We start from the raw sequence: 72,089 nt of genomic DNA on the forward strand, positions 1-72,089 counted from the left end.
GAAGAAACTACCAAGGAAAATGGAAAACCTTCCCAGTTAGCACGGTCAGGTTCAGTACTTCTTGCCTTCCCTGGTCCAACTCTGCCTTTTAAACAGACCTGTGGTTAAGATATTTGAGGGGAACTTCCTCCAGCAGATTAATTCTTCTGGGCAGGCGTAATAAGGGGTTCTGAGCAAAGCAGTCTCAAAATAATGCATAGACTCGGCACATTCTTTGTCAAAATCTCCACATTTTCTCATGACCCAGGTTAATACAATTTAAACATGAAGTCAAATTTGGTAAGTCAGATTTTGTAAGAAACAATTCCAGTGACCCTCACGGATATGTACATATTTATATATGAAAAAAAGCTGTATGTAAAGAAGTAAGTTTATACCAAGAAAGCATCCCAGCCCTGTCCAACATAAGCCCCTGGGTCTGCTGTTCTATGGAGCTCTCTTCAGACTCACAATACTTCAGGCAACTAACAGAGGAAGATGAAGATGTGCAGGAAGATCACAGGCAGAAGTAAGAGGAGCTGAGCTTGGTGTAGGACCTTGTGGATCCAAGGAAGCATGGCAGGGCAGTAGCAGCTTTCAGCCCTGGATGTAGCCCACCTGGCCCCTCCTCCAGAGAGAGACACAACGTCCCAGCAAGAAGGAAGTCAATGGGGCACAGAAAGAACAGTTCCCAGTTTCTCCCTTATAGAAAGGCCACAGCCACAAGGAGGGATCAAGGATGTGACCTGATTGGCAGGCTGGACTCTACCATTGCACTTTGACACAAACTCAAGTTGGCATAAAATCCAAACCCTGCATCCATCCTAAACATATACAAGAAGTTACTTATCATTAGAGACTGATTAATGATGCCCTTGTGTATGTCAGAGGAAACCATGGCCAAGGGCTTTGAATAGGGGAATTCTTAAAAAAAGGTTGCAAGTGTTTTTCATTCAGAGTGGATTCCACCAATCACGAGGCAAGCAAGCACGTGTTCTAACGATTCACAACAAACAGATACTCCTTGTTACTGATAGTAACACTGAATTGAGGACATAGAAATTTGAATGAACTTCAAAGGTTTAGAAATTTTGAATGTATATTAAGTCCACTGGATTAAAGAAGCGTCCGTTATATATATATATTTTTTTTACTGTCTGGACACAAAAGATGAATTCATCAGTTCAAAAGGTGATATGCACAGTAATAATCTCTTACAAATGTAAACTTCAAATTAAGACTAAATTCCTTTACAAACCCCAAAGAAAACAAACAAACAAAAAACCCTCAGGACCATTGAATGTAATTAAGAGTGACTGTATAGATCAGCGTAGAACTTCCTTTATAGGTTTCTGATATTTTAAGTTTTTACATTACTCATCGCCTTACCTTTCATCTATAGAGGGGCTGGTGGTTTTGAACTGATGACTTTGTGGTTAGCAGCCCAACATATAACCCACTACGGAGCTTGGGTTCTTCTAGCCTAAACTAGAGTACTTTGCTTTTCTAAAATATGTTTGAATGTCATTTTAAGTTCTGTTTATGTTATCTCATAAACTGGCTTATCTAGAAGAAAAAATAATTTAATTTACTCTACATCTTACATCATGTGGAAGTAAAAGAAACATTTAATATATTGTGGCAAAGTGAACATACTTGGAATGAATCTGGCATGCTTATCTTTGTACTTCCTATTAAATGCTTGGTCAGCCATGAAAATCAGGTGTGACACATTAGGGCAGTTAGATTTTATGTCAACTTGCACTTGTGTAGGGGTAGAGTACAGCCTGTTAATCAGGCCTATGGCCTTTTTATACAAGAATAAATGGGGACTTCCTTTGACCCCCTCTGGCACTTTGCCTTCCCCTTGGCTGAAATTTTACTAGGACTCCGAGTCTGTGTCCCAGGGCTCCCTCAAATGCACCATGGACTCGGAGAGCTGTCGGGATTCTGCCACGTTTCCACTGACAGTGGAGCCACACGATTCAGCACTCGCCCCTCTGTCATCTCGCTGCTTCCCACTTCTCCGCTCAGGGTCATCGCCCTGTAGCTAAACTGTACTGCAGCTGCCCTGCAGTCTGAACTGGGCCCTGGCTGCCATTGCGCCAATTGACTTGGGTTGAGCTAGGCTGGGATGGCTAGATAGAGATTTATGATTTTTGTTTGTGTGAGATGACCTTGTTTGTTAGTAAAGACTGCACATCCTTTTCAATTTTACTTTTCCCCCTGCTTTGGTTGTTTGTTTGTTTCTTTGTGTTTTTTAGTCACCAGACCATTATTTAGGTTTGAGGGTTGAGAAGTATGGAATGAATATTTTCTGTTATTTCATTTTTAAAGAAACTTGTATTTGCATGTGTTTAACAAAGAGCCATAATGATTCTCATAAAGGCCGTGTAGTTCTACAGCGACTCTGGCAGGTAAAAGCATTCTTATCTCTCCACATCCTCTCCAGCATTTGTTGTTTTCTGTTTCACTGAATTTTGCCCAAAATGTCAGTGTGAAGTTATAGCATGCTGTTCAAATTTGTACTCCTCTTAATGTTAATGATGAAGGACATTACTTCTTATGGTAGTCGGTTGCCTGTTTGTCATCTTTGAGATCTTGTCTATTTGTGGCTTGCACCATTTTAATTGAATTATTTGTATTTTCTTCTTAAGATGTTGTAGTTGTCCATAAATTTTGAAAATTGGTCTTTCTCTGATGAATTATTACTGAATATTTTCTCCCAATCTGTAGGGTCTCCATAGACTCCTTTCCTTACGTTTTTGTTGTGAATAAATATCATCTCAATTATTTATTTTATCTCCTAGTTTTTATGTTCAACAATATGTTGTTGCTTTGTATTAGTGTCTTTATGTTTGTTTCTGTTTTTCATTGATGGTCTTAATTGTGTGATTGATATTTAGATGTGTAATCCATCTTGAGTTTGTTTTTGTACATGATATGAACTCTGGGTCTTGTTGCATTCTTTTGCAGGTGAAGAGCCAGTTTTTCCAGCACCATTTGTTGAAAAGGCTAAACCTTGCTCATTTAATGTGCTTTAGTTATGTAGTTTAGTTTTAGTTCACCTGTCAAAACTTAGGTGTCTATAAGTAATTGGTTTTGTTCTGGGTTTTCAATTCTAATCCATTGCTCTTCCGATTTAACATTGTACCAATGCCAAGCCATTTGATTACTAGAGTTACCTGGAAGTATTTAAGTCTGAGAGTGAAAGACCTGCTTTGTTTTTATATTTTTTCCCAAGAGTTTTATTGGCACATAATTTACCTATCCTCCAATTCAATAGTTCAATCAGTCAATCATCACAAGGTTACTGTCACCACCACATCAGTCTTAGAACACCTCTCACATGCACAAGTCGGTTTTACCATGCATTGTGAAATCACAGATGTTCCAGCTCTCCCTCCCCTGTTCCACCTTCATTATTTACTCCCCCGTCCTCTTTCCCTCCTATCGCCAACCCCACCCATGCATTCCCTGTAACCCCTTGGGTCAGTTATTTTCATTCTATACGCACTCCTCCCGTGCTTCACAGCTGGGAAATAGAACAGAAAACAATAAAAACAAAACCGTACTAAGGTGGTAAGGCTAAACTCATAATAGTATAAAGACAAAAATGCAACTACTGAGTATGAAGGAAAAGCCTCCCATCAACATTCAAAAGGGAAAGGAATATTTAGCTTTTCCTAGATTTTGAAACAATTACTGACCTAAAAAGGGATACAACTTATTTTTTTAATTATGAGTTTCCAAAATTATATCCTTATATTTCTTATGCTATTATTCCTTATATGCAATATCCAACTCACAGTAAATAGTTTTACTAAAGCCATTATTTGCCCCAAAGCGAATTTTTGCAAACTTCAGCTTCTGAATTGCATGGGGCCCGTGTGTTGCCATTATATCCATGTAGTTACACCATCCAAACAATGTCAAGAGCGCGGTGATTCTCCTTTATATTTGTGTGTATCATCTAGCTGGCTGTGAGGTCTCACAGCACATAATGCAGTGGCCCCACCCCCTGCCTAAATAGCAGTAGATATGAGTGGGTAGTGGCATTCTAGTTGACATCTTCTGGAACTTTCAACTGTTATAGATATTTTTTACTATTTGTATTTTATCACTCTAAGGAAAATCTAAGCCTCCTCTGACAATGTGACTTAACCGTTTGTTCCAGAAACTTCTTGCACAGAAAGATAAGGCTACTAACCAATAAATAACTACTGTTTGCTTCAGGAAATTACTAGATTCGCCTACTTCTCTTGGAACACCACGTGCCTTATTGGCAATAGTTTGTTCAGTAAATCTGTTAGAGCATTCAGGTTTCACTGTCTACCAATTAAAGATTATGTCCTTATCTTTACCCAGCCCCATTCAATTACCATTTTGATTACCTCCAGGAACTTAAATTCTGACTCCAAAATCATGTAATTGCTTTGCCAAAACTCCCCTCTTCAGAGAATATATCAAAAGAAAATGGTCTTATGGCAGTGCCTTGAAGCTATCTCTTGCTGTGGAGAGCGTACTATTAGCCTTTGGGGGGTGAACAGTCAGCACTACCTAATTGCTGATCAGTTCAATCAATTTTCTTAAAGGTCATTTTATCAGGGACTCTCACAGCTCTTATAACAATCTATACATCAATTGTGTCAAGCACATTTGTACATATGTTGATGTAATTATTTTCTAAACATTGACCTTATATTTGAGCCCATGGTACCAGTTCCTTTTTTAACCTCCCTCCCTCACCCTCATGACCCCTTGATAAACAATAACCGATTATTATTTTCATATCTTACACTAAAATATAAAATGACTATTATTTTCATATCTTATACTGACTGGAGTCTAATGACCCAACAGGGCAGAAAAACATTGTTTTCCACAGGATTTCCAAGGCTCTCATCGTTGAAGAAGCAGACTGTCTTCTGAGGGATGTCTGGTGATACTAAACCAGCAGTGTCGGTTGGTGATTGAGTGCTTAACTGCTGTGTCACCAAGTTTCCTTCAAAACTGATTTTTTAGATTCCTAAGGGGGAAGAATAATTGCCTTAAAGTTTGTTTGATTCCATATTGTGACTTCTACAGTTTGGCTATTCTACATATGATGATGGACAATTTTTGCCTGCTAGAAGTATATAATTAGTAGTAACTCCAAGTAAATAATGCACCAATTATTACAAAATTGATTACTACATCTTCAAGGAGTTAATTAAAATTGTGTTCATATTCAGAGCTTGGTTTGCAGAAACCCAACAATGCCTTCTTGAACATAGTTGAGTTTCTGAATTTTTCTTGAGGTTTCTTTATTTCCTTACTTTGACTACTCAAGTCCAACACTAGCAGGAGAAAGATGAGATTTTCTACCCATGGAAAGATTTAGTTTTGGAAACCCGCAGCCGTAGCCCTACACGGTCTTATTGGTGAGTCAGCATGGCCTCCATGACAGTGAGTTTGAGTTTGGAAGTCCCCGGCTGAGTGTTTGGGTTTAATTATGTCCCTTAAATAATATGATGAATTCCTAAACTCTGCACCTCTTAATGTGATCTTGTTTATTAACAGGCTCTTTCTTTTGAAGATATTATCATTTAAGCAAACAAAGTCAGATCTGAATAGGGCAGATCCTAGTCCCTTCTGCATGGTGTCTTCTTAAGGAGAAAAGAATGAAGACAGAGAAACACACAGAAAACAACCTGCCAAGACATATTTAAAAGCCAAGGGATGTCAAGAGATGCTTAGGGCTACCAAAATCCTGTAAGAAAGAATAAAAGATTTCCGATACAATAGGGAGTGGGCCCTCCCATTACGCTGAATTCAGACATCTAGTTTTCAGCACTGCGAGACGCTAACTGTCTGCTCCTTACAGGCTTCCCCTTTGCAGGAGTTTGTTATGGCAATCCTGGAAAAGTAACCCACTGAGGAGACGAGCATGTCTTTAGATTTGGCATAGTGAATAAGATTGTCACTTTTGCTTTTCATTTTCCTCTAGTAAAACATACTGATTTCAAATATAATTAGGAAATAACCCTACTTAACCTTTATTAAAAATAAAAATAGAAACAAAATGTTGATAGCCATTTAATTGTTTTTTCAAATTGCTCCATACTTAAGTAAAATTATAGTAAATAAGATTAATAAAAGAAATGAACACATTTCTCTTTTCTTTTTAAAAGAATTGAAAAGAAAAAGGTTCCATTTTGATTAAATTTTAAAATCTACTTTATATGCAAAAATGCTGTTATGTGGATAAATATCAATAACAAGAAAAATAGAATAAATCAAACCTAATGTAATTACATTTTGTGTCAGAATCGCATATGCATGTGATTTACCAAGGAAGTTATATTAAAAACTAAGAATGGTCTCATTTCAGAAGTTTGACTTTACTTTTTGTGAAACTGAGCAGTCCACCAAGGACAAATGCCTGGCACTGTGTCTACACATCAAAGGTTAGCTTAAAGGAGAGCATTTTACTTACATACTGGATTTTTTGGGGGGGAAATTATACACTAATTGTTGGAAATTATCTAGGTGTAGCTTGTTTTGAGAAGGGAAACAGAGACTCTAGTCAGATGAAAGGTGGTTGGCAGCTCAACATGTGTTGCCCTATGCCAGCAGGGCTCCACTATTCATGTCAGTGAAGCAGAACAATCAACACACACACATGCACACACACACACATGCACACACACATGCACGCACACACACATGCCAGCTATGAACCATTATTCTGACAAAGAGCCACCCTAGAAGGCAGAGTAGAACCGATCCCCAGGGTTCTGATAACAAAACCTTTATTGTAGCACAGGGCCTCATCTTTTTCCTGTGAAGCAGAGGATGGATTTGAACTGCTTACCTTGTAGTTACCAGTCCCAAAGGTAACCTACTGTACCACCAGGACCATCAACAAGATAAATGGTGTCTATCATTCCAGACTTTCATCTAATCCTCAGTTATGAGTCCAAATTTCAAATGTCTTTATGTATACACTTTATTACTTTTCATGGGACTCTACAATATAACTTAATTTTGACTATCAGTAGTAAGTAGTATGTTTTATAACCCTAGAGAATTATCCAGCTATAGAACAATAGCACTGATGTCATATGCCAGCAAAATTTCTCTGAAGCTCATCAAACAATGGCTGCAGCACTACATTGATCAGGAGCTACCAGAGTTTCAGGTCAGATTCAGAAGACAACATAAAACAAGGAACATCACTGTTGATGTCACATAGATCTGAGATCAAAGCAGAGAATGCCAGACAGATATTTGCTTATGTTTTATAAATCTTGCCAAGGTATCCAGTGTATAGATCATATATATATGGATAACCTTGAGAGAAAATAGAATTCCAGAATACACTATTGTGCTTAATAGGAATTAGTACATGGATCAAGAGGCAACTTTGTGAAAAGAACAAGGGAATCATGCATGGTGCATGACAGGGTTGTGTCCTCTCACCATGCTTATACAGTCTGAATGAAAATAATCAGAAATGCTGGATTATATGCAGAAGAATGTGGCATTAGGTATGAGGAGGGCTTATTAACAACCTACAATACATAGATGACACAACATTGCTTGCTGAAATTAATAATGATTTAGTGATGAAGATCAAGGATTACAGTCTTTAGTACAGATTAAGATTCAGTGTACAGAGGGCCAAAATCCTAACAATTGGACTGCAGGTACATCATGAAAAATACAGAAAATGCTTGGAAGTTGTCAAAGATTTTGTCATGCTTAGAGCCACACCAATGCTTATGGAAGCAGATGCTAAGAGATCAAAGGCTGGATTGCATTAGGTAAATCTGCTGCACAAGATCTTTTTGGATTATTGCACAGCAAAAGAACTACTTTGAGGACTAAGGTGTGCTTAACCAAAATCATAGCATCATAAGCATGTGAAAGTGGGACATTGATTAAGGCAGACTGAAAAAGAATCTATGCATTTGAACTGTGAGATTGGAGAAGAATATTGTACAATTCCCATGGACGGCTAAATGTACAAACCTATCTCTTGAAGAAATATGGCGAAAGTACTTCTTAGAAGCGAGGATGGTTAGATTTTGCCTAGCATATTTTGAACATCATGTCAGGAGAAACTAGTCCCTTGAGAAAGCATCCTGTTTGGGGTAGTAGATGTGGACGAAAGAATGGAAGGCCTTCAATGAGATGGATCACACAGTGGCTGCAGCCATGGGCTCATGCACAGGACGTATTGTGAGAATCCTGAGGGTGGCCAAATGTAGACAGGTTTTGGTTATTGTTGTTTGTTGTATATAGGGTTGTTATGTGTTGGAATCGAATCTGTCACACAGCAACAACAACAATATCACTAGGAGCTATTATTTTTCATGACTCTGAGGGGGTTAGGTGGATAAATTGTTCCACGTTTACCTGCTAATGGCAAGGTCAGCAGTTCAAGACCCTGTAGTAGAAAGAGAGGGTTTTGTTACTCCTGTGAAGACTTACTGTCTTGGAAACCTACAGAGGCGGTTCTCCTAGGGCCTATAGGGTCACTATGAGCGGCAGCCAACTGGACTGTAGTGAGTTTGTTGATTTGGATTTCCATGGCTTAGAACCATAGTCCATATACTGCCTGAATTTTAAATTGGCTAATATTTTGTATTTCACTAATGGATATTTTATAATTCTTCATTATGAAATAAAAATTACATAAACTATTTGAGGGCACAGATGCTACCATATCCTGGAACTCCATATTGATACCTTAAAATAACCAGATAAAAAGATTGCACTCCTTGAAAGTGATATTTAATTTCATATGGACATTGAACCACAAGAATACTTTTGTTACCAAGTTGTAATAAACAGTAGATTCCTCAATACCAATTAGGTGTTCTAAAACCTTACATAAATGGATGAACTACTACCTAAATCAGACATTAATAATTAGGAAATTCAAGAATTTCTACATCGAATGCTGTTATCCTTTCTTGTTTAAATTCAGACAAATAAAGCATGAAGTTACAAGTTTTTCTGTAGGAGGCCATTGCCTTGAATACATGTTATCACATGTACAATGTTCTCATAGTAAACTCAGTCCAGTCCAGTGGTTTCCAACTTGAGATGTCCTGACATCTATCTGAATAGGTTATGCTCTACTGGCATCCCAATAAATGTAATGTTATAGAAGGAAATCAAGAGGATTTCTCCCCCTTGACACCCTAAATTGTTCCACCCTCTGAGAGCTGTCAAGCACTAACTTTTTACACCATTCAGTGAAACCCCCGGGAAGTTAAATGGTCTACAAAACCCTTAACTAGGCAATAGGTAAGAAAAATGCAATGCAAGGAGAGCTAATGATCAGGATCTATAATACAGGTAGTGTTGACTCTAGAACTCCCTAATTTGTTGTAAAAGAGGTGTCTGCTGGAACAGAATTAGCCTTAAAATACACACATCCTTACTCTCCAGTTAAAAATGCATTAAAAATGCTGGTTCAAGTCCTGGAGTAAAGGAGCAGATGCTAAGGATATTTTTAACTAAACATTTGCAAAATTGTGTTTGTTAGACTTTATTCTGAATCAAAATTTGCTCATTTATCAAGAGCCTGGAAGTAATATAAAAAAGTCAAATTATGGAGTGTAAGATTTTTTTTAATACAATAAAATTGGATAACTAAATTTCTGATATGGAGTTAAATAATCATTTGGATTTTATAAAGTAATTTTATAAAGCTCTTGATAAGAATTTTTATTGCTATTATCTATTTATACAGAATCTTTCCCCTTAAGGTAGCAAGGCAGAAGAGAATAAAAGCAATATTGAATTTTTCTACTATAGAATATAACTTTCATTATTCACTCAGCTATTTAAGTTCATTTGAAAATATATATGTACAATATACTAATGCTTTCATATTTTAAAATATTTTATGTAAAGGTATGTAAATATGAACATGATTTTACTTAAATTCATGTTTGTAATTATTCTTATCTTGTATACTTATTTACTTTTACTTAGCCCACTGTGGTAGAGTCAATGTTGAGTCCTAACAACCCTACAGGATTCAGTAAAACTGCTTTCTGGAGATTCCACAACTCTTAATTTTTACAGGAATACACAGCTCCATTTTTCCCCTAAAGAGCAGCTGGTGACTTTGAACTGCTGACCTTGAAGCTAACAACTGCTTGTTCCACTACATAGAAGGTTTCCTTTACTTTGACTTAAGACTAAGTAAATGAAATGTAGGATTCTGTTAATATTTAATAAATCTCATTTATTAGGAAAAGTAAGTCACTGAATATTAAAAGAGACAGCAAAATTCAGAGTAGGGTCTAGTAATGTAGAAGGGAGGACAAAGGATGTGAAAAATTTAGATTTAGATATTTCAGGAAGCAGAATGTACTATTTGACTTTCAATAAACTTTTGAATTTAGATTAGTTTGTTGTCATCTTTGATTTATGGAAAATTTGTAAGAATATTAATTCAAAATCAACTCGACTGCAATGGGACTCATTTGTTCTTTTTTTGCTATGTAGCCCAGTTCTGATTTTTCCTATTGTTAACATGTAGTATTGTTATAGTACAATTACTAATGAAAGTTAATGCTTATTAGGAATCCTTTGGTTAAAAGCTAAAGAATAAAAAATATCATCTTACTGTCCCACAGACTGTCCAGATTGCTACATTACATTCCAATGTCATTTCAAACTATATCTTTGTGACTTTACAATGTAAACTATAGCAGGATACATTGAGCAGTAGGACAACGAGCAGTTTTCAACAGAAACAATCATGTTATCCAGGTGGAAAAATAGAGGATCAAAGTGTTAACATATCAGATGTCATAAATAATGCATGTTTTATAAAATCAAGGCTATTTTGGAAAGCATGTCAGAGTAAAAAGGAATATGGAATACCTTTAAAAATCCAAAAGGAATATACTGTATATACTCGAGTATAAGATGACCCGAATATCAGTCAAGGCATCTAATTTTATCACATAAACTACATAAAAATTTGCTGAAAAACTCAGTTTATACATGAGTATATATGGTGTATCTAAATTTGAGCAAGGTTTCTGTTTCATACACAGTAATATTTTCCAATTTTATCAGAGAAAAAATCAATTTATGCTGTAGATTGTGATAGCTGCTAAGAATGTCTCTCATTTAAAAGACAAATGATCCTAAATAAATTTGAAAATGCTGTGGGGCTACTTGCCTAAAAGACAATAGAATATACATATAATTCACAACCATTGAGTTGAGGCCAACTCATAGCAGCTCTATAGGATGGGATAGAACTGCCTCGTGAGTTTCTGAGACTGTAATGTTCACAGGAGTAGAAAGCCCAATAGTTGTCCTGCAATACACTAATCAGTGGAAATAGTAGAAAAAATCAATATATGTTTTTATAACCAAGATACACAAATAAATATTTTATACTTGTGTCAAAACAATGTAACATTTGCGTTGGACCAGAAAATGCTTTATGCCAGTTGTTAATTCAGAAAATTACTCATATTTGTTTATTTGTTGAATATTCCAGATTGTTGTATACAGAGTAAAGGGTGTAATTCATTTTACTACCACAATAATATTATTTAATAAGTACTAGTCTCATTTTTTAAGGACCTCTGGCGGTGTACTGGTCATGCATTGGGCTGTGATTTATAAGGTCCACAGTTTGAAACCCCCAGTTGTTTTCTCCTCCTCTAAAGCATTAGTCTATGAAAACCTATAGGCTTGCTGTCAGTTGGCATTGAGTCTGTGGCCATGAGTGTGGTTTTAGATTCTCACTGTATAGATGATTAACACTGATAAATGGAGAGAACACATAAATTGCTTGGGATATGAGTATGGATTTATGAACATGATCTTAATCACTAAATTCTAGATAGCCTCAATTATGAGAAAAATCACATTGTAATATTTATGATAGATGTAATTAAAGTGTTAAGTACCTTCACTATTTATATATAATGTTTGAAACAAGGTTCTAGGGATTGATGGAATTCCAATTAAAATGTTCTGACAAGCTCATGAAGCACTTGAAAAACACTTACTAGTCTCTGCCAGAAAATGTGGATGCCAGCTACTTGGCCAACTGACAAGAAGAGCTTCTTGTTTGTTCCCAGTCCAAGGAAAGGTAACCGAACAGACTGCTCAAGTGAGAGAACAAGGTATTTCATACCACATGAGAAATAAGTTTTGCTGAAGATCATACAACAATCATTGCAGCAGTTCATTGGCAGGGAGCTTCAGAAGTTCAAGTGAAATTCAAGTGATATCATGGCTAATGTCAGATGGATCTTGGGTGAAAGCTGAAAATACCAGAAAGATGTTCATTTGTGTTTTATTGATTATGACAAGGCATTCGACGGTGTGGCTCATAACAAACTTTGGATAGCCTTAAAAAGAATGGAAATTCCAGAGTACTTTATTGTGCTATGTGGAATTTGTACACGCTTCAAGAGTCAGTTGTATGAACAGAACAAGGGACTATTTCATGGTTTAAAATAAGGAAAAATGTGAGGTAGGGTTGTATATTTCATGATACTTACTCAATCTATACTCTGTGAAAATAATCAGAAAACCTGGCTTATAGGAAGAAGAAGATGGCATCAGGATTCGAGGAAGTTATGAGCAACCTGAGAGATGCAGGAGACACAACCTTGCTTGCTGAGAGTGAGGAGGACTTGAAGCACTTGCTGATGAAGATTAAGGACTGCAGCCTTCAGTATGGACTACAGCTCAATGTCAAGAAGACTAAATCCTCAACACTCGACCAGGAAATAACATCATGGCAAATGGAAAAAAGATGGAAACTGTCAAGGATTTTACTTTCTTGGATCCACAATCAATGCTTATGGAAGCAGCAGTCAAGAGATCAAAAGACACACTGCATTAGGTAAAACTGCTGTGCAAGTCATTTTTTAAATAGTAAAAATCAGAGTTGCTACATTGAGGACTAAAGTGCACCTGGTCCAAGCCACAGAATGTTCAATAATTGCCTCACATGCAAGGGAAATTGGACATTGGACAATGAAGACCAAAGAAGAATGGATGCATTTTAATTGTGGTTTTGGAGAAGAACGTTGAAAGTACCGCCGACCGGTGAAAGGACAATTGGGTCTCTATTGGAAGAGCACATCCAGAATGCTCCTTTGAGTCAAGGACGGCAAGATTTCATCTTACATAATTTGGACATATTGTCCAGAAGGCCGGTCCCTGGAGAAGGACATCATGCTGGATGAAGGGGAGGGCCAGTGAAAAAGAGAAAGGTCTTCAGTGGGATGGTGGACGCAGTGACTGTCCCAACGGGCTGAAGCATGGGAACAATTGTAATATGGTGCATGACTGGGCAGTAATTTGGTCTGTGATGCACAAGGTGACTATGGATAGGAAGTGACTAGAAGGTACCTAAAAACAACAAAAAGTATCCATATTGGACATGGGAGTCAGACACAATATTTTAGGGCAGTGCATTTTGTGATTGAGCACACATGAAATCACTCTGGACTATATGCAACATGGAATCAGATCAGCAGTATATTTGGTTGCCGATTACAATGGGGGGAATATTTCCACATGGTTAAAACATACTATTTTGTTCAAAGTAAACATTGCCAATTCCTTGGAGTCATTCATAACTCAGAATCACCGGATATTTTATCATCTCAAGATTCTCTGCACACAATTCCTATGAGATGCATTTTTTCTAGTCCCTCGATTGTGTGTAAGATCTTCTTCTATTGTTCAGGGGCTAAGACACAACTCTACACCTTCCCCAGAGTAAAAAGAATCATTGCTAATTTTCTCAAAATTCTTTTCAGTTTGCCTCGTGTTTAATTTTAAAAGGTGAACTACAAAAATGATAATTTCCTTCTATTTTATAACATAATTACCTCGAGGTGACTATGCCTCCTCCAAATGAAATGCTGCAAATAATTAACTAATACAAAAATCTCTTCTTCAGCAGTCACACATACATACCAAATAAATAAATAAATAAATAGATAGATATTTAATATTAAATTACTCTTTCAGGAGTGTCTCAGGCCAGGTTGACTGGGAATCAAATCCAGTGCCATGCATATATGCCTAAGAAAGAGCTTTATATCAACAAGCTTTGTGTATCAGAAAAACATGCTAGCCCAGTCTAAATCAAGTCCAGTACTCCTCCATACGTCCCATCTCAGACTCATGTAGTCACATGCAATGATGCAGATTGCAGGAAATTACAGGGATGAATGTTTGTGGATCTAATGGTGGTAAAAGGATCACAAGGCTCTGGCAGGTCTCAGTGTGACCAATCCACAACAAGGTGAAGGCAGAGAGAGAGAGTCCCCTGTCTCCGGAGAGCCTTTTATCTCAGTGGCACCTCCAAGTGAGATCATCAAACTATGACCTGATGGACAGGCTAAACTCTACCCATATCTTCTTTCAGGTGTCATGTTGGTTCACCCACACACAAAACAAAAACAACAAAAACAAAAACTTGTCACAAGGAGGTTCATATTTCCATGTAAAATGCATTAACATCATTAATATCTGTGCATAATAAATGCAATGAGACCACATCACCTTGGGCTAGAGTCAGTTAATATGGTCCTTCTAGTCATGACCCATTTTGTGATATATTATAATTTTAGACTTTATACAGTTGTGGCTATAGTCCAAATTTACAGGGTGAGATTAAGACCTGACCTTTGACTCAATGGCAATGAGATTTTTTTTTTGCTTATTAAAAGGTGTGTATCAAGCCACACTCCTCATTTCTTTGATGACTCCGTTAAGGTCTCCCCTTAGTCCAGGTGTGAAGCAAGCCATCACATTTGTTTCCTTTGGATACAGTTCTAACATCGATAGCCCTACCTGGAAAGCCAGACCTCAATTTCCTGACTGAAGATTTATAGACGAATAAGATTTGTTGTGTTTTGGTACAGTTTGTTGTCTTACTCTAGACCCTACAGTTGCCCTGCCTCTGCCTAACCAATGGATTGTTAACAGAATAGCATCCAGTACCAAGTGAGGCATTTCCTCAAACATTTGTGAGAGTCCAACGGACATTGCAGTGACTCATAGAACTCAGGGTTGGTAGGGAAGATGCTAAAGGCAGGAGTGGGGAAGGGGACAAGATTAGCATCTTGGAAGAGTTGTACTTTAGGGCATCATTAAGCTCCAACTCCTTGCAAGTAGTCTGATATTAATTTTTCTAAATGAAAGTATCACCACACTTAGTCCTAAGGAGCCCTGAAAGAGCTGCCAGGTAAGTGTTATCTGCTAACCTGACAATGGGCTTTGCAAACTCACTAGCCATTCCACAGGAAAAAGATGCGGCTGTTTTCTCTCATAGAGATTTACAGCCTGGAAACACTGGACACAGGTGACAATGCAGTGGGCTATAATTTGGGCTGCTAACACTAAGGTGCTCTTACAGAGGAAGGTAAGACTGTCTGCTCCTATAAAGATGGCAGCTTTGGAAGACCACAGGAGCTTGTGGGTTCTCCTCTGTCTTGGAGGTTCATTGTAAGTCTGACTCCACACAATGGCAATGAGTTTGGTTTGGGGTGAATATTGGTAGGAATTTATTGGATGGCAATAGATTTGGTTTTAATTTAGTTCTACTGAACGAAACATGGACCAAGCCTCTCTTCTACACAGCTGAGTCCCTGGGTGCTGGAAATGGTTAGCAAGTGCTGCTCCTAATGTAAAAGGGGAGGTCAAATCCACCCAGAGGTGCCACAAAATATTGATATGGTGATCTGGTGCCAAATCTAGTCAGCCACAATCCTATGGAATATAGTTCTACTCTGACACAATACAGTTCTACTCTGACACAAAACAGTTCTACTCTGACACAATACAGTTCTACTCTGACACAATACAGTTCTATGCTGACACATACAATTAAGTCTACTCTGACACAATACTGATCTACTGTGACACAATACAGTTCTACTGAGACACAATACAGCTCTACTCTGACACATACAGTTCTACACTGACACATACAATTAATTCTACTCTGATACAATATAGTTAGTTCTACTGTGACTCAATACAGTTCTACTCTGACACAATACAGTTCTACTCTGACACTACAGTTCTACCCTGACATAATACAGATCTACTCTGACACAATACAGATCTACTCTGACACATACAGTTCTACTCTGACACACACAGTTCTACGCTGACACAATACACTTCTACACTGACACAATACGCTTCTATGCTGACACAAGTAGGGTGGCTATGAATTAGACTTGATTATGCATAAGGCATAGCTATTGCAATAGAAACATGAGGCAAGATAATTTCTAGACTGCTATTTCCCACAAAATAGTAAAGGGGCAAAGGACAATTATTTTTTAATAATATATTCTGTTGTTTTCATTGTTCAACTCTGTATAATATTATTAAACACTTCCCAGTCCTGCACCACAGTCATAATTATTTAACTGAACACAATATCGTTAAAGCATTCTACTCAATAAGCAATTGCTATCAAATGATTAAAGGGACACAGGTAGCATAAGGGTTACTTGTTGAGCTGTTACCTGCAAGCAGAGCAGTTAGCAACCACCAGTCACTACCCGGAAGGGAGATGAGGCTTTCGACACCCATCAAGACGTAATCTCTGAAACCCACAGGAGCAGTTCTACACAGACATATGATAGGGCTGTGTGACTCAGAATTGACTTGATGACTCTGTGATAACACTGTCCTTATTGATTTAGTTTCTATTCTTTTTCTCATACTAAACATTGTAATGATGCTGTCTGATTTGGACTTCAGTACAACTACATCCTCATTAGTCATAATTCAAATTTTCCAAAGTCATATATATATATTTTTAAAATCACTACCCTTGAATCAATGCTAACTCATAGTGCCTCTATAGAACAGAATAGAATAGAATCATGTGCCGGAAAAACATAGTTTTGGTGGGCAATTGGACAATGCCCCTAACACTTACCTTTTTGGATATTATGACTAGCTCTTTTGTAAATCACACCAACTGATTTATCGATGAGATTCTCACAGCACCTCTACCCTACTTCGCAGAAGACATCTTGGAAATGCCTCAACAGCAATTGTATAAGCCAATTAGAAGTACAAAGCTTTTGCTTCTGTGATTTGTCAACACTCAGTAGACAGTACCTTCCCAGTTTCTGTTATAGCCAATGCTTGGATCGTCTGCACAAACAAACCTCATCTAATGGATTAATTTTGTAATTGATTTAGAGTCATTTGAAAGCTCTGACACCTGAAGTGAAATTGTGCAGGAGACCCTGGTGACCCTGAGGACTCCAGGAACCATGGGTAATGGCGATCCTTTTTGTCTCTTGTGTTCATGCGGATCTCCTGCTAAGTTTCCTTGTCTGTTTCCAGCCTAGTCGTTTTATTAGATTTGGGAAATCCGGGCCTGACATTTGATGAACTTGAATCAGTTGGATATTTCTATAACTTGCACGTATGATATGGAATCCTGAGGTTCTCTGGAACACCAGTAAACTTTATAGTTAAAAAAAATGACTGACACTAAGAATAATTTGGAACCGCATTAGCCATATGGTGGCACAGTGGTTACAGGTTCGGTTGGTCATTGCAAGGTCAGCAGTTTGAAAACACCAGCCACTCCATGGGTGAAAGAGGATGTTTTCTAGGCTTGTAAAGAGATCGTCCCAGAAATTCACAGGGTCTGTTCTCTCTTCCTGGGTCTCTGAGTTTCATCAACTCAATGGTAGTGAGTTTGTTTATTTGTTTGTTTTCTTTTGTAGCCATAGGAAACATTCTCAAATGGGTAAGCTAAATCATCTCAAAAGAACCCTAGAGAATAAGTGTATTACTTGTTTGGTATCCGAAGCCTGCAAACACTAAAAGGTGTGTTCTGTTTTTTATCAAAGGATATCTCCATCTCAGTCATCTATTGATGCTAAAACATAAATACCAAGGGATAGTAGGTTCAGTGAGTTAAAAATCCTAATTCAGAGTGCTGATTCTAGGTGAAGCCTTTTGATCTGGTGGAAGGTCTTTATCTCCTTTCAGCATTTGTATGCCAAGCATACTCAGGGACTCTCCATTAACCTTGGCACAGATAGTCTTTCGGATCTAAGACCTTCACTGTAGGGAATGCAGATGCAAAGGATGTCCTCCACTGTCAACTCTTCTTTAACAGTGCTAGTTGATCATGCCAGTCTGCATCTACTTGTGTCTCTTTTACCTCTTGAAAAATGATTGTAAGTTGTGGGGGTCTCGTCCAGCGAGACCCTCACGCAGTTCCCTGAAGGGGCGACGAACCTGAATGGAAGAATGACACAGAGACGTGGAGCAAGACAGAACGCTGATCAAGCTCATTTATTCAGGGCAAGGTTAATGATATATCTCCAACAGAAGAGGAAGTGGGAGGCACATATTCTAATGAAGCATACTGTGTAACAACCAATCGGCTATATGTTCCTAATAAGGTAAAAAGGGCACGCAACAGTTCTCAAAGACGTCCTTAATGACGTTCGCATGCTAATTAAGGCTTACCAGAGGAACTACCAATTTCGCTATGTTCCTAATATGGCATGTCTGTAGTCCAATGGGTGTTCGGTATTTTAACCAATGGCAGTTACAACCGCGGGTGGGGTTGGGCAGGAAACAACGCTTTGTGGTCAGGAAGCAGCCAAGTTTCGGCTATGTGGCTGAAACTAGGGCCATAATGGCCATCGGCTCCCAACAGTAAGTACCTTAGACTAGATTGGGTTTATACTATGTGTTTGTTAAAAGGAAAACCATATTTTTTTCCTAAATTGCAAAGAATGTTTTTTTTCCAGAATGAGAGCGAGAAAAAGTATAGAATGAAACATAAAATGTATGTGTGGGGGTGGGGTAGGAATTTAAAAACGAGAAAGGCTACACTGTCAAGGAGATTGTAAAAAGAGTCAAGGGACTTCTACCATAATGATCTTACACAAATGATTTTTTAAAGGAAGAACAAAGTAAATATTGGTAGAGTTAATATCAAATAAAGTCTGTCTAAATACATTTATCAAAGTTTTTATAGATAGTAAGCTCCTATGCTCCATAAGACAAGGGTGGTGAGATGTTGTCTTATATATTTTGGACATATTGTCAGTAGAGACGAGTCCCTGGAGCAGGACACCCTGGTTGGTGAAGTAGAGGGGCACTAATAATGAGGAAGACCCTCAATGAGATGGACTGATACAGCGACTTTTGTCCTGGGCTCGGGTCTGGGAACAATTGTGCAGATGGCGCAGGCCTGGGCAGTGTTGATTCTGTTGTGCACAGAGTAGCTAAGGGTCTGAATCGACTCAATGGTAGCTCACAAGCTTAGAACAACAAACATTGCCTCCTCGTTGTCTGCAGTGGATTTTAAGTGATAAAGACACTAGAAAAGAAGGTCTTCTAATGTGAGGAACTTTTTAGAAAACCAAAAAATATCGTGAGAGCACACTCAAAATTTCACAGGGTGATCCTGGCAGGGATGGGGATTAACAAGCCCAGGGTTCTCATCTACCCTAACCAGAGACTCCAGGCCTCGATATTTATCAGTGGCAAGATGATCACATGGAGAAAATCTGTGTTTCCAAAATCAGTTGGCACATTTTAAAGGGTTAGATTTCCCACACGTCTATCTACACTTGTCATTCATTCATAAGTTTGTGGCTTGTCTGCTGCTGTAAGGATGGGAACCGTAGTGCTGGTACATACAGTATGATCACCGAGGTGACAGCCTGGGTACTATACCTGCTCTCCTTTGACTTCAGCCAGTAGAAGGGGAATCTAACTCTACACTAAGATCCATTGTCATAAGACAGACGACTTACATATTTCCACCCACCACCCTTCTGTCTCTTTATTTTTACACAAGCTGTTCCTCACAGAGCATTCCATTTCTTTGCTGTGTTTGATTGCCCATTGCAATGACTATACAGCACACACACACACACACACACACACACACACAATGTCGGGGACTTATTAGGGGAGGGAAAGGTTACCACAAGCCAGGACCAAAGAACTTTAAGTCAGGGTGCAGGGAAGCAACGATGGAACATGTAACTTTCCTCTAGTTCTTAAATATTTCCTTCCGCCACTATCATGATCCCAATTTGACATTGCAAATCAGTCTAGACCAGAGGATGTACATAGGTACAGATAGCAACTGGAAACACAGGGAATCCAGGACAGATGACTCCTTCAGGACCAGTGGTGAGAGTGGTGATGCCTGGAGGGAGGAGAAAGTGAGGTAGAAAGGGGGAAATGGTTACAAGAATCTATCTATAGCCTCCTCCCTGGAGGTGGGACAGCAGAGAAGAAGGCAGGGGGAGACATCGGACAGTGTAAGATATGACAACATAATAAAAATTTATGAATTATGAAGGTTTCATGAGGTAGGGGGCAGTGGGGAGGAAGGGGTAAATGAGCAGCAGATATTAAGGACTCAAGTAGAAGGCAAATGTTTTGAGAATGATGATGGCAACAAATGTCTATATGTTCTTGACACAATGGATGGATGTATGGATTGTGATAAGAATTGTATGAGCCCCCAATAAAATGATTAAATTAAAAAAATCATCTTTTGTCTAAATTGGTAGCAATTCTCATCTATGCTGACAAATATCTTGCTCATTTCCTTGATGTCACTCATGTGACTTCTTGGAGTTGGCCTCCATGGCAAAGAGGTAGTTTCTGTACCTCATGATCTTTCTGTGACACAACTTCTGGTGCCCCTGTTGCCCCTGTCCCTTCAGACATGGAGCTCAAGCATGTTTCACTGGTCAGTGGTCACTCATGATAGTCCCAAGATTATCTCTGTTTTGACATTGCTCTCTTATAACGAGATGAATGGCAAAACTGATATATTGTGATGGTTACATAATCTCCTGTCAACTTGAGTGAAGGGGTGGACACTAGACTGTTAATCAGGTCATAGCCTATGATGCCTCTCTGTGGGCATGGCCTTCTCATGAGGATACTGGGAGTGTTTCCTCTTTTCCTACCGGGAGATGGGACAGAAGCTCTCTCCTTCACATTCTATTCACAAGCCACATGAAGTTATTACGATGGCAATCAAGACCCCGGAGCTGGAAGAGTCATATGGACAGCCGTGCAAATCCTGAGAGATGCTTCCATAAGACTTTTCAACCACTGGTCTATGATCTGCATGCTTTCAACATCATTGCATCCCCTGTGTGAGTCTGTTGGAGAATTTATGGACTAGTATTGGACATATTGGCTAATGTTAGACATGGATCTGATCTGGACTAAGCCAGGATGTTTTCTTATTATACAATTACTCTTGGATAGAAAACTCTCTCTTACATACATATGAGTGTCTCTGGATTTGTATCTCTAGTCAACCCAGATGAACACACATATCCTTAGTCCTCTGCTCTTTATTTGCACATTCACACCAAAACATTGTGTAGGATTTCCAAGCCTAGGGAGAAGCCATGAAAGAAATTTCACTTCAACACAATCACCCACTGTGAACAGATTTCGATTAGCTTCCAAACTAAGAAGAGACTAGGACTAAAGAATAGAATGCCCATTTCTGAAAAATTATTCACTAAAAAAAGCCTATGTGTAACAGCAGGATACTTTCTGATATAATGCCATAATTTGAGCACATCAGGTTGGAAGACATTTATAATGAAACTGGGGGAAAACTGCCATTTCAAAGTGGCATCATCTCAATGACATGAATGGATCAAAATTTTAGGAAACAGATTTATTGATATGGCACTATTTGAAAGGAAAATAGCAGAAAACATTCATTAACTATCAAAATATGGAATACATGAAAAGTGAATCTAAGAAAATTGGATGTCTCTCTAAGATGAAAGGTAACACATGAAGATCGACCTCCTATGGATTAGTGAGCTGAAATGGATTGGTCTGAGTTCTTTTCAGTGGAACAATCATATGATTTACTTTTCCCAGCAGGAAAAATCCAAGAAAAATGATTTTGCATTTGTTGTCAAGAAGAACATTTCAGGATTTTCGAGTACAATGGTGTCTGTGATAAAATGATACCTACACTTGTACAAGATAGACAAGTTAATATAACTATTATTCAATTTTATACAAGAACCAATAAAGCTAGTGATGAAAAATTGAAGAACTCTACCAGCTTCCTCAGTCTGAAACTGAGCAGAAATCCAATCAAAATGCACTGATAATTGCTGGTAATTGGAATATGAAACTTAGAATAAATGAAGAAGAATCAATTGTTGGAAAATACACTATGGTAACAGAAACAAAGCAAGAATGAACATAAAACAATTGAATTTTGAAAGTTAAATAACTTTTGCATTGCAAATATTATTTTCAAAAAACTTAAACTAAGACTATAGATTGTGGAACTTATAAACAGAATATGTAAGAATTAAATCGACCACATCTCTGGGTCCAAAGAAATGGGATAAACCTGGCGTAAGCAGTTAAAACTGTCAGCTGATTAGTTTCTCTGATGCATGCTGCACCTGATCTGGCTTTCAATATTTTCTGCATTTTTGTTTTGATTTGTTTTGTTTTTTGCTCATATTAGGGATTACGTCAGAGCTGGTATGTCATTGGGGTTTACCCGCTTGAATTTTTTTGGTATATGGATTGATGAACCTACATGTGTAGCAAGTAGGATAAGGATTTTGGGGGGTGGGATATAGAGGGGTAGGTGATGATGTCAAGGAGTTCAGGAAGAAAGAGAAGGTTTGGAAAATGACTGTGGTAGCAATTATATAATACTGCATGACATGATTGAACTATAGAATGATATGATATATATTGACTCCCAATTAATAATACATTAAAATATATTTAAAGGAAATAAATATCTGTCAAAAATAAAACAAAAATGATGAGCCAATAGTCGCAGAGAGTATGGGTTGCTAGTATGCAAATTCAGTTGGAAGCTGAAGAAAACAAACAATTGCCAAAACCAAGATCCAAACTTACTGTCATCAACTCGACGTGAAGTCACAGTGGCTCTGTAAGACAGGTTAGAATGTCCCCGTGAAGGTCTGACACTGGGACTCTTTACAGTAGAGTTTCCACAGGAGCATAAGTTCCATCTTTCTCCCACGTTGTGGCTAGTGGTTTTGAGTTTCTGGTCTGGCAGATAGCAGTCCGACAGGGAGCCAGTGGGGCTAGAAAAATACCCTTTAAAATACTGGGGAGAAAGAAAACACCATGCTGGATGGCATAAAGGACTCTTGAGCCTATTACAGAGGAAGCAAGTAAAGCATTACAAGGAAATGTAAAAGGCATGTAGATAGAAATCAAAAAAGCAGTCGGCATGTCACCAACTAAAAAGAACTAAAGGGAAATGTTAATTTTCAAGTTTTAATATTGAGAAATTTTATGGGGAAATATTGAGCGTTGCAGGAAGTATTAAAGAATGAAAGAAATGTACTGAGTCACTGTACTAAAGATTATTGGTTGGTATTCCCCCATTTTAAACTGTAGTCAAGGATTAAGAATTTGATGGTTTAAAAGAAGAGATCAAACGGCATTGACGGTATTAGTGAAAAAGAAGATCCTGAAATGGATGGAATAGTAACTGAAATGTTCCAATCAGAGGAAGCCATAACAGGAGCACTCACTAGCGTATGCCAAGACTTTGGGGAGACAGTTATGGGGCCAGCTGATTAGGAGACAGTCATGTTTTCCAATTCCAAAGAACAGTGATACAAACTCTACTAAATTGAAAATTACTAAATAATGCCAATGATACTGCACGCTTTAAATAAACATGCTTCTCAGGATAATGAAAAAATAATTCCAGCTGTCTATCAACAGGGTGCTACCAGAAGTTCAGGCTAACGTCCGAAAAGAATTCATCACAAGGGAAGTCATTGTTGATGTCACATGAAATTTACTTGACAGTAGACAATACCAGAAAGGTGTTGGGTTATGTTTTGTTGACTTGGCCATGTCATTCAACTGTGTGGCTCAGAACAAACAGAAAAAGAAGCTTTTGTATGGCTTAACTTCAGGAAGGTGTGAAATAAGACTGTATGCTTTCAGCATGCTTAGTCAACCTAAATGCCGAGTCCGAAAATGTGGATGAAATGACGAAGAATGTAGCATTAGAGAAGGAGAGAAGCTCATTAACAAGCTGCGATATGCGAATGACAAGCTTGTTTGGTGAAGGCCAAGAGGGTTTGAAGAGATTGCTGGTGATGATCCTATTCTTTGATTATCCATCCTACACTATGGATTACAACTCAATGTAAAGAAAACCAAAATCCTTATAATTGGACATAGACACAAGTTGATGATAAACAGGTAAGTTGGAAATTGTCAGGGAATTTTTGTTACTTGGATCCACAGTTAACTCTGATGGAACCAGTAGTCAAGAAGTCAAAGGAAATATTGCATTGAATAAATATACTGCACAAAATAATCTTTAAATTTTAAGCTTTGGAATTTAAGAAATGTGTAATTGAAACATGGTATTTCAATTGCCTCATAAGCATGTGAAAGCTGGACAATAAAGAATGAAAATATGAGAAAAAGTGATTCAATTGAATTATGGTGTTGGCAAAAAGTATTTAAAGTACCATGGACTTTCAGAAGAGAGATGTTAGTTTCGAGTTTAAAAATTTGTTTTAATTTGTTTATATTTTAATTCTAGGTAAAGATATTTTTGTTGTTATTGTTGGCTCTCTTTAAACATAAAATTTGCATCAATAGACTTTTAAAATTGTATTTTGATAATAAATAAATTGAATGTGTTTGTTAGCTTGCTTGTATTTAAACCCAGTCATGGAAAGAGAATTATTTGCTTAAATCAAGCCAGGTAACAATTTCAGGATGAAAGTTGAAAGATTGTTGTATTTGCTACCTTGCCTCCCAGTCAATACATTCTAACTGATATTTCTAAACTTCATCAGCCATTAGTTACAATGCTTAACCAAAAATGTATTGCCATTGAGTTAATTATGACCAATTTCTTCCATACCTTTGGTAATTACATACTTTCATGTAAACTTGATAAATAAGTGTAGGTGTGGAGTCTAGCCTGTCAGTCAGGTCCCTGCCTGCGACGACTCCTTGTGGGTATGGCCTTCTCATGAGGAGTCTGACAACTCCCCCCCCCCCTCTCTCTCTGCTTCACCTTCCCGTTGACAAGCCACATATAGGCATGCAGAGACCTGAGAGAGCCCTGGAGATGCTTCCACTGCCACTAGATCCACACGATTTTGCACCATTGTTCTGTGAACTTCTTGCATTTTGCATCATCGCATGTGCTGCATTGGTCTGAAGAGGGATTTATGTACTGGTATTGAATTTATAGGCTAATATCAGACTACGGACTTGATCTGGATTTGGGCTGGGGTATTTTCTTAATATACAATTACTCTTGGATCTAAAGCTCACTATTACACATATGAGTGCCCCTGAACTTGTTTGTCTAGTCAACCCAGACTAGCACAATATAGAACAATATAGAACTCCCTCCCTGCCCCCTCCCATAGAGGTTCCTGGACTTTCATCTTGATGGGAGCAAACTGAAACAGCTTTCCTGAGCAACAGATGGTAAGCTTGAGCCACTAACCTGTTCACTAGCAGGCAAATGCTTAATTCTTGGGCCAACAGAGCTTTACTGGTTTCACTGGGGAATATAAATCATTTTTATTCATGCTCTCCACCTGGCAATAAGGCTTAGAAGCACAATGGGAGTCTACCTTCTGTAGGTTTGACCCTGGCAAGGTAAGGTGGCTTAATGATACACATGCCTCACTAGGACCATAGATGAAGATACCATACTCTTTTTTAAAGCTGGGCATTTTTGTATCCCACATTTTTATGTGGCAGGTTACAAGATCAGCCTCACAGCTTCAGGTGATGGGGCGGTGCATTCCTTCTTGTATTCTTCTCTCTCAGTTCTGTGGCATGGACCATAATTGAGTGTCCTGGTGGCATTGTCAGTTCCGAATTGGACTGCTAACCACAAGATCAACAGTTAGAATCCAAAGTGAGAACGAAGTGGTTTTCTGCTCTCATAAATACTCTGTCTAGGAAACCCACAGGGGAATTCTATCCTGGCCTACAGGATAGCTAATGTCTATTCTATGACAATGCGTTTGGTTTGTAATATACAAGCAGTTTTGATGAACTTCTCACTGAATTGCTAACCACAAGACCAGCAGCTTGAATCCACCATCTCCGCTTAGGAAGAAAGATGAGGCTGTTCGGCCTTTTTAAAGATTTATAATCTTAAGAGTTTTGAGATCCACGGGGCAGGGTCTTTGTGATTCAGAATCAACTTGATAGAAATGGATTGAGTTGAATTTATTTACAGTTGTTTATGCATAACTTGAGATGTTTTTGAAAAAATGAAAGGTATCTTGGTTGCCTTACTTTTAAGAAACCTTGCTTACAAAGCCAAACTTTGTGTTATTTGTCCTACACTTGACCTAACATTGGCTTTTGGATATGGTTTCTTTTTACATCATGAAACCCATGAGAATATGACACTATACCCTTGCTTTTTTCAGGTGTCACCGATTGTCAGTGCTGGAAATGAGTGTAGTGACCACTTTTTGATCACTGTATTTAGTGGGAAATACTAGAGTTTTTATTATCTTACAGGTGTATGCTTTACATAGGTTCTGCCCTTTGCAGGTTTTCCTCTCTCTCTACCGTTATGAAAATTACATTTTTTCCCTTCAATACCATAAATATTAGTTTGTTGGGGAGTGATGTGAGTCAGGAACAAGTCAATAGCAAGAAGATCTTTTTACTTTTTAGTGTTTGAGACAAGAGAAAGGAAAAAGAAATGGCCACTGGGTCAGTCTAAAGGACTCAGAATGTGTGCATGTGTGTGTGTTCACTTTGTTCCTTGTCTTTTGCTTTTAGTAATTTTAGACAATTTTATTTGATAAATATATACTGTCATTTTAGTCAAACATACTTATGAAGCACATTATGCTAGGGATAAGTTCACTGTGATTTAACTGTTATCCACATATTAGAATGAGCAAACACTTCATGACTTGAATGACACAGTTCTGAACACAGCTGGAACTTGAGTAATCAATTATAAATGCATTTCCCCCGGGCACCTAAGAAGTATGGGAGCTTATTCCGTACTGTTAAGATTTTTATTCCCTTAGCTAGTATGCCATGTCAAATATCATCTTTGAAATGGTGACCAAATTCCCAGAGTGATGGTATTTTGCATGCATATATAATTAGGCAGCCAGACTTTTATCTGGATGATCCTCTTGTGGGTTAAAATAACTCTAAAAATACATTGAAGGAAAAATCAAATATCAATTGAAGAGCTAGAAACTGTTGGCTCTATGACTTGCTTTCAAAGAACGATGAATTGAAATTAAATACTTCAAAGAACATGAATTTTTTAAGACGACACATATGGATTCCATTTCTGCCTTTTTAATCCCCACCTGAAGAACCACAAACAGCTTACCAAGCATCTCGAAGGGACCATTTGCTTGTCTCTAAAACGGAAATAGGCTCAAGTTTATGGAATTATTTGAAAATCAAATAAAACCATCATCGCCCTGTAATAATGCAGTCTCTGTTGAAGCCTAAACCTTCAGATTCCACAACAGTTAATAACGCGGAATCGTCTCAGGTGTTATCAGTCGTACATATCAAAAGAGAAAGCCCTGATCTTAACAAGACCCATTTTAACAGCTGTTTATTCTTAGAAATGAATTCTGAAATATATTATTGTGTCTTCTTGATAGCAGTAGTAGCAGCAACAATATTCTATTTCCCTTTTATTGTGAGCCAAGTTTTTGTGTTAGACCAGATTGACTGGAGATACAAATCTAGAGACATTAAATGAGAGGTGAAACGGAAAGATGGTAAGTACATTGCCAACCGGTCTGGTGTAGCCTGGGTACCTTGAGACAAAGTTAGCGGAAATCCTGACTGAGCGCCAATTATGGAGAACTGCCAATAGGTGAAAAAGATGCCACAGAGATAAGCTTGGGGTAAAGCAAAATGAGCATTGTATGAACCAGCCCTAAACAAGGAAAGTGCATAAAGTCAAGTAGCAATAATTGTAATGTTTAGTAATTCTATTATGTGATTATTACTAACCTCCAGGATTCGAGGTCATAACAGTGCTCAGAGGGAACTACGAAATAGGTGTGGAATTACCCACTGGAAGTTATTCCTGGTCATTTCGGTGGGAAGGTACATAGAGCAGTGGCCGGGGATGTCCTACCTATCTAAGCTCTGAAAGTTTACTCTGCCACGTCTTTGGTGTAGTAGTTATATAATCTCGTTTCAACTTGAGGATATTAAGAATGGGGGGAGGGTCTAGCCTGTCAATCAGTTTGCAGCCTGACTCTTCTGTGTGGGTGTGGCCTTCTCATGAGGATCCTGGGAATGTCCTCTCTTCCTCCCTGGAGGTGGGATGCACTCTCTGCTTCACATTCCTGTTGACAAGTCACATGGAGCCATGCTGGTGGCAGCCGAGTTCTAGAGTTGCTTCTAGCACGATTGGATCCAAAAGACTTTCCACTCACTGGCCTGATATCTTTCTGCATTTGGCATCATTGCTTGTGCTGCATGAGTCTGAAGAAGAATGTATGGACTAGTATTGGACATATGGACTAATATCAGAATTATGGACCTGATCGGTACTGGGCTGGGTTATTTTCTCAATATACAATTTCTCTTTAATAAAAAGCTCTCTTTTATACACATATGAGTATCTCTGAATTTGTTTCTCTAGTAAAACCAGGACTAACACGTTTGATCAATACTGGGTCCTATTCAATGGATGCAGTGTGAGGTGCCCCAGCACCCAGGTGAGTGACCAGAGCAGCAAGTTTCCCCTTGCCTCTGTGCTCCCAGTGACCAGCAAGGAATCTCCTGCTCCAATGGATGGCAAATTTAACAGGATCCTGTTGGATTTAGAAACTCAAAACGATAAAATAAAAAAAGAAAAACACAAATTTCCTTCATATTATGCTATAGTTGAAGGAAAGAATGAGTTAACAGTTGCAATATTGACAATTTCTATTGGCAAAATATAGTATGAAACAGAAAACATCCACAGAAAATGAAAGGCTGTGTGCACTGAAATCCCTTGGCCACCGACCACCTGCAGAGATGGCTAGGCTCATGTAGCTCCTCTTAGCACACTGAAGTAGGAGTGAAAGAGAAGGTTACTTACTTGATGTTGAGTGACCAATGTTTGGTCAGTGCCCACCTTTGGGAGAATGTAGAATCCTTGTGGGTTGTGGTAGCAGTTAGTGTATCCTTTAGTGGACATGGAAAGGTATCTCCATTACCACTGTGATGGCATCTTACCCAAATAGACAAACTCATGTTCTGAGCATGCACAAACAGCCATCTCTGCAGGTGGTCAGTGACCAAGGGATTTCAGGGCACACACAGCCTTTCATTTTAGATTGTGAATGAAGCATATCTGTTACTGCTACTTTGAGGATTAAGTTACATGTGACAAAACCTGGCAATTTTCAAATGCTTTATAAGCATACAAATGTTGAATATTGAATTAGACAAGAAGAACTGAGTATTTGAATGGTGGGACTGACAAAACACCAACGATTGACAAAGTAATCCAGTTTGGGAGGAAGCACAGCCAAAATATTCCTTAGAAGCAAAGATGGTGCGACTTTGTCTCCCGTAGTGTGGACATATTCTCAGGAGAGACCCATTCCAGCAAAAGGACATGGTGCTTGATAAAGCGACGGGGCAGAGAACAAGAGGAAATGAAAGTGGGGGAAACAATTGAAGTGCTTCATTCTGTTGGCACCAACTCAATGGCACCTGACAGGAATGGTGCAATGAATTACTATGAAGCATCACACCCAGTTCAAGGCGATGTCTGTACATATGACAGTTTGAAATGTAAAAATATAAAGGTAAATTTCAAAGTGGAAAAATAATAATCCTCTTCCAAAATAATAAAAGAATAAAGAGCAATTTCTAGACACACAAGCATACATTTGTAGTAAATAAATACATTTAAAAATTCAGCCCAGATAATCAAACAGAAAAAAGCAACCATGGACATTATTAAAAGGGGAAAAAGGTATAATAAACCATGTCTAAATACTTATAAATATTCGCAGTGAAAGCAAATTAATTAAATGTAGTCAAGATTATATAAAATATACTAACAAGTAAACAAAAACATGGCATATCACCTTGACTCAAAGATATAAATAGGTATGTTAGACAGGGTTCTCTAGAGAAACAAAACCAGAACACTAATAATTTTATATATATTTGTACATATAGATATATAACATAAGAAATACACAATTAATTAATACATAAAGCAGTACAAATGGCTCAGTGAAACTCACTCCCGTGAGACAGTTGTGAGGACACTGGTAGTCCTTCAAGTCTTGAGGGCCGTCAGGTCATCCTCTGTAGAGAGATTCAGGCTATCTGGGCACAGGCAGCAAACAGCAAGCTGGTCACCAACATTCAACCAGATGACAGGGTTCGACAGTCCCCTGCTCAAAAAATGCAAATTTCAATTCTGTGACGAAGCAGGTCTTGAGGGAACCTCAAATTACAGCGACACAGTCCATGGGTTAGGTGTTCCACAGGTAGTGTAGCTTGCAAATTGAGAAATAGAGCAAGCAAGGCAGCGCACACTGGTCTGATGATCAAAGAGTGAAAGACAAGAGAGGCGTGGCTCACCTAGCCATTTATCTCTCTGCCCCTCAATCAATCCGACATGTGTTCATTGGTCATGTGGGCACAATAAACTTTAACTATCTCAATAGGCATTTAAAACCAATGCATGGAGAAAAAAACTTAGTCTGACTGCTTTATCTTCTGACCTCTCTGTGGTAACAGATCCTGCTTCACGTCCTTTGCTGCCATCATTCTCCAAGCAGGGATCTCCTTTCTTGCCATGGAATTCCTTCTTCTGAGACTGCTCACTTTATAGCAGAGGAATAACTGAACTGACCAATCTACTTAGAGTTCTCCACACCTTGTTTCCATGCTTTCATCAGGTCATTTTGTGGGAACTACAAGCACTATCACTAGATAATTGTATTGTGTAATTTCATTTTTCCACAGGAATAAACAATTATAAAATAATAGTAGAAAACTATTAAGTTTTGCATGATGGCTAGAACCACTTAAAATAATTCCGCAAACAAAACCATCCAGTATATTTAAGTAAGGTAAGCAACCAGCTTCATACACACATATAGAAAGTACTACACACACGATGCAGTTAGCAGTACAGTATATATTTCTCTTCAAACCACAAGGATAATTCCACAGTATGGGTCATATTTTGGGGAAGAAACTCAAAATCCAAACTCACTGCCACTGAGTCCATTGTGAATCATAGCAAACCCGTAGGAACGGGTAGAACAGCATCTGTGGGTTACCAAGACTGTAATTCTTGATGTAAATAGAAAGCCTTATGTTTCAGCCATAGGCTACAAGGCAAGGCTTCATAAATCCAAGAGCATCAGGCTAATACAGAACATCTTCTCTGATCTTGTTTGAAAACTAGAAATCAAAAGTTGAAAGAACAGGAAATAAATACATGGATATTGAATAACAACTTGATGAAAAATATTAGGTAATATTAAGAATTTAAAACTAAATTGAAATGTTTTAGACTCTGGTGAAAATGAAAATACCAGACATTAAAACCAGTGTGACACAAACATTTATTGCAATGAATACATACAATCAAAAGAGAAGTTTCCAAATAAGTAACTTAACCTGCCATCTTGAACCAATACAAGAGGAGTAGCGAAAAAAAAATCACAGAGAACAGAAGAAAAGAAATAATAAGGAATAGCAAGAATGAAATCAAATAAAAACAGTAGAATCAGCAAATCTAGATGCTGGCTCTTTGAGAGGGCATAGAAACCTGGAAAGCTGCTGCCCAAATTGGTAAGGAGGGAAGAGAAACAAACAAAAGAAACGATGTCCCACCAAAACAGTCATCTAGTTGAGGAATAAATGAAGTCTACATGGAATAAGTTCTGCAGATGCTGTGATCCAAGACTTATATATCAATAAAATCCAAATCAACAGGGTAGAATGGTATAAGACCTTAAACTCTGAACTCAGTTTACAGAAGACTATGGATGAGAGTGGAAACAAAAATTCCATTTGCAGGATCCCTCAGATGGATTAAGCCTCCAGCAAATTTCCCCACACCGTAGTACAAAGATGTGAGCCACCTTGCTGTCAGACAGAGATCCCGTCGTGACAAATGTCCTTAGGTTAACATGCAATGTCTCATAATTTGATCTTCATTTTGACCCATTTTAAAGTTTCAAATTTTAGTGTTCTCTGCTACCTTTTTAATTCATGATTTTCTTTGTTTCTTCTGATCACTATAGATGATTTGTTTGTTATTTGTCTTTTGATGCTTTTCTGTATATCAAATCCAGGATTGGAAATCAATGGAGGCAGGAACTGAGTTTATAATTAGCTAGAGGAATGGCAGGGAATGTTTCAAGGGAAATGGCAGCTAAGAACAATGAGCACTGGCCTTCAGGCCGGCACCACCGCACAGCTCCCTGAGGGCACCCAGCCCATGCACCGCTGTGATTAACATGTATAAGATGATGTCCAGCTTCCAAGAAGCATTGTGACTGTACTAGACAGAATTTCTCCTTCTAGTGAGGATCCACTAATCCTCACTAAGTCCATAATTCAAAGAAAATAATTTTAAGTCTTCATAATTAATTGCCCATTTATGACATGCAAACGAAATGATTGAAAATACCATGGCCTGGATTAGTTTCCATTTAGTCCTAAAATTTACATCTTTGCTTTTTAAACACTTCTTGTTCATTGTTGTTAGATGCTTTGGGGTTGGTTTGACTCATAGCAACTGTATGCAAGAACAATATCACATTGCCCAGCCTGGCACCATATTCGCACTCTTTGTTTGAACTCATTGTTGCAGCCACTATGTCAATCAGCCTCCTTGAGAGTCTTCCTCTTTTTTGCTACATTCACATTTACTGAATATTATGTTCAGGGACCGGTCTCTTCCAAAGCATTCTGGCTTTCTTATTCTTCCAAAACAGGTTTCTTTATTCTTCTGGCAGTCCACAATACTTTGAATATTCTTTGGCAGCACATTAATTCTAACACATGAATTCTTTGGTCTTCCTTAATCAGAATCAACTTTCATGTGAATATAGATGAGTGAAAATGCCATTGCCTGGGGAAGGCACACCGTGGTCAGTGCAGTCTGCTTCCTTGATCTTCAGAACTTTGGAGAGGTCTGATAACGCAGGTTTGCCCCATGCAATATGTTGCTCGCTCTCTTGAAGGCTCCTTCTATGAACATTAATTGCAGTTTAAAGTAAACTGAAATATCTATGTCAGACCTTTCTCTGCTTGTCGTGATGCTTACGGATCAGATTGTGAGACTTTTGGTTTCTTCATATTGAGTTGCAATTTACACAGTCCTTGATTTGCATCAGCAAATGCTTCCAGCCCTCTTGTCCTTTCAGGAATCAAGGTTATGCCACCTGCATATAACAGGTTGGTAATAAGCCTTTCTCCAATCCTCATGCCTTTTAGTTTTCTATGATTCATCATCTCAGAGTCTCCGTTATTCAAATTGGCCACAGAGCTAACAGCCCACGTGAACCAGGGTGTTAAAAACCTCCATGTGGAAGAACTAGATGGTGTCTGGCTATAAACTGGCAGCTCTCCATAGAAGTTCAAAGAAAGAATAGGAGGAAAGTTTACAAACAAATGCACATTCTTGACAAGAAAAGTCAGACCCCCTGAACTAGTGGACTATGGCCCTAAGATATCCTTTGAAATTGGCACTGAATCTATTCTTGGAGATAACTTTTAAAGTAAACAAGGAGTTGGGTATGAAATAAGCAAAACAATTTATGTGCTTCTTAAAACAATCAGCTAGGATAATCACATAGGAAGTCGAGTGGTCAATATTTTCTCAAAAGCAAATATGAGAAGGTAAGAATGAGAAGGAAGCAACAATTGAAATAGGAAAAACTCCGAATTGAAATAGTGAGAAAATTGACTAATTGTGACAAGTGTAACAGATATCACCAAGCTCTTTGTATAAAATTGTTAAGGTAAGTCTAATGTGACTGGTATATTTTCACCTAAAACACAAGAAGATATTTATAAAGCAAAAACCAAATAGATTTGATGGGTTGATTCCACTAAGCTATATAAAAGGTTAGATTTCTCCATCCTTTGCTATCTCTTTTATGTATTGCTTGTGATATATCACGTTATGATTTAATGTTTATTTATTTATAAAACTTCCCTTGAACGATTGACAAAGTATAATGTTATATTGACCTTAAGAAACATGTTATATACATCATTCTCAATACTTTTCTTGTGAACATTTTCTTGATAATATTAAATCCTGAGAGAAAGGAGAGTAGGCCATTGGTCATCTCAAGGAGAGTTTTACATCATCAGGAAATCTTTGATAGTAGAGACTAAAGCAGATATAACTCTAGATTTCTCTTAATGTCTGTAAATAAATTTTGGACAAAAGTAGAGAATACAATTTTGAAGCAAAAATTGGAATAGGAAATGGCCTCACTGAGCACCGCAGTACATTTTTAATGAATTTTATAAATTGATGATTTTACAGATAAAACAGTGAAATGCTCAAATTCTTGTCTTCAACAGCTAGAGTATGGATTCTCCTGAATAAGAGAATTAAATGTGGTAAAAGGAATGCTCATTTGAAAAATAAATGACTTGGTGCCTGAGGACAAAAATACATTTAAATAGGTAAATTTTTAAAGCTGCTGCTAAAATAATTTTAGTGTATATTTTCCATTGCACTCAAACTCAAAATGTTTCTTGAAATATGTTGTACAAATTTTCATTTAAAATCATCACAGTAACTATAATAACAAACATAGACCTTGCTATAATCTCATATTTCTCACTTAAGGGTATAAAACAAAAACCAACTGTGTCTTCATTCTCATTCACTCCCCTGTTTCAATCTTTAAGGATGATCTTCAACCTCTTAGCTAAGAGCTTTCGTTTCTTGTCTGTAATTACATTTGCTGCCATGATAGGTAGATATCTTTAAAGTAAGTGAACTTTCCAAATTGAATAATCTACTCATGACTTTGTTCTTGATCCCTGAGGGTTCTCTCAGTCATAATTAGATCATAATTATTTTGTTCATTGACTTATTGCAATCTTTGTACTCCAATTAATGCAAGATTGGAGAAAAAACTCTCTTAGAGAAAGTCAATTATATTTTGAACACAAGAGTAAGAAACTTCTCTACCCCTCTGAACTTTCTCAGTTAATGGTATTACCTATGACATCGAACTCCATGAGAACAACCCTCCAGCACTCATCAACTCTCATATATAGTTTTTCCCTACAAGCATAGGGAAATTGCTATCACAATATAGATTGTTTTCTCATCTGCTCTCTAGTCACTTATAATCCATTTTGACTGCAAATGTCACATAGAAATATGTTCCATAGGTTTTCTAATTGGTGATTTCCTGAAAGGAGATTTCAAAGCCTTACTGTTATGGTTATGTGCCATGATTCTGGTTCTGACCTACAGCTCTGCCTGGCCCAGTACCATCCTCGCCTGTATTCCTCTTCTAGAACCCTTTGCTGCGGTTAAGGTGTCAATCCATCTCCTTGAGAACCTTTCTCTCTTTTTGCTACCTCTCCACTTTACCAAGCATGGTGTCCTGGTCTCTCCCAAAAAACATGTTCAAAGTATGTAACACAAATTTTCTCAATCCTTGCCTCCAAGGAGCACATAAAAGACTTACTTTTACCAAGAGATTTATTGTTCCCCTTATAAGTTCATGGTAATTGCTTTATTATATTACAGCACCACAATTCAAATGCATCAAATCATATTTGGTCTTTTGTATTGAATGCCCAACTTTCACATGAATATGAGGAAACAAAAAATATTATGGCTTGATCCCAGGGACAAGAGAACAACAAGTAATCTAAAATTGATGGTGAGGAGGGCATAAAATGCCTGGTGGGGCTTGATCAAGGGCAATATACCTGAGAGGAATTACTGAAACCTGAGTGAAGTCTGACCATGATCGGGAGACAAGGGGAAAGTAAAAGGAAATAGAGGAAAGAAAAAGCAGGCAAAGGACATTTATAGAGGTCTAAATACAGGCATGTACATATGTGAATATATTTATATATAATGATAGGGAAATAGGCAATAGATGAACATTTGGATAAGGCAATAGATGGACATTTGGGCTCCACTCATGTTCTCCCTCAATCCAAGAACACTTTGTTTTAATAACCTGGCATTCTGTGATGTTTACACTTGATGACAAAATGGAGCATAAGCAACTGTGGGGAAGATAGCTGATGGTGCCCATCTATCAAAAGATATAGCTTCTGGGGTTTGAAAGACTTGAAGATAAACAAGTGGCCATCTAGCTGAGAAGCAACAAAGCCCACATGAAAGAACACCTGTCTGTGTGATCATGAGGTGTCTCTGGGATCAGGTATGAGACATCTAAAACCAAGAACAAGAAATCATATTGATGGGAATAAGGGGGAGGGTGGAGTGGAGACCCAAAACTTATCTGTAGACAATTAGACATCCCCTTACAGAAGGGTCACAAGGTAGAGGCAAGCCAGTCAGTGTGCAGTATAGCACCGATGAAACGTACAACTTTCCTCTAGTTCTTTGATGCTTCCTCCCCCACGCTATCATGACTCCAAATCTGCCTTACAAATCTGGCTGGACTGGAATATGTGCATGGGTACAGGTAAGAGTTGTAAACACAGGAAACCAAGAAAAGATAAACCTCTCAGGACCAATAATGAGAGTAGAAATACCAGGACAGCAAGGGGAAGGTGGGGAAAAAAGGGAAATCAATCACAATGATTGACATATAACCAGCTCCCAGGGGGATGAACAACAGAAAAGTGGATGAAGGGAGATATCGGTCAGTGTAAGGCATGAAAAAATAATAATAACTTATAAATTATTAGGGGTTCATGATGGAGAGAGGGTTGGGGAAGGGAAATGGGCTGATACCAAGATCTCAAGTTCAAAGAAAATGTTTTTAAAATGATGATGGCAGCATATGCTCAAATGTGCTTGACCAAATGGATGTATGTTTAGATTGTGATAAGAGCTGTAAGGGCTCCCAGTAAAATAAATTTTAAAATTATGGCTTTAGCCAGTCTCTTCTTAATCTTCAAAGTAGCATTCTTCCCTCTCAATACTGTATAGAGGGTATGCGCAAAAGATTCTCCAATATAACTTTTGTTTTGCTCTCTTGACTGCTGCCTCCATGAGCACTGATTGCAGATCCAAGCTAGACAAAATCCTTGACAACTTCAAACTTTCCTGTATTTATCAGAATGGCATCTATTTGTCCAGTTTTGAATACCTGGGTCTTCTTTACAGGAGTTGTGATCCATACGAAGGCTGCATCAAGTGCTTTAAGTCTTCCTCAATTTCAGCAAGCAAGTTTGTGTCATCCACATATCACAAGTTGTTGAGAAGCTTTCCTCTGATCCTTATGCCACGCTTTTCTATACACAATCCAGCTTCCCTGATGATCTGCTCAGCATACAGAGTGAGTAAAAACATCGTAAAAACTTGTAACCTTTCTTGATTGTAAAACATGAATTTTTCCCTTGTTCAGTTAGCCCAATTGCCTCTTGAGCTCTGCATCAGTAAAATCAAGTGTCTGGAAGACCCATTCTCCTCAAGGTTATAGACAGTTTGTTATGATCCACAGAGTAAAATGCGTTGACATTGTCAGTAAAATGTAAGTCAATATCTTTCTGTTATTATCTATTGTCATCCAAGATCCATCTTACATCAATATCATAGTGTGAGCATAAATTTGGCCACTTTGTCCAAGTTCAATTGGCATTTATGTATGTCATAGCACCCTAGCATATATAGTGTAGATCCATGAACTACAGACACACACACAACACACACACACACAAAGGGGAGCCCCCCTAAAAGAGCAGAATTTTTTCAAAGCTATGTATTAAAATTTTTTTACAAAACAATCCTATCACATTCACAATACTCTTCACTACACTTAATACATTTGTTAAATCTGTAATTCCATTCTTGGAAATATTTTTCAAACTCATCTCTTTGGATGGCTAACAGCATGTCCCTCATTTTTTTTCACCTCTTCTAAGTTGTCAAATTGCTTTCCATTCATGTCCTTTCTCATTCACAGAAACCAAAAGAAGTCACATGGAGTGAGGTCAGGTGACTAGGGATCATGGGGCAAGAGAAGCATGCTGTTTTTTTCCAAAAACTTGTGCACTGAGATGGCTGGTCGAACAGGTGCATTGTTGTGGCAAAACTAGTTCCCCATCTGCCACAAATCAGGCTTATTGGTCACTCACTGTTATACAATCTTTTCTGAACCTTTAAAGGGAAAGCATGATTAACAGTCTGACCTGGTGGAATGAACTCCAAATGCACCAAAATTCAACATTTTCACTCGACATTTTCATCCATTTGGAAATTCACAGGCACTGCAATGAGGGTTGTCATCAATCAGAATTTCACCTTTTTGAAATGAGAAAATGACTCATGCACTTGAGTTTTTTTCCATTGTGCTGTCCTTGTAAGCTATATTCAATGTTACCACAGTTTCAGTGGCATTTTTCCAGAGCAGGAAACAAAAATTTCACAGCTACATGCTATTCTTTTATATTGGCCATCACAGAAAATGAGGTTGGATTCAAATTATTTTTCATGAAAGTAATTAACTGTGACCAGAAAGAAACTTCCCACGTGACCCTATTGGGTGTACAAACTCAGAGCAAGTTGCTCAATGCTTGCCTAGCTGTAAAAATGCATACTATAAAAGCTTAACTCTACCCAGTGGGGAGGACTTCAAGCATGTGCCGATGAAGATGAAGGATTTCAGCCTTCACTATGGATTATAACTCAATTTAAAAAATCAAAAATGATCACAATTGTACCATTAAGTAACATCATGATAAACAAGCAAAAGACGGAAACTGTTAAAGATTTTATATTACTTGAATCCACAATTAACGCTCATGGAAGCAGTTGGCAAGAGAACAAAAGCACATTGTATTGTACAAATCTCCTGCACAGTCTTTTTTAAAAAGTTGAAAGCCAGAGATGCTACTTGGAGGACTAAGGTATACCTTATGCAAGCCATCTTTTCAATGACCTCATATGCATGTGAAAGTTGACCATTGAATGAGAAAGACTGAAGAAAACCCAATGCATTTAAATTATGGTGCCGGCTAAAAATATTGAAAGTACCTTGGTTTACAAAACAAACCAACAAATCTGTCATGGAAGAGGTCTGGCCAGAATGCTCCTTATAGAAAGGATGGTAATATTCCATTTTATCTACATTGGACATGTTACTAAGAGAGACCAGTCCTTGGAAAAGGATGCCGTGGTTGATAAAGTAGAGGGACAGTGAAAAATAAGATTTGAACACGATGGATGGACAGGCTGGCTACAACAATAGGTTCACACATAAGGACAATTCTGAGCATGTTGAAGGACAGGGTGCTGCTTCTTTCTATTGTATGTGTCAGAACCAACCCGAGGACACCTGAAAACAATACATAAAACATGCTTGAATGTTCATGAAGTATCATGTATGTTTATACATAGTATAATGTTTTTATACATATATAAAATATAATGCTTTCAAACATTATACATATATAATGCTTTTTCTGGATAAGTATATTACCCAGCTACAGAAAAGAAAAGTGCAATAGATCATTACATGATTGATTGTGAAAATTCAAGCATCTTTTCATGGTAGGGGGCATTGGTAGTAAAAGAAAAACTTTAAATCTTTTAATATAGTTGAATAGCTGACCACCACTGCAGCTAGCAGCAAAACCAAACAAACTAACAAACAAAAATGATTTCTTTCGGGAGATGCTCAGAGCAGCCACATGCTACTTAAGTTTTATGCACAACATGGAACAGAGATCTCAATATGGTTCAATTGTAATATAGTGTCAATTTCTATCACTTTATATATTTTTGTTTGGTTGGTTTTTATTTCTTATTATCTTAGAAAATTGAAATGAGGTTTTTCCCAGTGATTGGTTTTTCAGCCTGTTCAGTAAAGTCTAAACAGAGAAGTTAAGAACTAGGTAAATTGTAGTAAAGCATTCACAGTCTAATGTGTGAAGGAATCAATGGCGAGATAAGTGAGATATGTGTTGTAAATTATTTAGGTACTAGATAGCAAGACCTTCAAAAATAATGTTTCAATATCTTTGTGTGTTATTTTCATTATTTCAATGTGCATAATTTAAAAATTGAGTTCATTTTTTCCCACAAAAGGATACATAATCTTCCTTAAAATGACATTGTGGAATACTATCATATTTCAGGTTGAAATCGAAGCCAGGCAACTGAAAAATAGCACACATCATGAAAATGCTAATCATAAAATATTTCCAAACATTAGAATTTGAATTAAGGCAAATTGAAGCAAGTGTGTATTGTGTTTTAAGGCATGTTTTATTTTCAAATATCATGCTATAGTTTATATTTTACGATTTCCGTTCATTTTTAAAATAGTAATATTGGCACATATGTCTGATACCAATATGTAAATTCCTCTTCAGATGCATGCAACACATGCAATGATGAATGCCGGGCAATCACAGCCCCATGGGTTGAAAGTCGTGTGGATCCAGTGGTTGTGTAAGCATCTTAGTGCTGGCAGTGGTCTCCATGTGGTAACTACAGCTTGACTCTGGCTGCATCAGTGTAACTCCATCAGATTTGTTGTCCACCATGTCTCACAGGGAGTGAGCAGAATGAGAGAGAGCCGCCTGCCTCCAAGGAGGAGTACAGGAGTTCCCAGAATCCTCAGGAGAAGACCATGCCCAAACAGAGACTTCATTGCCTCTGACCTGATAGACTCCACCCCTTCACTCTAAATCCTCTCAAATTGACAAAGGATTATATAACTACCACAGCAGGTTTTTTCCAGTTGTTTCTTTTTGTTTTCAGTTGCGACCCAATAGGAAATAAATATCCCACAAGCTTTGCTCCCACAGACTTTAATCCATTCATTTAATCCTGGTCAACCTTATTTTGAGAAAGCAACTCCTCAGTTGCATTGAAAAAGAATTCCTCAGTCACGTGGAGAATGCCTTCAGACATGCAGGTCCACATGCTGGCACAACCCCTGACAAGGTTCTACTTTCATTCATTAAGCATTCAGTGTCTGGTAATGCTTCCAAGTTATGGTTAAGGTTTCAGATAATTCCCCCTAAGTGGGCTATCTATTTTTAATATGGAAGCTCCACGAAGTACAGCCTGTTCACTTTGGGTGACTGCTGTCATTAGAAATACCAATGAAATAGCTTCCAGCATCAGAGCGACATAAAACTCACCAAAGTATAACAAACTGTGTTAACTATATCAGTGGGAAGAGATGAAGGAGAATTCCAGAACTCTTCATTGAGGTCAAGTGGAACTTGTCCAAAAATTAAGGGCAGTTGTCCTAACAAACCAAGGGAATACTGCAAGAAATAAAAAGAAAAAAGATGTGTGATGGGATTGTATCCTTTCCCCATACTTAGTCAGTCTGATACTGTGCAAGTCATCAGAGAAGCTTGGTTACCGGAAGAAGAATGTGGCAACAAGAATGGAGAAAGTCTTATTATGAGCTTGCAATAAGCCCACATGGAAGAAGCACGCCAGCCTGTGTGATCACGAGGTATCGAAGGGATCAGGTATAAGGCTTCATCAGACCACCAAAAAAAATCTTGCCATAGTGAATGAAGGGGAGAGTGAAGAGTGGAGACCCAAAGCTCATTTGTTGGCCACTGGAGAGCCACTCGCAGAGGGGTCTAGGGGAGGAGATGAATCAGTCAGGGTGTGATGCAGCACCGATGAAAAATACAGCTTTCCTCTAGTTCCTAAATGCTTCCTTCTGCCCCCCCGCCCCAATATCATGATCCAAATTCCACCTTGCAAGTCTGGATGGAGCACAGGATGTACACTGGTGCAGATAGGAGCTGGAGGCACAGGGAATTCAGGGTGGGTAGAGGGAAAAGGGGTTGGAAAGAGGAAACCGATTACAAGGATCTACATGTGACCTCCTCCCTGGGGGACAGACAACAGAAAGGGGGGGTGAAGGGAGATGTCGGTCAGGGCAAGATATGACAAAATAATAATTTATAAATTATCAAGGGCTCATGAGGGAAGGGGGAGGGGGGAGCGGGGAGGGAGTTGGGGGAAAGAGGACCTGATGCAAAGGGCTTAAGTGGAGAGCAAATGCTTTGAAAATGATGACAATTAATGTATGGATGTGCTTTACACAATTGATGTATGTATGGATTGTGATAAGAGTTGTATGTGCCCCAATAAAACGTTTAAAAAAAGAGCTTGCAATAAGCATATGATACAACGTTGCTTGCTGAAAGTGAGGAGGACATGAAGCCCTTATTCTGAAAGATCGGTGATTTCAGTCTTAAGAGTGGATTAAAACTCGATGCAAAGAAGACCAAATTTTTCACGATCCAAAAAAGCAAATATCCACCACGATCCAAAAAAACAAACACACTGTCATGGAGTCAATGCTGGCTCATAGAGACCTCTTGGCGGTTTCCAAGACTGCAGGTGCTTACGGAGCAGAAACCCACACTCAGTCTCCCTCAGAGCTGCAGGAGGTTTCAAACTGCAGACCATGCGGATCATAGCTCAACAGGTAACCACTAAAGTGTCCGGGCTTCAAATATCATGATAAATAGAGAAAAGAGTAAAGTTGTCAAAAAAATTTTTTATTTACTTGGATCCAAAACCGATGCTCAGTAAAGCAACAATCAAGCCATCAAAGAGACACTACATTGAGTCAATGTGCTGCACAGATTTGGGTATTGAAAAGTAAGAAGGTTACATTGAGGACTAACGTTCACCTATTCCAAGACATGGGGGTTTTCATTGTTTTATATGCATGTGACAGCCGGCATGTACTCTTGGTCTTCAATCGATCACATAATTGGTCTCCGGTCCTCTCATTGTCCTGTCTGCTGGTCTCATTGGTGTGGCCTCTGATTCTTTCACTGCCTCTATGACTTCGGGCAAGTACCTCACACATGTTCTGCTCTTTACTTTTTTAAATATTTAACAGTTTCATTGGCATATAATTCACATATCAGGCAATTCAGTAGTTCAATCACATCAAGACAAGTTATACAATCATCAGCTTTAGAATATTTTCTTCATTCTTGTACTTATCGCTATTAGCTACCGCACCCCCACCTGCCCAACTTCCTCTGCCATACTCCCAAGGAACCATTAATCCAGTTACTTTCACTATAAATTTACCTATCCTTGATTTCTGTCCCTTTTCTTCTTTATTTTTTAAACCATTTTATTGGGAGCTAATACAGATATCATATCATCCCACAGTGCAATCACATGGGAATTTGGCTAGCCATGGCTACTGTAATCAATTTCAAAATATTATCACCCCGCTCTCTACCCCCAGGAACTCTTATTTTACTTGCTGTCTCTAGAGGTTCATCAATGCTCAGTTTCATATAGTGAGCAACAGAAAAACATATAACAACAATTAATAAGGTTACCCACCATCTCAAAATACATTAGAGATAATCCCAATATAAAAAAGAACACACACACACACACACACACACACCCCACATGTAAAATGTTGTAAACCATATCAGGTGCAATGTTTATTAGAGGGGATAAGCAGGTTTATCCTGGAAGGTTTTAACCTTCCAAGTCAGATTTATCATTTGGACTTGAGATTCTCCTTTCCTGTTTCTCTGAGGTTGTGCTCTTATACCCAGTAGAATGGCAAAACAGTCCAATCCTTGAGTTACGGCCCGTGTACTTTATTTGAATGTCCCCACCCAATTATGTTATGGAAGTTCAAAGACTCTGGCTAGAACAGTCATGTCATATAATTTTCTTCAGCACAATCATCAGGGTTTTCTTGTAAACGTATTACTGTATTATTGTATTACCCTACCAAGACTTTTTTATTCAGTAAACTAAATTAGGTACAAGATGAGAAAAAATTGAATTCATTTTTTAACACATGGTCAAAATAAAAGCACAAGGCTGACAAACATTGATTAAAGAAATATCATTGGAAATTTTAGGATTGGAACACACTTCAGGAAGTGATTAACATTTTCCCAAAGTATGGACTTTTAAAATACATTTATAAAATAAGGATTAGTACTGAAATATATTCTGTTTCTGTTCCATCTCCATTTCAAATGAAAGACTAAACTTCCCAGAAGAATGCACTTTCTATTGGGAATTAAGCATCATTAAATGCTGAATTTAAATTTTTTTCCTAGAACAAATAAATGCAATTACTTCTTCAAATAAAGGATTTAGAAAGAATCAAAGACTTCTCATTTATAAATGAAATGCAAGATCAAGACAGCGGTTTCCATTGAAATCCCTTGGAAGCAAATGAACAATGGACAATTTGTCTAGGGCTCTGGCGAATGGAGCTACAGCAAGAAGAGACACCAGAAATCTGAGACGAAAAACCTCAGCCAGATTTCAAGCATTCTTGAATACCTGTGATGTCTGGGAAAAGGGCCCTGGCCTATTGTTTCAGAAAGATACCAAAGAAACAAATCACATTTGCTGCTTTTACAGGACAGAACTCATGCCCCATAGGATGTCCAGGCCAGTCTCTTTCAAGAGACTGCCACATCTTCCTTCAGGAAGCAGTTAGCAGGTTTGAACTGCTGGCCTTTTGGTAAACAGCCAAGTGCTTCACTACTCTGCCATGAGGATTCTGATTTCAAAAGGATACTGTTGTTATTTCCAAACTCCGAGTGAAATTTGTCAGCTGGGATGAATGGGGTTCTAGTGGGGGGATGTTATGAGAGCAGAACAATTCAAGAGAGTTCAAGATAATACAGCCTTTTACACATAGCTATGTAAGAATCCATTACTGTCTTTGAATCAACTTGATAATTACCACTTTGGGTATAGTAGAGAAATTCATACTTTATTCAGATATATATAATTTTAACTTTAATTGTGACTTTCAACTTGAAGTCTAAAGTTTAATCTTACAAATACTGATTGTTAAATTCAATACGCTTCAACTTTAATTTTCCGAAGAAGCTAATAATTGCCCTGAAGAAATTCAATGATGTATTACACAGGGCAATTCAACTATATAATTCCATCGCACTTGCAAAAATGCATACAAACAAATTAAAACAGTTCACATACATCTGGAGATGAGAAGTCAGGAATATATCTTTAATAAGGAAGCTGGGCCCAGCCCTGTGCTGCAAGTCCAAGGAAAATGTCACTACATGGACCCTGGTGTGAAAGACAGCCGCAGTATGTTGGACACACAAGAAAGGCAAATCACTCTAAGCGGTGGGATCATTTGTGTTGACATCATGTGCGTTATACAAACAGATTCTTCCTGAGAGAAGAGATTCAGAATGATTGCATTCTTCATGTTGCTAGCAGAGGACCTTTTTCTGGATTTGAAGAGGCAGATTAAAATATTGAGGAAGGGTGCCCAATGCTAAACTAAAAGTAGCCCTGTTTTAGAGGCCACATTTTAAGCACTTGGTAAGTGTAAGGTGATTTCCAGTGGAAGACTTCAATTGAATGTGATTCCTGATATAAATTGAGTCTCCATTCAGTTCATTCTGAAAATAAACCCGCAGTGAAAAAAGTTTTGCCATCAGTCAGAATGCCTTTGAGATAAACCAGATTAGGGCTTCCTTATAACCGTGTGAGGATGGTGCAGGACCCAGCCGGATTTCCATTTGTTGTATATAAGTTCGCTAAGAGTTGGAGACGCCTCTACGACATCTGAAACAACAACAGCAACAAACTTGAACCACCTGGCCCTGAGTTACACCCCAACAAAAGTGGTGTAGGTAGGGTCTAGCACCAACACTGGAAACCAGTACTGCGAATCTGCCATGATGTATGTGTCCCAGTCATGTTTGTTCCTTTTCCGTCTTCTGTCGCCCTGCCTGTGACAGTGATGAATTGATCTGCCACCAATCATGATTTCGTGACAATTTATTTGTTTTCTATGTTCTATAATTAGCCAAATGCCCACGACTCATTTGGACACCACGATTGCCTTATTCTCATAATCTCTCTCATCTGGATGATTTGTCTTTGTCTTGTTTAAGACTTAATAAGAGGATCTCCATAAAATGTATCTCCATAAAAAACAGCCCCAGAGCAAAAAAGAACTCAATGATGCCAACAACCATGTGAACTTGATCACGGGTCCTTTGCCCATTCATACAAAAGTCAATTCAGCTTCATGTATCAATATAACTAAGTCTTGTGAGAGATCCCGAGTCAAAGAGCACACATAAGCTACGCTTATGGAAACTCTGAGATATCTGGAGTGTCCTTAAAGTTCCTAACTTGGTCGGACCCTTGCTTGTCTTTCAGTTTGTCTTTCGGGAGTAGTGGCTGGTATGTTGGTGTGATGCTGAAAGCTATGTCACTGGTATTTTGAATACAAGCAGTATCATCTAAAGTGAGCAGGTTCCAGATGAGCTTCCAGATAAGAACATAATATAAAAAGGACCAGCCTGTTAGCCTCAGAGGATATAGCCACTGAAAACCTTATGAATAGCTGTGTAATGTTGTCAGATACTTAACCCCCTCATGAGTAGATAGCAGACCTTGTCAGATATGCTGCTGGAAGATGCGCTCCATCATCATATACACTCTCCTAGAACACAAGGCTCTCAAATGTGACAGAGAAAGTGATACTTTATCAAAGTAGAGTCTTCCTAATCACTTGCATGGAGTAAGACTTTGGGACCTTAATTTGCTGATAGAGCACAACTCAAAATGGGAAGCTGCTGAAAATATATATTAATCATCATAACTGAAACGCATGAAGTAGAAAACTTGGAAAATTGGAAAGTATCAAAAATTGAAGGGACCTTATGAAAATCAATGTCCTAGACATTAGAGAGCTGAATGGAGTGGCCATTTCGAGTCACACAATCAAATGATATACTCTGCTGGGGAAAAATATTTCAAGAAGAATGGTTTCATATTCATCATCACAAAGGGAATTTCGTGATCAATCTTGAAGTACAACCGTACCTGTGATAGGTAAATAGCAACGTGCATACAAGGAAACCCAGTAAATACAACCACTATTTCAATTTATGCACTAGTAATGCTAATGATTAAGAAATTGAAGAATTCTACCAAGTCTTCAGTCTGAAATTGATCAAACAGGCAATCAAGATGCATTGAAAATTATTGGAGATTGGAATGTAAAAGTTGAAAATAAAAAGGAAGGAACAGTAGTTGAAGAATATGGCCTTGATTTTAGAAATGAAGCTGAAGATAACATGATAGAATGTTGAAAGTCCAATAACTTTATTATAACCAAAACAAAAGGTCATTATGCATGTGGATTTCTCCAGGTGAAATACACAGAATCCAAATTGACTACATCTGTGGAAGGAGACTATGGAGAAGCTCATTTAATATACACACACATTTAACATACACAATCCTCCTTGGAGTTTAGTTTTATCACCATGCTGAGATATTTAAAAGTACACTTGTGTACAGAGGTACATAATACAGAGGTAGTAAGTTGTTGAGCCAGGATCTTTACCTACTGAGAAGTGTCCCAAAGACTTTGTACACATGACTCTTGTGAATTACCCCACAGGGGAAGTGCCAAAGGGGTTGCAGTCATAGAAGTAACCTCATTTAAGAGATAACCTATCAGAGAAACATTCTTTCCAGTTATTACCTTCTGGATTCACATTTATGTGTTTTTTCTGTCTTGTGATGATGTAAGTATTGGCCTACTTCTTGTCGCTGTTTCTGTTCTCCATCCTTTCCTCACCTAATCAGGATTCTTTCTACATCTCTCTTGACTCAATTACCAAACTCTTTATAAAAAAAAAACACCTTCTCATTAGGATGTAGCAGTTACCTTGAAGTTTATGCAAAGCTTTAAGAAAATAGGCGGAGGAGGCAGCAACAATTCTTGTTTTTACCATCTTCCACTAGTGCACATTCTATCTCAGGGGTGATGTGCTAAAAAGGAAAAGAGATACATTAGAAGTAGTTTTTAATGGCTTACTACTTTAGTAGGCGGCTTTTCACATAGCTGCCTCCACTTTCAAAATGGTAATGAAGTGAATGAACCAAGGCTAATCTGCCATGGGCTTTTCTGTTATATGATACCTACCAATAGGATACCGAGGGAGGAACCCTGGTGGGTTACACATTGGCAACCTAAAGGCCGACTGCCATTGAGAAGAAAGGTGAAGCTGTCTGCTTTCTTAAGTAGCCATCGCTTCAGACACGTTAAGGAGGGCTTCGTTTTTCCTATAAAGTTGTTATGAGTCAGAATAAACTGAATGGTGGTGGTTACCATTAGGCTGTAAGCATTGTGCTGACTATGCCAAACTATGAAACTTTCAGTCTGATCCTATCGACCATGAAAGACTCATTTTAAAGAGCAGTAGCAGTTGCCCTGAAGTGGGATGTTCAAACTCAGAGGCTGCCTATAAAATGAAATCATTATCAACACCATTTATAACTAGTCTTAATCTACGTTTTCTCTAGGAATAAACCAGTGAAATCCATAAGTATCTGATTGATTTTTACATTTTACAGAATCAGGAGGACCATAGAAACATTTGAATTGTGGGGCTGCCGAAGAGTATTGAAAACCATGGACTGTTGGAAGGACAAACCAATCTGTCTTTGATGAAGTAAGGCCGAGTGCTCCTTAGAAGCAGGAAAGGGTGGCAAGACTTCATCTTACAGAATTTGGACCTGTTGACAGGAGAGACCAGGCCTTGGAGAAGGACATCGTCTTTTGGAAAGTGAAGAGGTGGTGACAAAAAGGAAGGCCCTCACCTCAACTAGGTGGGTTGACACAGAGGCTTCCACAGTGGCTTCAGGCCTGGGAACAATTGTGTGGATGATGCAGGACTGTACAGTGTTTCATTCCATTATGTACTGTGTCTATATGGTTGGATCTGACTTAATGGCACCTACCCACAATTTCGACCACAGAGTGGCTGGTGGTTTCCTAATGCTAACCTTTCCATTTTCATCCTAATATATAGCTACTAATCATCACATTTGTGGCATTCTATCTTTCTGTGTGTTTTTGCTTCCAGGTTGAAGAGGAAACACACATTTTAGAGTACAGAAGCAGCAAAAAATATATGCATATCCTTATAATCATCTCTATAAATACAATTTTGTATGAGCCTGAATTAACTTGATGGCAATGAGTTTGGATGGCTTTATTGCTTACTGCAAAGAACCTTAGGCATTGGGCAGTGTGATAATTGGATTGTGTGTCAACTTGCTTCCTCCAGGATTTTGTAAGAGTTGGAATTTACGGCCTGGTATACTTCATGGTGTGACCTAACATAGCGTAATCAACTCCATGATAGGTGCTGCTGTGAGCAGCCATGCAACTGCAATAAGATTAAGGTAAAGTGCAATTGAAGGGGAATTTTCTCAGTGATGTGACTTCCTGCTATGCCAGTAGACTCTAAGGAAAGCTTTTTCCCTTCTGGTTGGCCTGGATCATGAAATTAGCTCATCAACTTCTGGTTCTTCTTCTTTATTTTTTTTTCTGAAGGAGAAATTTAATAAATACTACCACTTAGATGATCACAAAAGGCCCATTGGTCATGACTGGTTGACAATGCCTGGAGCAAATTAAATAAATCGAATAGCACTGTCTTTCAATGAAACATTGAAGATGACTACTGTACCTTCTCTTCTAAAACATTCTTAATTTAGTGGCTTACCACAACATTTTATCTCAATTGAATGTGATCCTTTCTGGCCTGGGGAGGCAGTGCATATACTCTCATCGATTCTTTCACATGGAGTCAGTGCCGTACCATATTGTCTGATGAGCCTGAGAGCCATCTGGCCCTTATCTCCAGCCACTGCAATGTAAGCCTCTGTTCCTACCATGTGAGATATTCCTGCTTCTTGAGTTGTCTTTACCCTGATTCCTGGGTAAAAAGCCCAGGCAGCTGACAAATTACCAGCTGTTCAAAACCACCCACTGCTTTATTGCAGAAGATGGGATAGTCTGCTTCTATCATGATTCCCCAAGTTCACAAACTTCTGTGGTCACTATGATTCAGGATTGACTCAAAGGCAATAGGCATTGCTAATCGTATCATGGTCAAGAACTAATGTTACTGAAAGAAGTCAAATTTCACTGACGGAATTAGGGGAAAACAAGTGTGTTAGTCTGGATAACTAGAGAAACAAATTCATAAACATGCATATGTGTATAAGACACAGTTTTATAAAAAGGGTAATTGTATTAAGAAAGCATCTCAACCCAGTCCAGTCCAAGCCCATAAGTCCGTTATTATCCCATATGTCCAATACCAATTTATAAAGTCTTCTTCAGACTCACGAAACACATGCAGGATGATCACAGGCCAGTGGGTAGAAAGTCATTGGATCCAGTGACATTGTAAGCACCTCCACACTGGCAGGGGTCTCCATGTGGCTTCTCCAGCTCCCAGGGTATAATGCCATGAGTCTTTTCAGTAAATCGTCTCTAAAGGAGTGTGTAGAGTAAAAGAAGTCTTCTGCCTCCAAGGAGGAAAAACCAGATTTCCCAGAATTCTCCAGAGAAGGCCAGGTCCACACAGAAGCCAAATTGATTATATCTTGATTGACAGGACAGACTCCACCCCTTCACTCATGATCCTCTCAAATTGACACCAGATTGTGTAAATACCACAGCAAGACTCCAGTAATTGACAGATTACTATTGAAATGTTTCAAAAACGAATGCTTGCAGTCTACTTCAGTGATTGGTTTCAATAATTTCCACACAGAACTTATAGCAACACTCACAATTTTGGGGTTTATTAAGGAAGTTAACAGGTTACATATTAGATAAGAAGTGTTTATAGTTGTTTAATCAGGACAGTTTCTTCTCTACCATATTCACAAGGAGTCCTATCTTTGTCCCCCAGCCTTTGGCCTGGCTTCTGCACTTATCAGACAATGTTACAGAGCTCTTTGAGAACGGCCAATATGGCCCCATAGGACATAATAGTATTAGAAAAATCAAACTTGGAGTAGGTATTAAACAGTTTTCACTGAATATATATTAACATTTGGATTAAAACTATCTTTATGAAAAGAATATTATGTAGCTCAGAGCAATATTTTTTAGCTTAACATGAGTCTAGAGAAGGGATGTTCATCTTTAAAACAGGTTTTATAAGAAGGTTTAATTTCTGTCTGATTTTAAGCAACCTTATAAGGATTGGAATGAAGTCAATGTTCAAAAAATTGAAAATAATTTCAGCAATCATATCTTTAATTTTGTATTAATTATATGAAACTTGCAGGTCAAACAAAAAACAAATAAAATTCATTCTTTCTACATTTTAAATATGACAGTGCATCCTGAATCAAAAGTGTCTTATGTGATTTGCCTAAGAGTTTTGCTTTGGATAAAACAAACAAGATTTGTTTGAGGTATTTTAAGTGAAATAAGCAGTAAGAAATTATTTTTTTTAGAGTTTTATTCTAGTGAGTTAAGAATGTCCAGTACCTGGCTGATCTCTTTGAGAGAGAGAGCCAATATCCATTGAGTGTCAACCTTTGTGTTAGGTGATTTACATATATCATCATACTAAATTTTCATAATAACCTACATTATAACCATTTCATTATGAAATAAGTGATGTGTAGGGAGATTGATCACTCTATGAAATCTAAGACATTTTGCCTCTGACAGAGTATATTTTGTTTCACAACATCAAAATACGTTGATTAGAAAAAAATGACAGAGAAGTAATTGTGTAGCATGCTCATGAATAGATTTTATAATGTAGTTAATAAAATTATATTTTCCCGTTTGGCAATGTATGCTCTTAAAGGTAAAATACGTAATAATAAAATTACACTATAATCACTAAAGTAATCTAAGCTATGCTTAATATTTTCATTTGCTTAATCAACTAAATTTTTGAAACTACAATATTGCATTTTAAATCATTTTATTGGGGCTCATACAACTCTTATCACAATCCATACATACATCAATTGTGTAAAGCACACTTACACATTCATTGCCCTCATCATCTCAAAATTCGCTTTTCACTTGGGTTCCTGGAATCAGCTTCTCATTTTCCTTTTTTCTCTCCCCCTCCCTCCCCACTCCCCCTCCCTCATGAACCCTTAATAATTTATAAATTATTATTTTATCTTATCTTACACTGCCCAGCATCTCCCTTCACCCACTTTTCTATTGACCATCCCCCAGAGAGGAGGTTATATGTAGATCCTTGTGATCGCTTCCCCTTTTCTATCCCCCCATTACTCCCGGTATCGCGACTCTCATCTCTGAATCTGAGGGGTCCATCTGTCCTGGATTTCCTGTGTTTCCAGTTCCCATCTATACCGCTGTGTATCCTCTGGTCTAACCAGATTTGGAAGATAGAATTGGGACCATGATAGCTGGGGGAGGAAGCGTTTAAGAACTAGAGGAAGGTCATGAGTTTCATTATTGCTACACTGAACCATGAGTGACCCATCTCCTTCCCACTAAACCTCAGCACGGGATGTCCAGTTGTCTACAGATGGGCATTGGATCCCCATCACGCACTCCCCTCATTCACAATGATATGGTCCCCCCTCTACCCCCGCTCCTTTGGTGCTTGAAACCTGGTCCCCTTGGCCCTTCATGATCTCACATGTTGGTGTGCTGCTTCCATGTGGGCTTTGTGGCTTCTGGCCATCTAGCCGCTTGTTTACATTCAAGCATTTAAGACCCCAGACGCTATATCTCTTGATAGCCGGGCACCACCAGCCTTCTTCACTGCATTCACTTATGCACACATTCGTCTTCAGCATTTTGGAGGGGAAGGTGATCACACAATGATGGTTTTTATTCTTTGGTGTCTGCTACCTGATGCCTTCAATGCCTCATGTTCACACAGGCTTGTGTGCTTCTTCTCTGTGGGTTTTGTTGCTTTTGAGCTGGATGGCTGCTTATTTGCCTTCAAGCCTTTAAGATCCCAGACACTATACCTTTTGATAGCTGGGCACCATAGCTTTCTTCACCATGTTTGCTTATGCACATGCCGGTCATCAGAGATCATGTCAGAAAGGTGGGTATCATGAAATGACCGTTTAGCTGAGCAAGGTGCTCTTATATTAAGGGAATGTGCGCAAGTAGGCCCAATGTCCACTTGCTACTCTACTACTAAATTTATAAATATATGCAGCTAGGTTTATTTCTCCATTAATCATAAATATATTTACATATGTACACATCTGTATGTAGATTTCTATGTATGCCCTTTGCCTCCTACTCCTTTCCTCTCTTTCCTTAAGCTTCCCTCCTGTCCCACTACCATGTTCAGCCTTCATCCTGGTTTCAGTAATTCCTCTCAGTTACCTTGCCCTTGGTCACTCCCTACCAGTCCTCCCATCCCTTCTCTGACACTAGTTTTGAACCACTCCTTGTTGCCTTGTACCTGTGTTGACCAACACCTCCTCCCTTCCCCTGACTCCCACACTCTCATGTCCCTCTGGGAACGTTGGTCTCATTATTTTCTTCTCATATTGTTTGCCCAGCCTATTTTATCTAGGTGGACCTGCAGGTATATTAATATGTGCATAAAATTGAGGATGGGTTTGACAACACCAAAGTGGCACATGAGAACATGGCGACGATGACTGCAACACTGACAAGTTAACAAACAAAAAAGCCAATGACACACAAAATTTAAAAGAAAAGAAAAACAAAACAAAAAGAAAGAAAAAAAGAGGAAATAAAAGCCTGTAGTTCAAGGTCTGTGTGTTGACTTTTAGGAGTGTTTTCTGGATGAGTCAGATGGGGTACCACGTCCTGGCCCCAGAATCCATCCTTTATACTCCCGCAGGGCCTCCTTGCTCTGCTTTCCCCATCCCTCCATTGCACGTCCCCAGTGTTTTGCCTCAGTGTGGTGGAGTCAGCTCAGTTGCATACCCACAGTGTCTCAGGTGCTCTCCCATGTAGAGTCATGGCTCAGTGCAGGATGTCTTATCTCGCCGTGGGGCTGGCTATATGGTCCTCTCTGTATATTGGGCCCTCTGAGCCAGGCTATCATCCTCTGAGCTTGGCGGGCCCAGGTGTGCTCTGCTCTGTTCTTTCTCATTCATTTGCTTCAGCTTCCTTCTGGGTGTAGTGTGGTAGGTCAGTTCCTTTCCCACACCGGACTATGTATTTTCATTTTCTCTGGTACTCCCTTCAAATGGTGGGTGTCAGGCTAATTCTGGTTATGGCTGGATTATAGTCCAGTCTTTTTGTTGATTCCTCCACGCGTTACGTTGCCCTCCTGCTTTGGCATGTCATGGTGAGGTTTGTAGGCATGTTCCAGTTCCCCCCGTGCCATCAACTCAGTTTCTCCCCACCCTGCTTCTCTCTCTACCTGCCTCCCTTCTCCTTCTTTATTTTGGAATCCCATGTACCTACCTCGATGTGGTCTGCCCTCCCTCCAACTATCTATGCTTCCACCCTCTTATTGCGAGATAGGTGTTTATTCTTCTATCCCTGGTGTGCTGATTGTAATTACCTCGGGGGACTCATGTTATATATGTCCTTTTGAGTTTGGCTTACCTCGCTTAACATGATTCCTTCCAGTTCTTCCCACGAAATGACGTGTTTCATGTGATCGTCCGTGCTTTTCAGTGCTCCATAGTACTCAATTATGTGAATGTGCCAGGGTTTACTAATGCACTCATCTATCAATGGAATCTTAGGCTGTTTCCAAGTCTTTGCAATTGTGAATTGGGCCGCAATAAACACTGGAGCGCATATGACTGGTCATGTTTTATTTGTTGCTTGCACCAGGTATATGCCCAGTAGAGGGATGGCTGGGTCATAAGGTAGATCAATTTCCATTTTCTTTAAGTATCACCAGATTGCTTTCCACAGTGGCTATACAAACCTACATGACCACCAGCAGTGGAGGAGGGTTCTCACTTCACCACAGCCCCTCCAACACTTGTTGCTCTCTGACTTGCTGATTTAAGCTAGCTTCAGGGGTGTTAGGTGGTATCTCATGGTTGTTTTGATTTGCATTTCTCTTATGGCTAATGACCTGGAACACTTTCTCATATGCTTATTGGTCATATGGGTCTCCTCCCTAGTTAAAGTTCTTTTAAGTTCTTTTGCCCATTTCCTTAGGGAGTTAACTGTTTTCCTCTTTTTGCAGGTCCTCATGGTATAGATTTCAGTAATGAGCCCTTTGTCTGATGTATCATTATTAAAACTCCTTTCCCAGTCTGTGTGTTGTCTTGTCACTCTCTTGGTGAAGTCTTTTGAGGTGCACAGGTGCTTTATTCTTATTAAATCCCATTTGTCGATTTTCAGTCCACTTGTGTGTGTACCCTTCCATATTGCAGTGAGCCTATGAGTTCCCTGGGCCAGTGCTCTGAGGTTAGTCCCAATTCCCTCCTTGATGGTCCTGATGGTTTGGGGTTTAACTTCTAGGTCTGTGATCCACCTTGACTTTATTCTTGTGCATAGGGTGAGGTAAATGTCTTGTTTCATCTTTCTATATGTTGATATCCATTGTTTCCAGCACCACTTGTTAAAAAGGGCATCCACTTCCCATTTGATGATTTCGGGACCCTTGTTGAAGATCAGTTTTCTATTGGCTGATAGTTTTATTCTTGGACTTTCTATTCTTTTCCACTAGTCTGAGTGTCTGTTGCTGTGCCAGTAACACACTGTTTTGACCTCTGTAGCTGTGTAATAGGCACTAAAATCTGGTAAGGCAAGTCCTCCAACTGTGTCCTTTTTCTTGAGGAGTTCTTTGTTAATTCTGGGTTTCTTCCGTCTCCATATAATATTAGTGGTCAGTTTTTCCAATTCTTTGAAGGAGATTGATGGTATCTGAATTGGCATAGCATTGAATTTGTAAAGTTAGGTAGGATTGAAATCTTTATATATGCTCTATTTGAAACGTTCTACCCTCTGGTCTGTCAGTTTCATTGTGGTAACTTGAGTGTTGCAGTCATTCTGAAAATTATGTCTCTGGTGTTTCAAATAGCATAAAGATCACCCAAAGTGGATAGGTCAAAGCAGGACATTCAGATGGAGAACAGACACAAAGAAGAAAGAGATGACTAAGTTAGAGGAATTAGCCACTGAAAACCCTGCAGATAGCATTGGACCATTGTCAGTTACTGAATACAGGGAAAACATTATCAGTGATAGTGGCTGAAGTTGAGTCCTCACTCAAGTACAAAGGAATACAAAACATAACTGAAAAAGAGATGCCTTCTCGAGGTTGAGGCAACCATAATTACACACAAAGAATAAGGCCTGTAGGAGTAAAGCATTCAGGACCTTCATGCACTGATGATTCACAACTCAACATGAGAAGGAAGAAGCAGTTGCAAACATCTATTAATTATTAGAACTTGGAATGAACAAAATATGAGTGTAGGAAAATAGGAATTTGTCAAAAATTAAATAGAATATGTTTCGATTAATAGCTTGTGTATTCGTGAGCTGCAATGAACTGTTTGGGACATTTTTAACCAAAAAAAAAAATAATGTGGTTTACTATTCTTGAATGAAAAAATCAAGAGACTGTCATTCATAGTAAAAAAAAGAAACTTTAAGGTCTCTCTTGAAGCATAATGCTGTCTATAATAAGATAATGTCTATCCATATAAAAGGAAATCTAATCAATACAACCATTGTTCAAATTCATGCAGAGACCATGAACATTACTGATGAAGAAATTAAGAAGTTCTACCAATGTCTTCAGTATGAAATTGATGCAACATGCAATCAAGATCAAATGATAATATTGGTAATTAAAATCCATAAGTTGGGAAAAAGAAGAATACATCTGGGTTGGAAAATATGGCTTTGACAATAGAAACACAACTAGAGAATCTCTGTACACATAGATTTATCCAGGTGGAATGCACCAATAAAGTTGACTACATATGTGAGAACAGGCGAAGGAGAAGTTCACTATCAGCTGCTAACACAAGGGCAATGAATGCTGAAACGAACTGTCCACATACCACCATTTCAAGAGTTAGCATATAAACAAGAAACAATGGTACTGAAGGAAGAAAATTAAGCTACACTGAATTCAGCCAAAAACCAGGCTTCAAGAGTTGATGGAGTACCAATTGAAAGCTTTCAATAATCAGTGATAAAGAACTGGAAACACTAGCTTGTCCAGGCTAGGGAATTTGGAAGACAGCTCCTTGGCCAACTGACTGGAAGAGATCTATATTTTTGCGCATTTCAAAGATGACCCAACAGAATATTCAAATGATATCACATGCAAGTAAATTTTTGCTGCATATCCCCTATTGACGGTTGCTGCAGGACATTGACAAAAAGCTGCCAAAGGTTCAGACCAGATTCAGAAGGGGATGTAGAACAAAGGATATCTCTCATGATGTCAGATGGATACAGGCTGAAAGTAGAGAATGCCAGAAAAATGTTTACTTGTGTTTCATTGACTCTGCAAAATCATTTGTGTTATTCTGGGTACTTTAGAATATGAGAGAGAGTTTTATTTAAATGTTCTATATAAAGGTTAAGTGCACATCAAGAAAACATCCCAACCCAGTGCTGCCCAAACCCACAAGTTCATCATTAACCCATATGTCTGACACCAATCCAAAAAGTCATCCTCTATCTCACGAAAGACACACCATGATGCTGACTGCAGGAAGAAAGCTGAATCAGCGAAGGTATATGCTTCTCAGCTCTGGCAGGGGTCTCTACATGGCCGATCCAGCACCCAGGGCTGCATAGGGATAGGTCCATTTGGCTTCTCCTTGGTGATGTCTTGCAGGAAGTGATCCTTACCAGTTGAAGCAGGGTACTGGACAAGGCAGCTGCACCCTGGTTTGACCATCACAAAGCAAGAGACCCAAGAACTCGAAAGGTGAGGCTCACTGAACCATTTATCCCTCTGCCCTTCAATTGACTGCACATATGTTTATTGGCCAGGTTGGCACAATAAACTAACTCATAGTAAGACTGTTGACCACAAACTATGAATAGCCATGAGAAGAATGAGGATTGCAGAACACGTCATTAAGCTCTTGAAGAATGTGTATGTGGATCAGAGGAGTCACGTGAACAGAAGGGAATACTCCATGATTTTTAATTGGGAAAGTTATGTGTCTGGGTTGTATTCTTTTGCAAAACTAATTCAGTCTCTATGCTGAGAAAATTATCAGAGAAGCTAAATAAAATTTTAAAATATGTGGTATCAGGCTGGAGGAAACCTTATATGCAACGTATAATATGCAGATTACACAACCTTGCTTGTTGACAATGAAGAGAACATGAATCACTTGCTAATGAAGATAAGAGATTGCCACATTCAATATGGATTACAACTCAATCTAGAGAACACCAAAATCCACACAACTCGATCAATAGGCAATGTATTGATAAACTGAGAAAAGATTGAAGTTCTCAGAGATTCCATCTTGTTTGGGAATTCAAACTGCATTTGTGTTATGGTGCCGGCAAGGAACGCTGAAAGTACCATGGGCTGCCGAAAGAGTACACACGTTAGATGGCTCTTTAAAAACAAGGATGGCCAGGCTTCATCTTCCACACTTGGAACGTAGTGTCAAGAGAGGGCAGTCCCGAGAGAAGGGTGAAGGGTAGAGGGCCAGCCCAAACCAGGAAGTCCCTCAAAGGCATGACCGGACACTGAGGGTGCAACAATTGGCTCAAATATAAGAACAAGTGTGCATCTGGCCCAAGGCTGAGTAGGATTTCATTCTTTTGGACATAGAGTTACTAGAAGTCAGGGTTAAATTGAGGGTATCTACCAACAAGGACAACAACAATAACCCAATCTTTTGAGGGCGTTACAAGGCTTTGGACAACACTAGAGAGAGAGTGTGGGAACTGTGTCTAGCCTGACTCCCCCACAGTGGGGCAAACCATGGAGGGAGCATAGTTGATCAGCAATGAGAGCAAAGCCACGAAGGCCCGAGGAATCCTGAAAATAGCCTTCTGACTTGGTGCGGTACTTGACACTTCACCAGACCTGGTTGAGGTACATTCATGAAGGTCAGCAGCTAGACCTTGCAACATTTATAGGCATAGATATTTATAGGCATATATATGTGCACATATAGGCATATATTGACATATATATAGGCAGGATAAACAATCCTGGGTAGAAAGCAATGGAACTGATCTGAGGGTCCTGGAGGCATGGTGGAGAGGAGGAGGTGGGGAGAAGGAAGTAGTGAGCCATCAAACTCAGGGACAGGGCAACAACAAGGGATCTAAAATTAAGAGCAAAGAGGATGTAGAGTGCCTGGTAGTATCTGATCAATTGTCTTGTCACCGAGAGGAACTCCTGGGAGCCCAATGAAGGGTAAACATGATAGCAGGGCAGGAGGAAATTAAAAAAGAAATAGAAGAACTAGGAGGTAAAAGGTATATAGAGAGGTATAAATATATGCATGCATATATGTAAATATATTAATATATAACTATAGGGGTATTGGTCTATGTATATATTTATACAGTATATTATAAGGTATCAGATGGACTTAGGGTCTCTATCTAATTCTTCCCTCAACACAAGAACACTTTGTACTAATAATGTGACACTGTGTAATACTCATCTTCCCAAGACAAATGCGGAAGACACAATGGGTGCATAAGCAATTATAAAGAAATCTGATGGTGCCCAGCTATTAAAAAATATAGCAGGTGGGGTCTTAAAGGCTTCATGGTTACCAAGGGGCCATCTAGCAGGGAAGCTACAGAGCCCACACGAAAGAAGCACATCAGCCTGTGTGATCACAAGGTGTTGATGGGATCAGGTATCAGATGATAAAAAACAAACAATTATACAAATGTGAAAGTGGGGGTTTAGAGTGGAAACCCAAATCCCATCTGTTGATAATGGGACATTCCCTCAAAGAAGGGACACGTGGAAGAGCTGATTCATCCAGCCTGCAGTACAGTACCTATGGAACATACAGCATCCCTCTTGTTCTTTAATGCTTCCTCCCCACACTATCATGAGACCTGTTCTACTTCATAAATCCTGCTAGATCCGTGTATATACATTGGTACAGATGAGATCTTTCAATATATGTTATTTATTACAGGTTTGGGAGGTTGGTAAGGTGGAGTTGGGAGGGAGTAAAGCAGAGCTAATATCAAAGGACTGAAGTAGAAAGAAAATATTTTGAAAATGATGGTGGCAACATCTGTACGAGTTCGCTTGGATATAATTGATCTATGAATTGTTTATAATAGCTGTAAGAGCCCCCAATAAAATGATTTTTAAAAAATAAGGAAATTTCACTTTGCTACACGTTTGTGCTGGTGCTCGTGGATTGCTTTGGGAAATCATCCTTTCCTCTATGGTAGGATCAAAAATTGTGTGGGATTCCTTACATCTATTGGTACTTACTATATCGCTTCATGCAATTCCCAGTGCATTGTAATTTCCATTGTCCACAAATTGTACAAATACCATCACTTGACTTTCAGCTTGTTCTGTTTGTTTTCTTGCATATTGTTTTGATGCTGGAAGCAATTTCACCAATATTGTAAATACCATCAGAGTCACTCAAAGAGAAGACATTTCGTGGAGCTTCAAGACTAAATATAGTCTATGAAGAAAGAATAGGCTGTCCACATCTTAGGGATCAGTCACTGAAAAAAACATATAAATAGAAGTGTACCATTGCCATTTATACTAAAACCTTAAATAGTAACAGAAATTGTCAGAGACAGTGCTCAAGGATAACCCCCTCAGGCCAGCTAGGGTTCAAAATTCAAAAGGGAAAGAGCTCCCTCTGCAAATTACAGACAAAAAGGGATGGATGTAGGAAAGCGTTGGGATTTTAACTTACTGAGATAGTATGGCACAAACTAACCAGGCTCTGTTTAATTCTGTTGCTTGCGGTCACTATAAGTCGGACTGCCTGGAGGGCATCCAGCCCACAACCTCCTTTACTGCCCACTAATCAAAGATACATACACAATAGAGATTCGCTCAGAGACCGAGTGGGTTGCAAACTTGTTCAAACAGGAAATCCAAGTGCTTTCTTTCTATTGTTGATTGTTTGTTTGTTTTCTGAGAAAAAAAGTCTTTACCTCCTGGTTTTGAGCTGAAGAAACTATCCATGAGCATTAAATAGCTCTGGGACACAATGTAAAGTGACCAAAAGATGACAGGCCCACAGTGCTGTCAGGATCATAGAAACAATGTCCTAATGATTTAACCTGCATTCTGTAAAAGTTAAACCACTTGCAGATTTTTCATTTGGAATGCATTTCATTCTATGTAATCCTGTTTGTGCTAATTAATATGGTCCTTAAAAATAACAGCAATCATAAATACTAACGAAAGCCTTTGTGTCCCTACTTCTCTGCCCTATCAATATGGGTATTTGACTCTATCCAAGTGTACTCATTTATATTCAGTGTGAATAAGGCAAAGAGAACCCGTAAAGATATTAATTTGGGGGGAATAATAAATATGAACATGTGGCCAGTTTCAAGATACATGCATAATGTCCCTTAACGGAGAGTTGGGCATAAATAAACATCATTGCTACTTATGAGCTGATATCACCCTTTCTCTAAAGATTTATACAAAAATTATTTTCATTTCATCCTGATATCCTGAACTCTATGATGATATATAGATTTAATGATATCTTTTTCTTTAAAAATTGTGGCATAAAATATTAGAAAAGATATCTATTTCTTAATAATATTAATTTAAAATATTAATAATATTAAAATAATATCAATTTTACTATTAAAATAGTAAAATTTTATGATTCATTTATACCTCTTCAGTACACTCTCTATTGTACAACCATCTTAGACAGTCATTCTAAAATGTACCAATGTGCTAACTCGATAGGAAATATGTTTGTGTCTCTCCATATGTTATTTTATATAAAAATTGTGATATATAACATGTTTACTTATGTCTTTAATTTGAAATGTGTTCAAAAGTCTATTATGTTATTATACATGTTTATATTTTATTGTGGCACAATTTATTTTAATGTCGCTTCTCTTCTACTGTAATGAAGGCCACAGAAAAATTAATGTCTTTCAATTATCATGTTGCCAAAGAATATTAACTATACCATGGACCACCAAAGAACATATACAATTTGGAAGAAGTACATTCAGAGTACTTCTTAGAAATTAGATGGCTGGACATTGTTTTCATACTTTGGATATGTTATCCTAAGAGACAAGTCCCCGGAAAGGGCAAATAAAAAGAACTGATTCTTAGTAAAGAACAGACTTCAAAAAAGAAGATTCACAATGAGATGGACACTGTCATAATGAATTTAACAATAGGAGTAATTTGGTGGAGACAGCAGGATTGGGTAGCATTTCATTCTGATGTACATCGATGAGCGCTCTAAGTCTAAATGGACTCAAAGACACCTAAGAACAACGACAAAGCACTGTGATATTTAATGCTTTATGTCAACTTGGCTAAGCTATATCATTCTCAGAGGTTTCACACATACTATGTGAACAACTATATTTTTGTGATATGATATGATCAATCAGTTGAAAATATAATTTCTTTGAGGGTATAATAGTTACATGTTGTGTCAGTTTGGCTGGGTGATAATTCTCAGTGGGCTGTCAGATAAGGCCTAGTAATTCCATATGATGTCCTATAGCACAGTACTATCAACTCCATGATAGAATTTACTGGGAGTGGGCAAGCAGCTGTATGAAGATAATATTGGGGTTTAACTCCTTACTCAGGTCACAGCAGAGATGCATTGAAAGGAAATTTTCACAGGGCCGTGGACAAATTATCTTAAGTAGACCCTGTGGGGAAATGTGTCTTGTATTTTTTTTTTTTTTTGCTGGATCTGGATCCTGCATCTGGATCATTGACCTCATGTTCTTTTGGCTTTGTGATAATTAATGTTTATTGTGCCAACCTAGCCAATAAACACATCTGGGAGTAACTGAAGGGTGAAGAGAGAAATGGCTCGGTGAGCCTAGCCTTTCTAGTTCTCTTGTCTCTTGCTCTCTGATGGCCCGACCAGTGTGTGTCTACCTTAGCCAGTTCTCTGCCTCAGCTGGCAAGGCTCACTTCCTGCAAGACATCCCTGAAGAGAAGCCACGTGGACTTGCCCTGATGCAACACTGAGTGCTGAAGAAGCCACGTGGAGACCCCTGCCCATACTGAGATGCTTACACTGCCACTGAATTCAAAGGCTTTTTACCCACCGACCTGTGATCCTCTTGCATTTGGTATCATTGTGTGTGTTTTGTGAATTTGAGAAGGACTTTGTCGATTGTTGTTGGACATATGGACTAAATTGGACTTATGGGCTTGGACTGGACCGGGTTGGGATGCTTTCTGAATGTACACTTACCCTATATATAAAACTCTCTCTTATACATATATGACTTTGTGTGGATTTGTTTCCCTAGTTTACCCAGACTAACAGATTTGAACCTATTCCCTGCTCTATTGCTTGCAGATACCAAGAGCCAGCAGTAGCCTGCCACCTACCTGTGGGTCTTCAATCTATTCGCTCTCTAGTCATAAACCTGACCTGCTGACCATGGGTTCCTCCCCCTCCTCAGCCTGCGGTGTTCCTGCCACTCCAGGGCTTATCAGCCTAAATTATGCTAATTAAGAGAACCCCCAATCCCCAGCTTAACATTTGAACCATGGACTTGAAAATGATTGGATTTATAAACTTCTACAATTGTAGAAGAGCAAGGATATGACTTTGAGTAATAAGTAGGGCCCGATTCAAGCCAGGGTATTTTTAAGCACATTATGAGGGTGAAAGTTGGACATTAAATAAGGAAAAGGGAAGAATTGATGGCTTTGAATTTTGGGTGCTAGTGGAGAATATTTAAAGTAACCTGGGTGGCCGAAGAATTAACAAATATGTGTTGGAAGAATGACAATCACAATGCTCTATATCAGCCAGCATGGTAAATCTTCATCTCAGATATTTTGGATGTGTTATGAAAGATCAGTTCCTCCAAAAGAACAATGAGTAAGAGGGGGATCCTTAACAAGATGGACTGACAGCGGCTGTGACAGTGAGCTCAAAAGGAACATCTGTGTGGAGGTGATTCATTCTGCTGTACATGGGGCTGTGCTGCGTTGGAACTGACTCTGACATCTAGCAACAGCAATGCAACCATGTGAACTATGTTATTGATGTAAATTTATATTATTTAATATAGATGAATAAATATTAATATATATGTAGTTACACAGAACACCGCTTTTCCTTCCTAACAGGAAATAGGCTAACACGGTTAGTTTTCCTCTGTTATATAAAGTGTTTTCTCAAGATTCACTGTCTCCCTTTCTTTACACCCTGCATTCTTTTTGTCATCTGATTTCTGATTCTTGGAAGGTAAGCTTTTAAAAGTTTCTAGTTTGTCACCTGGCATGCAAAATTCCTTATTTCAGCTCCTTAACTCACTAAATACAAAAGGTTTCCAGACTGCCTCCTGACTCTGAATTGTACATTCTCCAACCCCTACATCCATATGAGTCAGTGGAGATTTTCAGTCCTCTGTCCAGCTCACAAAAGTTGGACTTACTAGCCCCCATAATTGAATGACATGGTCTTATAATTGTGTGGACAATTTCCTTAAAGTAAAGCTCTTGATATATTGTTATATCTTCATCACTGTATTTCTTCTGGAGAGAACCCGGGATAAGCTAACTGCCAATTACTACTTGTCTGTTGCACTGCTGTACTGCGGTGGCTTGCCTGTGTACATGACACTAGAAGCTGGGCCACCAACATTTCAGATAATACCATGATCAATAATGGTAGGTAGTTTTCATTGAAACCTTCCCACTCAGATGGACCAGAGAGAAAGGTCTCTGGTCTACTTCAGAAAACTAGCCTTTTAAAATCACATGGAATAGAATATAACATAGTCTGATATAGTATTGAAATATACAAATGTACCTCTGTTGGAAGGTACTCAAGACTCACGGTGGCTTAAACAGTAGAAACTAGCACTGGGTCCAGGAATTATGAAGATAGTAGAGGGCCAGGCAATGCACTTTTTGGTTGTGAATGGATCTTAGATCACATGGTCACCCACAAAACATGAAGGAAAAAAAACGAGATTATTTTATTTTAAAGTTTAAATATGCTTTTAATTCCTTTGCTGTCCATTTCTTGTTTTGTTTAGATAAAACAAGTCAGGGGAAATAATTTTAAGTCAAAATGCAAAGAATACAGAAAAGTGTCTATTATGTAATTACTGCCAAAAGAGTTGTCACTTATAAATTACTTCAGACATTCCTATCATGTCTATCTGAAAAATAGATGGACAATTCCACAGAAATAATTTTTTCAACATCTCTAATGCCTGATTTATTGTACACTAGTTTAGTTAAAGTGCATAAATGGAGTAAATATGATATATAATTGTTAGATATGTAGGTAGATTTAAAAAATAAAGATTCATTGCTATTTAGTCAAATTTGACATAACAGTGACCATATAGGTAAGACTAGAATGTCCCAAGATTTTTAAAACTTTAGGGGGCTAGAAAACATCAGCTTTAGGGGGGTAGAAAACTTTAGGGGGTATAGTCCACTATACCATGAGAGATTTGTAGGTAGGTGGGTAGGTATAGCAGGCAACAAAAATAGAGAATATTTGAGCTCTATTTCTTTCACACGTGAACTTGAATTCTACCAATAATGTCTATGATTCCTCGTGGTGTCATTTTTAACTGATTAATTTCTGCTAAAAGTTCTACCAAGTGCAGCTTCTTCCTCTAGTGAGGAAAACACTAAGTTTAGGTAGGTAAAGGGGAGTTTTTATTACGAGAATGCAGGCAAGAGCATATTTATATATTTTCTAGGGAGAAAGTTTGACATCGCCATAAGCTTCCAAGGCAGACATTTGAAGTTGCAGGAGCTCATTGATGCCCCTGAGCATTAAATTGGGTGGGGCAGTGGGTTGTTAGTGTCATGGTAACAAAGAGGTGCTTTTATTCAGCCTGTATAATCAAGAATTATATTCAATGTTTTCAAACTATCCTTGTGCAGCCCATGTGAAGAACTTTTAACCACTTCTCATAGGTGTTTACCAAGTTCTCCTCTCATGCTAACATCTGCTAGCTTCTCGTGTTTCCTTATCCAGGATGTGTTTTAGTTCTTACATGGCATACTAAAGAATGTAGGCGTGGCCTTAATAGCCTCATCTAACTGGCAACTTACGATATCAACACATGTTTTATACAATGCCTAATCAAGCTCTTGAAAAGTATATGGCAGTTTTAGCTAGAAAGCATTGGGAAGTTGTTATAATTGGACAAAATCAATAATTGGAAGAGAATGACTTACCAATTTCCTGGTTTTCCATTAGCAAATAATATACATTTGATGATATTTTAAATAGATCTATTTTAGGTTGCACTACTATTAACCTAAGCTACCTTATTGTCTCTTCAGTTGACAAGTTCAGGCATTTTAAATAGTTGACTTATAAACAATTAAACATTTAGTCTACATTTTTAACTGTTCTGTTATACAATTGGATACCATATGTGACAGAACATATTCAATTTTGAAAAACCTGGTTGCTTACAATTCAAGCTAAATGCAATTCTCACTAATAGCTTTAAACTGCTCTACAATAAGGAGGCTTTAAAATGTTGGTCCCAATATGCCTTAGATGTGAAAAGTTAAAATGAAAATTTAATATAAGATATTCTTATACTTTAATCCAATAATAATTATCTCTTGATATTTTCCATAACCAAACATAATTAACCCTAAAAGAGTTTTAGGTTTAAAAATAATAATAATTTTTTTAAAAGAGTATTAGGAACAGTAAATCAAAGCTAATGAAGCAACATTAGCACTTTTATGTTGTAGGTTCTAATTAGAAAGTCTGTTAATGAAATTGGGGCATTTACTTAATTGCTGTGAACAATTATTTTCAAATTAAGCTTGGCAATTAAATAGCATGATTAAGCTTAGAGTAGTGAATTTAGGTAGGGTTATGTTAACTACTTTGCATGCTGTATTATGTATGGCAGTTTAAACTCTTGAGTGTCTGCTGATTAACAAATGTAAATTACATGCAGTATTTCTTGGACACGGTGATTTATGCAAAGAAGTGCCATAAGGCCTTGTATACTGGCCTCTCACAGTAGCTTAAAACTAATGCAATCTCAAACTTCCTCCAATACACTTAAATTAAATATCTATTTCTTTTGTGTTACTTTCCCTTAAATATCAATCCTCCTGAAAAAGCATTTGTACATTTTTAGGCTCCGTGGCCCTTCTCTCAATCTCTAGCACCATCGCACACAACACTAACTGCTGCAAAATGGCTTTGAAGTTACCTTATATGCTTCGGCCTCCCGTTATTTACCAGAACGGTTCTTAGCCTTCTGCATTGCAGGTAAAATGAAGGTTTACAGCACAGGCATTTAAAGATACAATTTTTTTTGTTTGTTTTAAACGTTTTATTAGGGGCTCATACAACTCTTATCACAGTCCATACATATACGTACATCAATTGTATAAAGCACATCTGTACATTCTTTGCCCTAATCATTTTCTTTTCTTTCTTTCTTTTCCCTTTTCTTTTTTTACATTTTATTAGGGACTCATACAACTCTTATCACAATCCATACATATACATACATCAATTGTATAAAGCACATTCATACATTCCCCGCCCCAATCATTCTCAAAGCATTTGCTCTCCTCTTAAACCCTTTGCATCATGTCCTCTTTTTCCCCCCTCCCTCCCCGCTCCCCCCTCCCTCATGTGCCCTTTGTAATTTATACATCGTTATTTTGTCATATCTTGCTCTATCCGGAGTCTCCTTTACCCCCCTTCTCTGCCGTCCCTCTCCCAGGGAGGAGGTCACATGTGGATCCCTGTAATCAGTTCCCCCTTTCCAACGCACTCACCCTCCACTCTCCCAGCATCGCCCCTCACACCCTTGGTCCTGAAAGTATCATCCACCCTGGATTCCCTGTGCCTCCAGTCCTCATATGTACCAGTGTACAACCTCTTGATGAGTTGAAATTTAAACATAAATATGGACAGTCACTGCAAATACCGAGTGCCAGCTATCAAATAAATATTCACACCTGTGTTTGATAATGATGCTTTCTAATTAAAATATTTCTTACTGTTCTCATTTTGAAATTCCCTTGGCTTTCAAATCCACTTGCCTTTCCTTGTCCTCCAGTGCCTTCATTCCACTGAGAACCTCGTGAGTAAAAGCAGAGCATTGTCACCGGCGGAGCTGGAGGAGCGCGAAGACACTCTCTATATGACTGAGGACGCGCTGCCTTCTCAAGGGAGGGTCAACCGCAGTGGAATAGATGGAGTAAAACCTGGGGAGTAAAGACTTCTAGACCTTTGGGCTGCTGATCGGCATGATTCAAATTAAAACAGCAGCAGATATCTATTAATAATTGGAATTTGGAATGTAGTATGAATCTAGGAAAATGGTAACTTGCCATATGGAATGCATAAAGACCAATAATCTAGGCCATACTGAGCTGAAATGGATTGGTATTTGTGATTCTGAATCATAAAATCATATGGATTAGTGTACTGGGAATGGCATTCAAGAGAATTGGCATTGCATTCATTGTCCAAAAACAATTTTTTTAAAACTATTTTAAAGTACAATACTGTCTGTAATAGGATAAGATCTACCCACATAAAAGGAAATCTAGTCAATATGACTATTATTCAAATTTAGCCCCGAACTACAAAAGCTAGTGATGAAGAAATTGAAAAACTCTACCAAACTCTTTAGTCTGAAACTGTTCAAACATTCAATTAAGATGCAAAAGGAACCGATTACAAGCATCAACATATAACCTTCTCCCTGCGGGATGGACAACAGAAAAGTAGGTGAAGGGAGATCACAGACAGTGTAAGATATGGCAAAATAATAATAATTTATGAATTAGGAATGGTTCATGAGGGAGGGGTAGTGGGGAGGAAGGGAAAAATGAAGAGCTTATATTAAGGGCTCAAAAAGAAAGTAAATGTTTTGAGAATGATGATGGCAACAAATGTACAAATGTGTTTGACACAATGGAAGTATGTATGGATTGTGATAATAATTGCAAAAGCCCTCAATAAAATGATTTAAGAAAATGGTGATTGGAATGCAAGAGTTGGGGGACAGAGGAGAGAAGGAACATTAGTTGGAAAAAATAGCCTCAGTGATAGAAATGAAGCTGGAAATCACATGGAAAAATTTTATAAGGCCAAGGACTTCTTCATTGAAAATAAATTTTTTTCTTACAACACATGAACTTCTTTAGATGGAATACACAGAAATCAAATTGACTATTTCTGTGGGAAGACACTATGGTGAAGTTCAATATCAGTAGCTAAAGCCAGGCCAAGATGATTACAGAAGAGACCATCAATTACACACATGTAATTTCAATTTGAAAATGAAGAGAAAAAAAAAACAAATACACAAGAGCTAAAATACAATCTGGAGTCTATCCCAGCAGAATTTCAAGAACCTCTCAAGAAAAGATTTAATGCATTGAATACAAATAACAAAAGACCTGTTGAGCTGTGGGGTGACATGAAAACCATCATTCACATGGAAAGGAAAATTTCAGAAAAATGTTAGGAAAGAAAGGAAAGATCAAAATGGATGTCAAAGGAGACTCTAAAATTTGTTCTTAACAAAAACCTGGTAAGGCAAATGGGAGCAATGGTTAAGTCAAAGTGCTGAACACAAAATTTCAATGGGCAGCTGGAGAAGACAAAGTAATGTATAGTATAATATAATATAATTAATTATAATATAATAAATGTAATATAATACTGTACAAAGTAAAGTAAAATAATGAAGTATGAAAATAGCTAGAATTAGTAAACCAAACACGAAGAACACACTTGGTATGTCTTAAACTGAAAGAACTCTAGAAAAAAGTCAAACCTTGAATTGCATTATTAAGAGACTTTGTGGGCAACGTAGTGAGTGATGCAGGAAGCATCAAAAGATGATTGAAGGAGTACAGTCACCGTACCGAAAGGAAGTAGTGACATTCACTGGACATTTCTAGAGATGGAATATGACCAAGAACTAAAGATACCAAAAGAAAAGTTTCCAGGTCCACTGAAAGCATTAGCTAAAAATAATTGAATGGAATAGCAATGGAAAGGTTTAGCAATCTGATGCAGTTCTGGAAGCCCTCACTTGTCTATGTCAGTAAAATTGGAAGACTTCTACCTGCTCCACTGGCTAAAATAAATCCATATTCATACCAGTTGAAAGAAAGTCCATCCAACAGAATGCTCTAATTATAGAACAATCATCATCAATATCTCATGCAAGTAAAATTTTGCTAAAGCTCATCCAACAATAGTTGCAGAAGTACATTGACAGGGAACTGTCAGATGTTACCGTCTTTGCTTAACACTTTAAGGGGTGTTTTGCAACAGGTTTGCCCATGCAATAGGTCCTTTGATTTCTTGACTGCTGCTTGCATGGGTGTTGATTGTGAGCTAAGTAAAATTAAATCCTTGACAAACTCAGTATTTGATGTTATATAAGGTTTTTTATTTGTCTATGTGAGAATCTTTTTGTTTTTTCTTATCTTGAAGTATTGTCTATCCTGAAAACTCCAGTCTTCGACCTTCATAAGTGCTCCAGTTTTCTTCCCTTTCAACAAGCATGGTTGTATCAACTGCATGTCACAGACTATTAATTATTTTTAGTGGCACTTAAATAGTTTTATTCACTTTTAATTATCTTTGTTCTACTGGAAATAAATCTTGCCAATTTCATCTTATTTTCATATTTTATTATGTTTACATTTATCTTCATGTTATACCCACTCTAAATTTCTTTTTATGCCATTTTCTCTCCCTTTCTGTTTGATGTCATTAGTTACATGCAGGACTCATCTCTGTCTAACTCTTCCTCTTTGTAACTGTTTGCTTCAATATCAGCATATTTTATTAAATGTCATTACTTTTTCTCCATTTTAGTGTTTATAAATGTATTATTCTTCCCTACCTCTAGACATACCTGAAAATGCTCTGTTGGGATGTCATTTTCATAGGTGATAAATTAAATGTACATAAATTTATATTTTTCAATAATGAAATATAATGTAAAAATGCCAATTTTCAAGTATGATCTCCCCTTTGGCTGATTTTAAATTTGCTCTATGTTCTGCTTTAAAAAAATCATTTTACTAGGGGCTTGTACAACTCTTATCAAAATCCATACATATGTCCATTGTGTCAAGCACATTTGTATATTTGTTGCTATCATGATTCTCAAAAAATTTTCTTTCTACTTAAGCCCTTTGTATCAGCTTCTCATTTTTGCCCCTCCCTCCTTTTCCCACCCTCCCTCCCTCATGAACCCTTCATAATTTATAAATTATTATTAATTTGTCATGTCTTAACACTGATCAATATTTCCCTTCACCCACTTTTCTGTAGTCCATGCCACAGGGAGAGAATTATATGTAGATCATTGTGATTGGTTCCCCCTTTCTCCCTCCACCTTTCCCTTTCCTTCCTGGTATCGCTACTCTCATTAATGATTCTGAGAGGTTTATTTCTCCTGGATTCCTTGTGTTTCCAGCTCTGATCAGTATCAGTGTACATCCTGTGGTCTACCTGGATTTTTAAGGTAGAATTGGGATCATGATAATGGGGGTACAGGGGTGAAAGCATTAAAAATACTAGAGGAATGTTGTATGTTTCATTGTTGCTACACTACACCCTGACTGGCCCATCTTCTCCCGATGACCAGTTGTCTACAGATGGGCTTTGGGTCTCCACTCCACATTGCCCCTCATACACAATGATATAATTTTATGTTCTGGGTCTTTGATGTCTGCTCTCTTTTCATTTGAGATATTTCTTCTTTTCTATTTTGGTATTGGTTTATTTATTTATCTGTAATTTTTTTCTATATATGAAATTTAGTATCGATAGAGCTATGACAGTGATTTCATTAATATTTTCTTAGGGATTATGTCAGGGGAAATTTGAGGGGAATGGGTAGCTAATATTTATGAGTAGAATAAATAAG

The sequence above is a fragment of the Tenrec ecaudatus genome, chromosome 2 (genome assembly GCF_050624435.1).
Source record: "Tenrec ecaudatus isolate mTenEca1 chromosome 2, mTenEca1.hap1, whole genome shotgun sequence".
In the NCBI taxonomy this organism is placed as follows: Eukaryota; Metazoa; Chordata; class Mammalia; order Afrosoricida; family Tenrecidae; genus Tenrec; species Tenrec ecaudatus.